The sequence below is a fragment of the Hylobates moloch genome, unplaced genomic scaffold, assembly GCF_009828535.3.
Source record: "Hylobates moloch isolate HMO894 unplaced genomic scaffold, HMol_V3 SCAFFOLD_8, whole genome shotgun sequence".
NCBI classification, from domain to species: domain Eukaryota; kingdom Metazoa; phylum Chordata; class Mammalia; order Primates; family Hylobatidae; genus Hylobates; species Hylobates moloch.
Window position 1 is genome coordinate 62,468,549 of NW_026652283.1, and position 72,089 is coordinate 62,540,637.

Here is a 72,089-nt window from a genome sequence, read left to right on the forward strand (position 1 = left end):
TGGGCTCCTGCATGGCCTGAACCTCCCTGACAAGAGCCATCCCCTGCTCCACGGCACCCAGTCCCATCGACCACCCAAAGGCTGAGGAGTGTGGGCACATGGCACGGGACTGGCAGGCAGCTCCACCTGCAGCCCTGGTGCAGGATCCACTGAGTGAAGCCAGTTGGGCTCCTGAGTCTGGTGGGGATGTGGAGAACCTTTGTGTCTAGCTCAGGGATTGTAAACACACCAATCAGCACCCTGTCAAAACAGACCACTGAGCTCTACCAATCAGCAGGATGTGGGTGGGGCCAGATAAGAGAATAAAAGCAGGCTGCCCGAGCCAGCAGTGGCAACCCGCTCTGGTCCCTTTCCACACTGTGGAAGCTTTGTTCTTTCACTGTTTGCAATAAATCTTGCTGCTGCTCACTCTTTGGGTCCACACTGCCTTTATGAGCTGTAACACTCACCACGAAGGTCTGTAGCTTCACTCCTGAAGCCAGCGAGACCATGAACCGACCGGAAGGAATGAACAACTCCAGACACGCTGCCTTAAGAGCTGTAATGCTCACTACGAAGGTCCGCAGCTTCACTCCTGAGCCGGCGAGACCATGAACCCCACCAGAAGGAAGAAACTCCGAACACATCCGAACATCAGAAGGAATAAACTCCGAACACACCACCCTTAAGAACTGTAACACTCACCGCGAGCGTCCGCGGCTTCATTCTTGAAGTCAGTGAGACCAAGAACCCACCAATTCCGGACACACTGGGATTAGGTGTGAGTCACTGCATCTGGCTATACAATCTGTAATTATATATTTTGTGATGGCTTATTTAGTTTCCATCCATGAAAGCAGGAAATATACCTATTTTATATGTTCATTTTCAGTAGATATTTTCAACAGTTAGTTGGTCTATATAAAATAAATAAGCAGGCAAATTCATTTAATTACCGAGGATTACATGCTGCAATTAGAATATCTGGAAGTGTCTGCCACAAAGTACACTGCTAAGATGAAAATAAAAGCACTTCATTGACGTTTTTCTTTTTTCCTTTTACCAGTTGTATAATTGGTAACATGAGCTTAGAGAATCATCTAGGCCAAAGGTATTACAGACAAGCTCTATGGTATAGAAGTTTGGGCTCTCATTGTTGTCCAAAGGTTTCTGTATACATTGGCAGAATTGGTCATCAATGTGTGGAGAGAGACTTCCTCAAGTGACTACGTATCTGTGGGGAGTCAAACTCTTGCCAAAAGCTCATTTGAGAGGGATGATGTTAAGAGAAGATTTCTAAGTGATATGCAGTCCTTCTACAACATCAAGGACCTGCTTATTTGTACTGGATTATTTTGGTCCCTCCTAGAATTCCTTTTAGTGATTTGAGTTAATCTGTTAATAAATAGAACAATATTTTAAGACATGCTGTTGTGTAACTTATTTACAGACTGCCATGTTCTATATCACCCCATGTTCTCCTTATGAAAACTCACCGTCTTTCAAGAGCTCCAGGCATATCCAGCTACCTGCTAGGCATCTCCACTTGGATGCTGTTCCAGGGATGAGAGTAAGCAAGATGACTGAGTTTCAGATTTATACATAATATCCTTTTCTATTAGAGTTGGTGGGAATGTGTGGCTTACAATTTTTATATATATTTTTCAAGATAGAGTCTCACTGAGACTCCAGGCTCAGTCTGGAGTGCGGTGGCCAGATCTTGGCTCACTCCAACTGCCACCTCCCGGGTTCAAGCGATTCTCCTGCCTCAGCCTCCTGAGTAGCTGGGATTACAGGTGCCCACCACCACACCCGGCTAATTGTATTTTTAGTAGAGACAGGGTTTCACCATGTTGGCCAGGCTGGTCTTGAACTCCTGACCTCAGGTAATCCACCTGCCTGGCCTGCCAAAGTGCTGGGATTACAAGCACGAGCTCATAACTTCTGTCTCCAACGCTGACTTTTAAAAGTCAGTGTGTGATGTTCCCCACCCTGTGCCCAAGTGTTCTCATTGTTCAATTCCCACCTCTGAGTGAGAACATGTGGCGTTTGGTTTTGTGTCCTTGTGATAGTTTGCTCAGAATGATGGTTTCCAGCTTCATCCATGTTGCTACAAAGGACATGAACTCATCATTTTTTATGGCTGCATAGTATTCCATGGTATATATGTGCCACATGTTCTTAATCCAGTCTATCATTGTTGGACATTTGGGTTGGTTCCAAGTCTTTGTTATTGTGAATAGTGCTGCAATAAACGTATGCACGCATGTGTCTTTATAGCAGCATGATTTATAATCCTTTGGGTATATACCCAGTAATGGGATGGCTGGGTCAAATGGTATTTCTAGTTCTGGATCCCTGAGGAATCGCCACACTGTCTTGCACAATGGTTGAACTAGTTTACAGTCCCACCAACAGTGTAAAAGTGTTCCTATTTCTCCACAGCCTCTCCAGCACCTATTGTTTCCTGACTTTTTAATGATCGCCATTCTAACTAGTGTGAGATGGTATCTCATTGTGGTTTTGATTTGCATTTCTGTGATGGCCAGTGGTGATGATCATTTTTTCATGTGTCTGTTGGCTGCATAAATGTCTTTTGAGAAGTGTCTGTTCATATCCTTTGCCCACTATTTCTTTGATAATTTTATCTTGCTTTCTGGCTTCTTCTGAAAGTCCTTTATTCAAATGTTCAAACTTCTAGACAGATATTATAATTTTCTTAGTTTTTTTAATTGCTCACCATTTTACCTTTTGTTCCACTTCATCTTTATCTGAACTTTCATTCCTATTTTTAATTTTTGCAAGCTCTTTCTTGTTCTATTTTTCTTTTTACAATAGTATTCTGTTCTTGTTTTTTGGATGGAATACTACCTTTTTTCTCTCAGAGGACATGGATTACAGTTCTTTTGATGTTAACTTGTACATTATTGTAATTTTTATTTTATTTATTTACTTTTTGAGATGGAGTCGTGCTCTGTCACCCAGGCTGGAGGGCAGTGGTGCAGTCTTGGCTCACTGCAACCTCCACCTCCCAGGTTCAAGCAATTCTCCTGCCTCAGCCTCCCTAGTAGCTAGGATTACAGGCATGCACCACCACATGTGGCTAATTTTTGTGTGTGTGTATTTTTAGTAGAGACGGGGTTTCACCATGTTGTCCAAGCAGATCTTGAACTCCTGACCTTGTGATCTGCCTGCCTCGGCCTCCCAAAGTGTTGGGATTACAGGCGTGAGCCACTGCACCTGGCAGCTTGTGCATTATTTTTATTTTCTCCAAGTTCTTTTTTGTGTGTTTGTTTTCATCTCGCCTTCTGTATTAGATGATTTCCTTAAATGTCTGTTGACCTTTTACCTTCTGCTCATGTTTTAGAGCACAGCTCCAAACTATTGATTTGCAGCTCTATATGTTTGTGGAGGACTTTTTCAGTAGTAGGATTTATCGTGAGGTAATCAGGCTGAGAGCCTAACTTTTTTGCTGGGAGTTAGTACCAGGAATTTTTCTCTGAAGCCATTCAGATCTTCCAGGGAAAAAAGACCACTCTTCTGCCCAGCTGCCCAGCTGTTGGTGGGTGCAGGCAGGGGAAAGCAATCTGGAGCTCATTCAGAGTAGAGACTTTAAGCTGGATATGGTGGTGCACACCTGTAATACCAGCTACTTGGGAGACTGAGGCAGGAGAATTCCATGAGGCCAGGATTTCAAGACCAGCCACTGCAAAAGAGCAAGATCCATATGTCAAAACAAAACAAAAATAAAACCAGAAAAAATACTCTAAATTTAGAGCCCATCTGGCTTTGTCCACTTGTTCCATCCTTTCCCTTTGGTGTGCTGGATGCTATTAAATCCTGAGCTTTTCTGAGGTTCTGTGAATTTTTATGGTATTTATCTCTATTATAATTCAGGTTGTAAACTTTCTCCACTTTGTTAGTACACTTCCATCTGCTTTCCATCTACTGAAAATGTGATGACATTGCTTATCTGCTATTGTCTCTCTCTTTTTTTGTTTTGATGGGGTTCCAAAGAAATGAAATAAAAATAATTACCTGTGTTCCACCTGCCATGTTCAACCAGAAGTTTTAATAAGATTGCTTTTTATTGAACACCCTAGAAAATAATTTAAAATGAATTGGTGGACAGTCTAATTTAACCAAGTGTCCTTTCTCCAGTCATTTTTAGAATTCCTTGTTTGGAATCATGAAAGTAAACCAGTTTCATTATGTCAGCTTTTATTTTTAGTTTTTTAATTTGTTTTTTTTTGAGACAGTGTCTGGCTCTATCATCCAGGCTGAAGTGCAGTGGCTTGATCTTAGCTCACTGCAACCTCTGCCTCCTGGGCCCAAGCCATCCTCCTACCTCAGCTTCCTGAGTAGCTGGAACTACAGGCACGAGCCACCACACCCAGCTAAGTTTTGTGTTTTTTATAGAGACAGGATTTTGCCATGTTGCCCAAGCTGGTCTTGAACTCCTGAGCTGAAGCAAAGCTTGCATTTATTTATTTGTGTTTTGTTTGTTTTATGTCCCATAAAACATTCCCACAAAAGCTTTTATTATTAATTGAAATAACATTTCTCAGTTTGTCTTCATAGCTTAATCATGCAAATTGGGGTCTAAGTGATTTCAAATTTTTTTAATTTTTAATTTTTTCTAGTTGCTTACTGCAGCTAAGTGTGTGTGTGTGTGTGTGTGTGTGTGTGTGTGTGTGTGTGTGTGTGATTGTGTCTCACTCTGTTTCCTAAGCTGGAGTGCAGGGGTGTGATCTTGACTCACTGTAGTTTCCAACTCTGACAAGTGATCCTCTGCCTCAGCCTCCCAAGTAGCTAGAACTACAGGTACACACCACTGTGCCTGGCTAATTAAAAACAATTTTTTTTTTTTGTAGGGACGGGGTCTTGCTATGTTGCTCAGGCTGGTCTCAAACTCCTGGCCTCAAGTGATCCTCCTATGTTGGCATCCCAAAGTGTTGGGATCACAGGTGTGAGCCACCATGACTGGCCAGAGTAAGTGATTTTTAACTGCTTTCAGAAATCAAATTTATTCTCAAAAGATGATTAGTTCAGCTAAAATTCCTTGGTGACAGATCTATGCAATGATGCATTGTTTCACTCCCAGACCACTGCTTGAGAGGCTCAGATGTCCTGTGTTAGATGCCCCAGAATGCTGTGCTATTGTGGTTGTTTGGTTTTCTGTCTTTCAAGTTGATGGTGTTTCCAAGGACTATTGAAACTGTTTTAATTCTTCCACATGACCTAAGGGCCTCTACTGTTCTGCTTGGAGTGTCTGCCTCTCTCTCTCTTCTCTTTTGGTTGTTCCTCTTGTCTGCTTTTGTCTATTACTGCATTTGCCACAGTCAGGGGTCACTACATCTGACCTTTTGAACTGTTGCTCACAGGTACCTGAAAATTAATTGAGAGTGGTCAAGGGAGGCTAGATTGCTTGGTACAAGTAAAATGAGTTCAAATGAACTGTATGCATGTGTAGAGGGGGTATAGTTCTGGTTCTCTCCTGCAGGGTAAATGGTAAGCACTGTGATTACTATTCCCATAGAGATTCACAAGTTGGCTTGAACACTTAGAGTAAGCCCAATTTATAGAGGTGAATGTGTTAGAACATGTATGCATATGGGTGGGCCAAGAAAAGGAAAAGAAATGCTTTTGAGCTTCATTTATTGCCCCTTAAGTTATCATATGTATTATTATTAAAGTAGAAAGTACAATATATGAAGCTCAGTCTTTTTAAAAAAAAATGATTTCCCAGACTGAGCGCTGTGGCACATGCCAATAATCTCAGAACTTTGGGAGGCCGAGTCAGGCAGATCACTTGAGGCCAGGAGTTCAACCCCAGCCTGGCCATCATGGCAAAACTCCATCCCTACTAAAAAATACAAAAATTAGCAAGGTGTGGTGGCACACACCTGCAATCCCAGCTACTCTGGAGGCTGAGGCATGAGAATCGCTTGACCTCGGGGGGTGGTGGTTGCAGTGAGCCAGGATCACACCACTGCACTCCAGCCTGGGTGATAGAGAGAGACTCTGTCTCAAAAAGAAAAAAAAAAGAGATTTCCCCCTTCTCTTGAAGGACTTCCTTTTGAGGAGATAAATTTCCAGAAATTGCGTAACAGAAGTATCTAACTATAATGCTGACCTTTGAACACATTTTAACATTGTGCAAGAGACTATTACAACTAGTTTATTTTAAATTTCCTTGAACAATCCTGTGAAACATGGTTTGCCTCAAAATGCTTCCTAATATTGCATTATTTCATCTGAATTATAATTTTATGTTTAAATATACAAATTCTATGATAATTTACAGAAGATAAAATGCCTTTAACATGTGTATTATTTTTATGTATGTATATATATACATGTATCTACATATATGCATTTTTTATTTATTATACTTTAAGTTCTGGGATACGTGTGCAGAACATGCAGGTTTGTTACATAGGTATACACGTGCTATGGTGGTTTGCTGCACCCATCAACCCATCATCTACATTAGGTATTTCTCCTAATGCAATCTCTCCCTAACCGCCCCCCGACCCCCTGACAGACCCCAGTGTGTGATGTTCCCTTCCTTGTGGTCATGTGTTCTCATTGTTCAACTCTTACTTATGAATGAGAATATGTGGTGTTTGGTTTTCTGTTCCTGTGTTAGCTTCCTGGGAATGATGGTTTCCAGCTTCATCCATGTCCCTGCAAAGGACAGGAACTCATCCTTTTATATGACTGCATAGTATTCCGTGCTGTATATGTGCCACATTTGCTTTATCCAGTCTATCATTGATGGACATTTGGGTTGGTTCCAAGTCTTTGTTATTGTGAACAGTGTGGCAATAAACATATGTGTGCATGTTTCTTTATAGCAACATGATTTATAATCCTTTGGGTATATACCCAGTAATGGGATGGCTGGGTCAAATGATATTTCTAGTTCTAGATCCTTTAGGAATTGCCACACTATCTTCCACAATGGTTGAACTAGTTTACAGTCCCACCAACAGTGTAAAAGTGTTTCTATTTCTCCACATCCTCTCCAGCACCTGTTGTTTCCTGACGTTTTAATGATCACCATTCTAACTGGTGTGAGATGGTATCTCATTGTGGTTTTGATTTGCATTTCTCTGATGGCCAGTGATGATGAGCATTTTTTAAATATGTTTGTTGGCCACATAAATGCCTTCTTTTGAGAAGTATCTGTTCATATCCTTTGCCCACTATTCGATGGGGTTGTTTTTCTCTTGTAAATTTGTTTAAGTTCTTTGTAGAGTCTGGATATTAGCCCTTTGTCAGATGGATAGATTGGAAAAATTTTCTCCCATTCTGTAGGTTGCCTGTTCATTCTCATGATATTTCTTTTGCTGTGCAGAAACTCTTTAGTTTAATTAGGTTGCATTTGTCAATTTTGGCTTCTGTTGCCATTGCTTTTGGTGTTTTAGTCATGAAGTCTGCCCGTGCCTATGTCCTGAATGGTATTGCCTGGGTTTTCTTCTAAGATTTTTCTTTTTTTTTTTTTTGAGATGGAGTCTCGCTCAGTCGCCCAGGCTAGAGTGCAGTGGCATGGTCTCAGCTCACTGCAAGCTCTGCCTCCTGGGTTCACGCCATTCTCCTACCTCAGCCTCCCGAGAAACTGGGACTATAGGTGCCTGCCACCACACCCAGCTAATTTTTTGTATTTTTGGTAGAGACAGGGTTTTGCCTTGTTAGCCAGGAAGGTCTCGATCTCCTGACCTCGTGATCTGCCCGCCTCAGCCTCCCAAAGTGCTGGGATTACAGGTGTGAGCCACCATACTCAGCTTCTTCTAGGGTTTTAATGGTTTTAGGTCTTACATTTAAGTCTTTAATCCATCTTGAGTTAATTTTTGTATAAGGTGTAAGGAAGGGGTCCTGTTTCAGTTTTCTGCATATGGCTAGCCAGTTTTCCCAGCACCATTTGTTAAATAAGGAATCCTTTCCCCATTGCTTGTTTTTGTCAGGTTTGTCAAAGATCAGATGGTTGTAGATGTGTGGCATTATTTCTGAGACCTCTGTTCTGTTCCATTGGTCTATATGTCTGTTTTGGTACCAGTACCATGCTGTTTTGGTTGCTGTAGCCTTGCAACATAGTTTGAAGTCAGGTAGCAAGATGCCTTCAGCTTTGTTCTTTTTTGCTTAGGATTGTCTTGACTATATGGGCTCTTTTTGGTTCCCTATGAAATTTAAAGTGCTTTTTTCTAATTCTGTGAAGAAAGCCAATGGTAGCTTGATGGAGATAGAATTGAAACTGTAAATTACTTTGGGCAGTATGGCCATTTTCAAAATATTGATTCTTCCTATCCATGAGCATGGAATGTTTTTCCATTTGTTTGTGTCCTCTCTTATTTCCTTGAGCAGTGGTTTGTAGTTCTCCTTGAAGAGGCCCTTCACATCCCTTGTAAGTTATATCCCTAGGTATTTTATTCTCTTTGTAGCAACTGTGAATGGGAGTTCACTCATGATTTGGCTCTCTATTTGTCTGTTATTGGTGTATAGGAATGCTTGTGATTTTTGCACATTGATTTTGTATCCTGAGACTTTGCTGAAGTTGCTTATCAGCTTAAGGAGATTTCAGGCTGAAGACGATGGGGTTTTCTAAATATATAACCATGTCATCTGCAAACAGAGACAATTAGACTTCCTCTCTTCCTATTTGAATACCCTTTATTTCTTTCTCTTGACTGATTGCCCTGGCCAGAACTTCCAATACTATGTTGAATAGGAGTGGTGAGAGAGTTCATCCTTGTCTTCTGCTGGTTTTCATAGGGAAGGCTTCCAGCTTTTGCCCATTCAGGATGATATTGGCTGTGAGTTTGTCATAAATAGCTGTTATTGTTATAAGATATGTTCCATCAATATCTAGTTTGTTGAGAGTTTTTAGCATGAAGCAGTGTTGAATTTTATTGAAGGCCTTTTCTGCATCTATTGAGATGATCATGTGGTTTTTGTTGTTGGTTCTGTTTATGTGATGGATTATGCTTATTGATTTGCGTATTGAACCAGCCTTGCATCCCAGGGATGAAGCCAACTTGATTGTGGTGGATAAGCTTTTTGATGTGCTGCTGGATTCGTTTTGGCAGTATTTTATTGACGATTTTCACATAGATGTTCATCAGGGATGTTGGCCTGAAATTTTCTTTTTTTGCTGTGTCTCTGCCAGGTTTTGGTACTGGGATGATGGTGGCCCCATAAAATGAGTTACGGAGGAGTCTCTCTTTTTCTATTGTTTGGAAGAGTTTCAGAAGGCCTAGTGCCAGCTGCTGTTTGTACTTCTGGTGGAATTCAGCTGTGAATTCATCTAGTCCTGGGCTTTTTTTAGTTGGTAGGCTATTAATTACTGCCTCAATTTCAGAACTTGTTACTGATCTTTTCAGGGATTCCTCTTCTTCCTGGTTTAGTCTTGGGAGGGGGTACATGTCCAGGAATTTATCCATTTCTTCCAGATTTTCAAGTTTATTTGCGTAGAGGTGTTTATAGTATTCTCTGACGGTAGCTTGCATTTCTGTGGGATCAATGGTGATATCCCCTTCATTATTTTTTATTGTGTCTATTTGAATCTTCTCTCTTTTCTTTTTTATTAGTCTGGCTAGCAGCCTATCAATTTTGTTTATCTTTTCAAAAAACCAGTTCCTGAATTCATTGATGTTTTTGAAGGGATTTTCTGTCTTTATCTCTTTCAGTTCTGCTCTGATCTTACTTATTTCTTGTCTTTTGCTAGCTTTTGAATTTGTTTGCTCTTGCTTCTCTAGTTTTTCTAAGTGTGATGTTAGGGTGTTGAGTTTAGATCTTTCCTGCTTTCTTCTGTGGGCATTTAGTGCTATACATTTTCCTCTAAACACTGCTTTAGCTGTGTCCCAGAGATTCTGGTATGTTGCATCTTTGTTCTCATTGGTTTCAAAGAACTTATTTATTTCTGCCTTAATTTTGTTATTTACCCAGTAGTCATTCAGGAGCAGGTTGTTCAGTTTTCATGTAGTTGTATGGTTTTGAGTGAGTTTCTTAATCTTGAGATCTAATTTGATTGCACTGTGTTCTGAGAGACTGTTATTATTTCCATTCTTTTGCATTTGCTGAGGAGTGTTTTACTTCAATTATGTGGTCAATTTTAGAATAAATGCAATGTGGTGCTGAGAAGAATGTATATTCTGTTGATTTGGGGTGGAGAGTTCTGTAGATGTCTATTAGGTCTGCTTGGTCCAGAGCTAAGTTCAAGTCCTGAATATCCTTGTTAATTTACTGTCTTGTTGATTTGTCTAATATTGACAGTGGGGTGTTAAAGTCTCTTACTACTATTGTGTGAAAAAAAACTACTAAGTGTTTTTGTAGGTCTCTAAGAACTTGCTTTATGCATCTAGGTGCTCCTGTATTGGATGAATACATATTTAGGATAGTTAGCTCTTCCTGTTGCATTGATCTCTTTACCATTATGTAATGCCCTTCTTTGTCTTTTTTGATCTTTGTTGACTTAAAGTCTGTTTTATCAGAGACTAGGATTGCAACCCCTACTTATTTGCTTTCCATTTGCTTGGTAAATATTCCTCCATCCCTTTATTTTGAGCCTATATGTGTCTTTGAATGTGAGATGGGTCTCCTGAATACAGCACACTGACAGGTCTTGACTCTTTATCCAATTTGCCAGTCTGTTTCTTTTAATTGAGGCATTTAACCCATTTATATTTAAGGTTAATGTTGTTATGTGTGAATTTGATCCTGTCATTATGATGCTAGCTGGTTATTTTGCCTGTTAGTTGATGCGGTTTCTTCATAGTGTCAATGATCTTTACAATTTGGTATGTTTTCGAAGTGGCTGGTATTGGTTTTTCCTTTCCCTGTTTAGTGCTTCCTTCAGGAGCTCTTGTAAGGCAGACCTGGTAGTGACAAAATTTCTCAGCATTTGCTTGTCTGTAAAGGATTTTATTTCTCCTTCACTTATGAAGTTTAGTTTGGCTGGATATGAAATTCTGGGTTGAAAATTATTTTCTTTAAGAATGTTGAATATTGGCCCCCACTCTCTTCTGGCTTGTGGGGTTTCTGCAGAGAGATCCACTCTTAGTCTGATGGGGTTCCCTTTGTGGGTAACCGGACCTTTTTCTCTGGCTGCCCTTGATATTTTTTCCTTCATTTCAACCTTGGTGAATCTGATGATTATGTGTTTTGGGGTTGCTCTTCTTGAAGAGTATCTTTGTGGTGTTCTCTGTATTTTCTGAATTTGAATGTTGACCTGTCTTGTTAGGTTGGGGAAGTTCTCCCAGATAACATCCTGGAGAGTTCTAACTTGATTCCATTCTCCCTGTTACTTTCAGGTATATCAATCAAATGTAGGTTTGTTCTTTTCACATAGTCCCATGTTTCTTGGAGGCTTTGTTCCTTCCTTTTCATTCTCTTTTCTCTAATTTTGTCTTCATGCTTTATTTCATTAAGTTGATCTTCAGTCTCTGACATTCTTTCTTCCACTTGGCTGATTTGGCTATTGATACTTGTGTATGCTTCACGAAGTTCTCGTGCTGTGTTTTTCAGCCCCTTCAGGCCATCTATGTTCTTCTCTCAACTGGTTATTCTAGTTAGCAATATCTCTAACATTTTTTCAAGGTTCTTAGCTTCCTTGCATTGGGTTAGAACATGCTCCTTTAGCTTGGAGGAGTTTGTTGTTATCCACCTTCTGAAGCCTACTTCGGTCAATTCGTCAAACTCTTTCTCTGTCCAGTTTTGTTTCCTTGCTGGTGAGAAGTTTTCATCCTTTGGAGGAGAAGAGGCATTCTGCTTTTTTGGAATTTTCAGCCTTTTTGTGCTGGTTTTTCCTCACTTTGTGGATTTATCCACCCTTGGTCTTTGATGTTGGTGACCTTCAGATGGGGTTTCTGTGTGGACATCCTTTTTGATGATGTTGATGCTATTCCTTTCTGTTTGTTAGTTTTCCTTCTAATAGGCCCCTCTGCTGCAGGTCTGCTGGAGTTTGCTGGAGGTCCACTGCAGACCCTGTTTGCCTGGATATCACCAGCAGAGGGTGCAGAACAGTAAAGATTGCTGCCTGTTCTTTCCCCTGGAAGCTTTGTCCCAGAGGGGAAACTGCCAGATGCCAGCTGGAGCTCTCATGTATGAGGTGTCCATTGACCGCTGCTGGGAGGTGTCTCCCAGTCAGGAGGCATGGGGGTCAGGGACCCACTTGAGGACCTTGTCTGTCCCTTAGCAGAGCTTGAGCACTGTGCTGGGAGATCCACTGCCCTCTTCAGAGCCAGCAGGCAAGAATGTTTAAGTCTGCTGAAGCTGTGCCCACAGCTGCCCATTCTCCCAGGCACTCTGTCCCAGGGAGATGGGAGTTTTATCTACAAGCTGCTGACTGGGGCTGCTGCCTTTCTTTCAGAGATGCCCTGCCCAGAGAGGAGGAATCTCAAGAGGCAGTGTGGCTACAGCAGCTTTCCAAGCTGTGGTGGGCTCCTGCAGTTCAAACTTCCTGGTGGCTTTGTTTACACTCTGAGGGAAAAACTTTCTACTCAAGCCTCAGTAATGGCAGACACCCCTCCCCCCACCAAGCTCAGGAGTCCCAGGTCGACTTCAGACTGCTGTGCTGGCAGTGAGAATTTCAAGCCAGTGGATCTTAGCTTGCTGGGCTCCATGGGGGTGGGATCTGCTGAGCTACACCACTGGGCTCCCTGACTTCAGCCCCCTTTCCAGGGGAGTGAATGGTTCTGTCTTGCTGGCATTCCAGGCGCCACTGGGGTATGAAAAAAAAAAAACAAACTCCTGTGGCTAGCTTGGTGTCTGCCCAAACGGCCGCCCCATTTTGTGCTTGAAACCCAGGGCCCTGGTGGTGTAGGCACCCAAGGGAATCTCCTGGTCTGCGGATTGTGAAGACTGTGGGAAAAGTGTAGTATCTGGGCCAAAGTGCACCATTCCTCATGGCACAGTCCCTCATGGCTTCCCTTGGCTAAGGGAGGGAGTTCCCTGACCCCTTGTGCTTCCCGGGTGAGGTGACACCCCACCCTGCTTCAGCTCACCCTCCATGGGCTGCACCCACTGTCTAACCACTCCCAATGAGATGAGCCGGGTACCTCAGTTGGAAATGCAGAAATCACCCACCTTATTCATTGATCTCACTGGGAACTGCAGACCGGAGCTGTTCTATTCAGTCATCTTGCCACCCACCCACCAAGATTCCCTTTAATAATATTTTTTAAATGTAATAGGATTACGAATTTTTCTTGGGAACTGTGTTTCATTCTCAACCAGGGAGGTGCAAGGCTCATAGCTGCTGCTCTGAGAGAAACTGTCAGCTTCAGCTTGAACCATGACCCCAAGCCCAAGTACAGGCTCAGACTGGATTTTCCAATTACTCCTTGCCATAAACTGTACACACAGCAGGTCAGCCTGCTGCACTTGATTGGTCCTTCCCTGTCTGCAAGACCTGATCAGAAATCGTTGATTGTCAAGGGTCAAACCAGGTCTAGGCTGAGTTTACCTAAGTGAATCTCAGTTTCTCCATTATTAGGATTAAAGGATTCCTGAAATTAAATTCTAAGCTGCATTGCAAGCTTTGGTTGGCAGCACATGGCCTGCTGGTCAAACTTCGCTCATACTAATGCTAAATGGTTGAAATTGCAAAAATGCCAGAAAGAATTCTGCAGTGTCAGATGAGACTTTTGAAAAGTCTCAAGAATATGAAGACTTATCTTTGCCTGCTTACTTAGGTGACTTGCATGCATACCTAACTGACCTCTCATACAAATTAGTTTTTTGAGATGGAGTCTCACTCTGTCACCCAGGCTGGAGTGCAGTGGCTTGATCTCAGCTCACTGCAACCTCTGCCCCCTGGCTTCAAGCAATTCTCTGCCTCAGCCGCCTGAGTAGCTGGAATTACAGGTGCCTTCCACCAGGCCCAGCTAATTTTTGTATTTTTAGTAGGCAGAGGGTTTCGCCATCTTGACCAGGCTTGTTTTGAACTCCTGACCTCGTGATACTCCTGCCTCAGCCTCCCAAAGTGCTGGGATTACAGGTGTGAATCACCGCACGCAGCCCAGGTTCTTAATTAATAGTAATAATACCTTCTAACATTTAAATCAATTTCATATTTTAAAATCTTCTCTCAGAAAAAAAATATACCTTTAGATAGGGGAGAGTCTAATTGTGACCATGGGTAAATATTTGTAGCTACAAATGCAAATTATTTCTCTGGAAGAGTCAAACTGAGTAAATGTTGATCTTAACCTGTAACTTAAAGAGAAGGCATTAAGTATCAGTAGTGGTAGGAAACATATGCAGAAAAGAACAAAATTGGTATGTGGACTCAAGTTCAAAGCAGACTCTGCCAGGTACGGTGGCTCATGCCTGTAATCCCAGTACTCAGAAAGGCAGAGGAGGGAGGATGGCTTGGGCCCAGGAGTCTGAGACCAGCTTGGGCAACATATGGAGACCCTGTCTCCACAAGAAGAAAAAAGATCAAAAAGCAAAAAACAAAGGAGACCCTGGATAACTCTTAATTATAGAGGCTGATATTTGAGTCACAGTACATGGATGGCAAGCTTACCTTCAACTGAGGCAGTGGCTGGCACTGGAACACTCAATTCACTGATGGATATCAGCCTTGAAGAAACTGAGTGAGATTTTCATCCTTGGGACTCAAGTCGGCAGGTGACTTCTATCAGGAAATTTGCCATGTGCTGGGGTCGTCCAGCCATCAGAAAATGTTTTACTTTCACGTGGGACTGATTTGAGCAACTTTCTGCATCAGTCAGTGTTCAGGGGAGGGCTGAGTACCAGCTAAAAATTTAAGGAAGTACCACATAGACTTTGGAGGACAGCTGGGCATGGTGGCTTGCACCTATAATCCCAGCTACTCAGAGGCTGAGGTGGGAGGATCCCTTGAGCCCAGGAGTCAGAGGCTGCAGTGTGCGCAGTGTGCTATGATCACACCACTGCACTCCAGCCTGGGAGACAGAGCATGACCCTGTCTAAAAAAAAGAAAAAGAAAATAGGCCCATTTAGCTTCAGTCCATGCCCTTTCATTGGCGTCATGCTGCCAGTTACTTTGGAGCAGTAGTTGGCACCAAGTAAGCACTTCTCCCCAGACTTAATTGACTGTGAAAAACACTATGTCAGAAGAATTCTTGTAAGTGGTTTACCCATGTCTGGAATGTAAAAGTGTAATTTTCAGAAGCTAAAATCATAACTGTTTTTGCAAACATAGAATAAGCACATGTCAAAGATTTAATAATTTTATTAGTCAGGGGAAAATTACGACGGTAAAGCTGGTTTTAAGGGTATTTATAGAGAATTAAATAAACAAATGTTAGAATAAATTTTCTAAGTTAGAAACAAAGCTGACTAATGTCTTACCCAGCAGTAAACTGTAACCTTTGGAATGATGTCTTTTACTGGAGAGATTTCATTTGCATCTTTTTTGTTGTTGTTGTTGGGACAGGGCATAGCTCTGTTGCCTAGACCAGAGTGCAGTGTCATGATTACAGCTCACTGCAGCCTCAACTTCCTGGGCTCAAGTGGTCCTCCCATTTTAGCCCTCCGGTAGCTGGGACCACAGACATGCACCACCTCACTCTACCAATTTTTAAATTTTCTGTAGAGATGGAGTCTCACTGTATTGCCCAGGCTGGTCTCAAACTCCTGGGCTCAAGCAATCCTCCTGCCTTGGCCTCCTAAAGTGTTAGGATTACAGACATGAACCACAGCACCTGGCCCATTTGCATCTTTATCGGACATAAATCTACAAGCCAATATAACTTCACAAAGTTAAAGTCCCTAGTTAATAGTAAATAGAAAAGTTAGAAAATGGTAACTTCTTCCTAAAAAATAAAACAATCCTTGGAAGGACTGTGTGATCTTTTCTTTAAAAAAAAAAAATTCTTCAGAATTACATTCATGACCTTATTTTCATGTTCTTTGTTGTTTTTCTTGAGAAGTGTGTGCAGGTAACCTCCATTCTAATCTGTAATGTCTGTGATGCTCTAACTTTAGGTGGGTGCAGCAGTGTAATATGTGGTTAAGTGTGGGGCCTCCAGAAGGAAGACCTGCCCCAGTTTTAATCCTAGTTCCATCCTATCATAGCTATGACCTTGGGCAAATTATATAACTTATTTTCCTCAATTCCCTCATCTGTAAAATGAGGATAATAATCATCCTTACCTCGCAGGTTGTTGTATTAAATTAGTGATATAAAAGTGCTTAGAACAATGTCTGGTACATGATAAGAACTATATGTATCATTTGGAAAATCTGTTCAAATAGACAGTTTTCAGGATAGACAGGCCAGAAGTTCAGGACTCTGCGTTTGAAACTACCCACCCAGGTAGTTTTGATGAAGGTAGTTCATGGGCCGTATTTGAAGTTACACTGCTGTGTGCTTTCCACCTCAGTCAGCATTGACTCAGAAAGTTGAGGGGGAGAGGAAGCCTGCAGGAGGAGGAATGGTAGAGTAGTAAACCTACTTATAAGCTGGGAAAAGCAAGGATGGGGAGATGGGGAGAGGCCTGTCTGACCCAGGCATACATGATTAATCAAGAAAGAATTTTAGAGGGAACCAGGGATTCAAAGTGCTCAGTGAGCATATCAGTGAGCATAAACTCATGTTTTTCTTCCTTCTCAGTGATCCCCAATCAGTGGCGAGAGGCAGCATATGGTGCTAAAGCAAGCACGGGAATTTTCTTTTTTTCTTTCTTTTTTTTTTTTGTGAGATGGGGCATTTTGCCTAGGCTTGGGTGCAGTGGTGCGATCTGGGCTCACTGCAACCTCTGCCTGCCAGGTTCAAGTGATTCTCCTGCCTCAGCCTCAGTAGCTGGGATTCCAGGCATGTGCCACCATGCCTGGCAAATTTTTTTATTTCTAGTAGAGACAGGGTTTTGCCATGTTGGCCAGGCTGGTCTCAAACTTCTGATCTCAAGTGATCTGCCCACCTTGGCCTCCCAAAGTGATGGGATTACAGCCATGAGCCACCATGCCCGGCCAGTCATAAGAATTTTCTTAGAACAAATAACTTGGGCCCACACTCTCTAAAGAGCTTGATAAACATATGGAAATTCATGAAGCACATTTATCAGATGGTTACAGAACTTGCTATAGGTAAGTGAGGTTATATGCGTTGAAAATGAGGCCCTAAAACTGGAAGAGAGAGAAAACTGCAACAATTTAGTATCAGCCATTACTGATTTAGTTAAGACAGAAAATGTGGAAGGATGTCTCTCTCTCTCTCTCTCTCTCTCTCACACACACACACACACACACACGAAGAGCAATTGGAGAGAAAACTAGATCAGTTAAGAGAACAAAGCAAGGAAGCCTGTTCTCATCCCTGGTTATGCAGGGACAGACAGTAACAGGATAAGTGCTAATAGTAAAGTGTGACATATTTCTGTGGACAGTTTGGTCATAAGAAGAGTTTAAGAAGTTTTCTTTACTAACTTCATAGTTTTGATCAACTGGACTAAGTCAAAGGGGAAAGATATTCTAATCCTGAGGAAGACTACCCAGTTGCACCTGGAAATAAATAGATCAGAAAACCTAGATGGGCCAGGATGGAATAAAGGAGTGAAAATGACAGTTATAGACTCCTAAGATCAGTCAAACAAGATATATTTATAAGTATAAATTATTTGAATATAATACTTCAAATAATTTCAATATATAATTATTTGAATTTAATCGTGTACAGTTGCGAAACACTTTATGGGCCAGGCGTGGTGGCTCATGCCTGTAATCCCAACACTTTGGGAGGCTTAGGTGGGCGGATTGCTTGATCTGAGGAGGTGGAGGTTGTGGTGAGACAAGATCACACCACTACACTCCAGCCTGGGTGACAGAGTGAGACCATGTCTCAAAGAAAAAGAAAAAGAAACACTTTATAGTGAGAAGCAGATTACTTTAGAGAAGCAGATTACTTTAGAGGAATATAAAGACTTTAAGCAGAATTATACAGAAACTAAGATATAGAAACTTGTCTTAGATTTAAATATTGGTGATATTAGAAAAAAGCTATATGTATCTTGAGTAATTCATGTAAGAGATTTATCATTCACTAGTATTTTTGTACAGTTTCTGTATTTGTAAAGAAAATGTTTTTTTCTACCCCAGCCTTACACATTAAACATGTTTTGGTGGAATTCATGAATTTGGCCAATCCGTTACTGATGTCTCTGTTATCTGTGCAGAGCAGTGTTCCACAAAGAATTCCACTAAGCTAAGGCAGTGACCAGCACACATTGGGACCATTTTATAACCATTATGGGCTCCACAAAAGGATCTATACTCATTAGAGAGTCAGTTATATACTAGTAATTTGTCAGAGCACCAGGAGGCCAAATAAAGAGGAAAATGTAGAATGACACCATGCTACTCCAGGAAAAACCTTTTAAAGTGCTTCTTTAGAACACATACATATTTTAAGAATTCTGAATTACAGTAAAAATCTTAATTGCAGAAGTTATGTAGAACCTCTAAGTCATGTCTTTGCTTTAAAAAGTATATATTATTCAGGCCAGGCGCGGTGAACTCATGCTTATAATCCCAGCACTTTTGGAGGCTGAGTCAGGCGGATCACCTGAGGTCAGGAGTTCGAGACCAGCCTGGCCAATATAGCGAAACCGCACCTCTACTAAAAATACAAAGAATTAGCCGGGCCTGGGGGTGCGTGCCTATGATCTCAGCTACTCAGGAGGCTGAGGCATGAGAATCACTTGAACCCAGGAAGCGAAGGTTGCAGTGAGCTGAGATTGCACCACTGCATTCCAGCCTGGACGACAGAGTGAAACTGTGTCAAAAAAAAAAGTGTGCATTATTCATTCATTTGTTTATCTGCTTCTTCCTTTAGTAAATAAATAAGACAAGTTCTTATAGTGCTGACCGTTAAGTTGGGGGACAGAGTAAATAATAAAGGAACACACAGATAATTTCAAATAATGCCAAGTACTATGAAGGAAACCAATACATGAAATGATTGTTCACAAACAAAGGTAGGGTAAAGGGATGGGGAAAGTTCCTGTTTAAAATAGATAATCAAAGAAGACTCTTCTAAGGAGGAGACTTTTAAACTGAGCCCTGAAGGATGAAAAGGAACTATGACATGTAAAATGAATTAAAGGATAGCTAATATAGGTGAAGAAGAGTAGAAACTGAAGGGGAAACTGGCATGAGACAGGGCCAAATAAAGCAGAACTTTGTAGGACATGATAATGAACTTGGATTTTATTGGAAGTGCAATGGGAATGTTTTAAGTATGGGTGTAATTTGATATGATGGCAAGACTAGAAGTGGGAAGACCTGTTTGCAGTCATCTGCATGAGAGGAGCTTGGATTAGGGTAGAACCATATAGTCTCCTGTCAACCTTTACTGCCAACTCATCTCTGCTTCCAACATAGACACAGTATAGGAAGAATGAGTGAAGTTGTTTGCTAATGGAAGTTGACAGCACTTCGAGGTAGGAAGCTGATAAAGTAGCAAGCCAACAAATAAAAGGGAGGGAATGCAATAGTAAGGGAGTTTTTATTGGGCATGTTGATGATGTACTTGTAAAGAATTATGATTTTAATGGAAAAGCTAGGACGTGGGAATTAGAGGTACAATTAAGTGACATATTATTAGTATATAATGGAGTCTTTGAGAGTCTTTGCTCCCTGAATAACACCTATCTTCCTTGCATGGATTCTAGATAATTTGTAAGATAAAACAAACAGTAAAGATTGAGTCAAAAATATTCATTTCATGACTGATAAAGATGAAGCTGGAATGTATGGCTTACTAATAAGCCTCAGAATTAGGAAATTCCTCATCCTGTGCCTGGAGCAGAGCTGAGAGTGTGCTCTGTGTGGGCAGGCTCACTCCACCAGAAAGAGTGTAGAGTTGGTGGGGAGCATTATTCTCCCCAAATTTACCAGTCAGAAAAATCACTGCACAAGCCCAGACACAGAAGCAATGTAAGTAAAGGGATGGGGAGAGGCTCAGGACTACATTAATTGGGTTCCTTTCTTGGGAAGGATGCATGAGGAGTGGGGAAGAAGTGTATCTGGGAACATACAAGATGTAGACAGAGAGAAAGGTACATTTCACAGAGAGTTGCAGAGACCGTCTGGATCACTCCAACTCTCTAACTACAGACAATATTGAGTGTGTAGGGGGGTAGGAAGTGGGAGGATCAACTACGTTGGACGCTGTTTGGAAAAGTAACAGCTTCATCTTATTCTCTACCCGATAGGTTAGAAGTTTTGGAATGTAAGGATATTACCTTCAATAAACATTGACTGTTGACCTCTCTTCTTTCCTATCAGAGGAGAATTGATGACTCATTATTTGTTTCCAGAGGTACAGGCATTGGAACTGCTGAAGGCCCGAAAGACCCGTTCCATAGCAGGAGGCATTAGACTGTTCCCAGAATCCACTGAAAATTGATCTGGAAGACTTTTTTTTTTTTTTTTGAAACTAGCCTTGCCCCATCTCTGCCAGGTTGGGGTGTGGTGATGCCATCATTGCACATTGCAGCCAAGGAACTCCTGGACTCAAGTGATCCTCCCACCTCAGTCTCCCCAGTAGCTAGGATTACAGGCATGAGCCACTGGGCCCAGATGGAAAAGTTTTAGAAGCCTTGTTGACTTGGGAGAAACTTAATTCAATGAACTGCTTTATTGAGCTGGCTTTAGTCAGGCTGCTTTCTACTCCTGCCTTTGAAGAGTGCATAACCTAAAAGAGATGTAGAAAATAACAAAGAGACTTCTTTATCTGGGGATTTATTATCTGAATCTCTAAAGTTATAATACTGTGTAGGAAAAGGAACTCATCATAATACAAAAATATTCAGTGCTTTTCTATTTTTATTTATTTCCTTTTACTCTTTTGCCCTTGCTATGGTTTGGCTGTGTCCCCACTCAAATCTCATCTTAAGTTATAGCTCCCATAATTCTCATGTGTTGTGGGTGGGACCGGTGGGAGGTAATTGAATCATGGGGGTGGGTCTTTCTCATGCTGTTCTTGTGATAGTGAATAAGTCTCACGAGATCTGATGGTTTTATAAAGGGGAGTTCCCCTGCACATGCCCTCTTTGTCTACCACAATGTAAGATGTGGCTTTGCTCCTCATTCGCCTTCTGCCATGATTGTGAGGCCTCCCCAGCCATGTGGAACTGCGAGTCCATTAAACTTCTTTTTTTTCTAAATTACCCAGTCTCTGATATGTCTTTATTACCAGTGTGAACATGGACTAATACAGCACTCCTCCTTCTATTCTGTCACATTTTCTTCTTATAGGTCTTCTAACACAGAGCTTCCTACCCACTGTGCTGGAGAAATTGATCCCCTTAGCCCTCAGATTGGCAAGGCATGACCATGGGCAGAGTGCCTGGGCAGGAATCTGGGACCTAGAGCAGCATTTTGGACAGTATGCCCTATATCGTCCCCTTTTGGCGGCAGGGTGATGTGTGAGTCCTGCATTTGATACTTCCCTGGGTTGCTTTGAGCTTTGTCAAAAAGGTGCTGAACCACCTAGGCATCTACTTTAGCAGGACTTACAGAGCATGCCAGTCCCCACTGTGGACAGGGGTTGTGGACTTGTTGGTGTAGTTGCTATGATAGTGCCTAAGGTGGTGATGGTGGGTAGGGTGTTGGAGGTAGCAGAGAGTAGGTAGGGCTTCTTGGTAGGTGCAACTTCAGTCTGTAAAATTGTCCCTATACATCTTGTAAAATTAATCAGGGAAGAAGCAAAAATAAACCAAGCTTGCAGCACATTTAGCATTAATCATTAGGTCAGCTTGATCTCTTACCTACTTCCTCATAATTGTCTGTTGCCCTGGAATCATGTAGACCTGTCACAAGATGATAGTTCCCCTTAACTGTTCCATAGACAACAACTTGAGCACTCTGAAATGTTAAGTTTTCCATTTGAGATGTTCTTTTGTGTCCTGCATGCTGATAAAACTACTGACATAAGGCTGGCCATGGTGGCTCATACCTGTAATCCCACCATGGCCAGCCTAATGTTGGCAATTGTGAATAGTAGTCCATGGTGTGTGAGTGTGTGTGTGTGTGTGTGTGTGTGTGTGTATTTTATATATATATAGAGATAACATTTTCTTTTTGGGGTTCAAGGGACAGGGTCTCGCTCTGTCACCCAGGCTGGAGTGCAGTGGTGCAATCATGACTCACTGCAGCCTCTACTCCCTGGGCTCAAACAATCCTCCAACCTCAGTCCCCCAAGTAGCTGGTACCACAGGTATCCACCAACATGCCTGGTCAATTGTTATATTTTTTGTAGAGATGCAGTCTTGCCATGTTGCCCAGGCTTGTCTCGAACTCCTGAGCTCAAGCAATCCTCCTGCCTCAGCCTCCTAAAATGCTGGGATGACTGGCCTAAGCCATGGTGCCTGGCCTCCACATTTTCTTTATCCAGCACTTTGGGAGGCAGAAGTGGGAGGATCACTTGAGCCCAGGAGTTTGAGGCCAGCCTGAGCAACATAGTGAGACTCTGTTTCTATAAAAAACTTAATAAAAAATAGACAAAACAAGACAAACAAAAATAAAACTATTGCTGTTAGCTTGTCTGAAGGACTCCAAGAAGAGCTGACTCACCAACATATGCAGTTTCTACATCCTGATGATTTCACCCCCCTTTTCCTAACTAGTCAATGACACTAATTTTCTAGCCGTTTGCCCTCCACAATCCCCTTAAAATCTCCATCCCAGAATTCCTTGCAGAGATGGATTTGAGGCTCCCTCCTTTCTCCTCACTCAGCCACCTGTGATCATTAAACTCTTTCTCCATTGCAAACCTACCTGTCTTGATGTACTAGTCTGTTACTGCATAGCAGATATGTGAACCTGTTGGTCTTGTAAAAACAGTGGCTTGGAATTTCTGTCTTCACATACAGTAGTTAATTCTGTGTATCTGTGGCCAAGATGCACTTTTAATGTATTCAAGCTACCTGCAGCGTGAATGCTGTAAGTTAGCTCCTTCTACTAATTAGAACTTTGTCTTATTTATTTTCATTTTTAGTTTTTGAGACACAATCTCACTGATTTCCCAAGCTGGAGTGCAGTCATGCAATCATAGCTCACTGTGACCTTGAACTCCTGAGCTCAAGGGATCCTCCTGCCTCAGCCTCCTGAGTACCTGGGACTACAGGCAGATGCCACCACACATGGCTAATTTTTTAGTTTTTTTGTAGAGCTAGAGTCTTGCTATGTTGATCAAACTGGTCTTGAACTCCTGGCCTCAAGCAATCCTCCCACTTTAACCTCCCAAAGCATTGGGATTACAGGTGCAAGCCAATGTTCATGGCTAAACTTTGTCTTATTCTAAATTACTTGTTTTAAAAAAGTTTGGATTTGAATCAATTCTTATAACACAAAAAACTTTAAATGTTACATTTGTCAATGAGAGACAAGGAAAAAAACACACTTGGAATTAAATATTTCAAGTGCTCTGAGTATTTTTGAATAACTATGAAATGGTTTTACATTATTTTCATGCCAACTTGCCGAATGTGAAGTGCTCATTGTTAAAAAAATCTTAATTAAGAATTAAGTATATAATTTCAAGTGTAAAATATGATAGAAAAAATTATGTTTTCAGAAATGAGCTCGTTTTAATTAAAAACTGTGAATATTTATTTGGAAGTATATTATACATTCTGTATTTAATATTCTTCCTAAAATTTTTTATTTATATTTTGCTTAAATAATTTTATTTTAATATATAAAAAGATCATTTTTTTCCTGTGCTCACACAGATAACCACAATCCTTCTAGCTTATCCCAGTGTGAAATACAAACATTATCATCATTTTTCCTTTTTTATTTGTATAAATTTAAGGCATACAAGTGTAATTTTGTTGCATGCATATATTGTTAGTGGTGAAGTCTTGGGCTTTTAGTGTAGACATCACTCAAATGAGGTACACTGTACCTATTAAGTAATTTCTCATCACCCACCCTCCCTTCTACACTCCTCACCCTTCTAAGTCTCCAGTGTCTATCATTCCACATTTTATATCCATGTTGATATGGTTTGGCTGTGTCCCCACCCAAATCTCATCTTGTAGTTCCCCAAATCCCCACATGTAGTGGGAGGGACTCAATGGGAGATAATTGAATCATGGGAGCGGTTGCCCACATCCTATTCTCGTAGTAGCGAGTAAGTTCTCACAAGATCTGATGGTTTTATAAGGGGCTTCCCCCTTTGCTCAGCTCTCATTCTTCTCTCTCCTGCCACCATGTGAAGAAGGATGTGTTTGTTGTCATGACTTAAAGTTTCCTGAGGCCTCCCCAACCATGTGGAACTGTGAGTCAATTAAACCTCTTTCCTTTATAAATCACCCAGTCTCAGGCAGTTCTTTATTGCAGGGTGAGAATGGAGTAATACACATATGTACACATTATTTAGTTCCCACTTATAAGTGAGAACATGCAGTATTTGACTTTCTGTTTCTGAGTTGTTTCACTTAAGACAATGGCCTCCATTAGAACATGTGGGAAAAAAAAAGATAATGGCCTCCAGTTCCATCCATGTTGCTTCAAAAGATGTGATGTTATTTTTTTATGGCTGAGTAGTATTCCATGATATGTGTATCTATATGCACACATACACATATATAAACACACACACACATACATACACACCCACATATATATGTACCATATTTTCTTTATCCAGTTATCCATTTATGGACCCTTAGGTTGGTGAATAGTGCTGCAATAAACATACAAGTGCAGAAATCATTGACATAATAATTTCTTTTCCTGTAAGTATATACCCAGTAGTGGGATTGCTGGATCAAATGGTAGTTCTATTTTTAGTTCTTTGTGAAATCTCCATACAGCTTTATTTATTTATTTTTTGCCATAGAGTTTCACTCTTGTTGCCCAGGCTGGAGTGCAATGGCATGACCTCAGCTCATTGCAGCCTCCACCTCCAAGGTTCAAGTGATTCTCCTTCCTCAGCCCCCAAAGCAGCTGGGATTACAAGCATGCGCCACCACACCTGGCTAATTTTGTACTTTTAGTAGAGATGGGGTTTCTCCATGTTGGTCAGGTTGGTCTTGAACTCTCGACCTCAGGTGATCCACCCACCTCAGCCTCCCAAAGTGCTGGGATTACAGGCATGAGCCATCATGCCCGGCCCATACTGTTTTACATAGAGGTTGTACTGCTAATTTACATTCTCACCAACAGTCTATAAGTGGCCCCTTTTCTCCATGTTCTCACCATCTGTTATTTTTTGACTTTTTAATAATAGCTATTCTGGCTGCTATAAGATGATATCTCACTGTAGTTTTCATTTGCATTTCTCCAATGATCAGTGATGTTGAGCATTTTTTCATATGCTTATTGGCTATTCATATGTCTTCTTTCATTATCATAATCTTCTTTTTTTTTTTTTTGAGATGGGATTTTGCAATGTTGCCTATTGGTCTTGAATGCCTGAGCTCAAGTGATCCCTCCACCTTGGCCTCCCAAAGTGTTGGGATTACAGACATGAGTCACTGTGCTTGGTCCATTACCATAATCTTCTATGTGTCACAATGTGAACAAGATTGGAAGCACTGTTCTTACATCCCTGACTCGGGCCTATTTACTGATGTGTCTTTCAGAAACAATATCCTTCTATGAAATATGCATGTGGGTCACATCCTCACTTTATGCAAGTTCCAATAAGAACGTTTCAAGAGTCATTTCTTCAGAGAAGTCTTATCTGAGCATCTTATCTAACCCCCACCATGCTTTGTCTCTTAAACTTACTTTTTCTTCTTAAGACTGATCACTATAAAACATTTTATTGTTCGTTTTCTGCCTCTCACACTGGATTATAAATTTCATGAAGTCAAGAATTTTATCTCTTTCTATTTGCTTCTATTTCCTCATGGTCTAGAATAGTGCTTGGAACATATTAGGTGCTCGATAAGTTTTATTGAGTGAACAAATTAACTGACCACTTAAAAGTTTATTTTCGGCCAGGTACAGGTGCTCATGCCTGTAATCCTATCACTTTGGGAGGCTGAGGCGGGTAGATGACTTGACCTCAGGAGTTTGAGACCAGCCTGGGAAATATGGTAAAACCTTGTTTCTATAAAAAATGAAAAAACTAGCTGGCCATGATGGTGCATGCCTATTGTCCCGGCTTGAGCCCAAGAGTTCAAGGCTGCAGTGAGCAGTATGAGTGTACCACTGCACTCTAGCCTGGGTGACAGAGTGAGACCCTGTCTTCAAAAAAAAAGTTTACTTTTCCTCAAACTCATATCCAACAGGACTGTTTGACAGTACAGTCTACTCTGGATATCATTCCCACAAATGTATTTCATAAATGTGTTTGTGGTCAGTCTCTGATAATTGTCTGATAATGCAGACCATACAATGCAAATCAATGGCAAAGAGAACTTACATATCCTGCTGTATTAGTCCATTTTCACACTGCTGGTAGACATACCTGAGACTGTGCAATTTATAAAAGAAAGAGGTTTAATGGACTTACAGTCTCACATGGCTGGGGAGGCCTCACAATCATGGCCAAAGGCAGGGAGAAGCAAGTCACATCTTACATGGATGGCAGGGGGCAAAGAGAGAGCTTGTGCTGGGAAACCCTTGTTTTTAAAACCATCAGATCTCATGAGACTCATTCACCATCATGAGAACAGCATGGGAAAGCTCCACTCCCATAATTAAATCACCTCCCACCGGGTTCCTCTCACAATGTGTGGGAATTGTGGGAGTTACAATTCAAGATGAGATTTGGGTGGGGACACAGCCAAACCATATCACCTGCAACTAAAAAGAATGTTGAAGTTGATGAAGTAATACTGGAGAACTGCTAAGCCACTGGCAAGTCTAGATCTTGCAGAGTTAAATCATGTAAGAAATATAAGAATAACATAGAGAGAATTGGCAAACATAATGACAAGACAGGAAATTCAAAAGAGAGTGATGTAAATATAAAAGAATGAAAATTTGAGTTACTTGGCAAAATCAATGAGAACTGTGAATTTTTTTTAAAAAGGGCAATCTTATAATCTTACTTTGAAAGTCAAATGGGAAGTAAAGAATGTTGTATAAAGTGGAGAATATTTTGTCTTGCTGTAATATAAATTGTCAGACAATTAGGCAGTTCCCATTTGTACATAGTTCCAATTATAATCTAACTCAGTTAAACAAACAGTAAAGCAAACTTATTTTTATAATTTCTGGTTTTATTTCTCAAGTTGAAGTTTTGACCAAACCTAATTTTTTTCCATACTATTTACTATGATGTTTTGAGTCTCATTTAAAATGGGTTCACTTGCAGTGGACTTTTCTTGGTACCATTTGTTCCTTGAGAACTGAGGTTGAACCAAACCCATTCTAAAGAAGGGTTCTGTTGTGGGCTTTGAGTCTTCAGACAGGTGTCTATTAAGAACTACTGATGGGAAAAAGAAGATTAGCAATGTGGTGAGCTCCAAAGAAGTGAGTAAGTTCCAGGTGGCTTATTCAAATCTACTGATAACTAACATGGATGGGCTGAAGAAGAGGGACAAAAAGAACACAAGTAACATCAAAGTAGCACAGTGAAGGGCACTGAATTTCCTCTGCTTTCACCAACTTTCACCAGTGAATTGCAATTTTTCCTTTAATTTTTAGTTTTGGTCACATAGCTAGGTTTCTGGTTTCCCCACAGTAGGTGTTTTCATGTAAGATTAGGGTCATTTTGGAGAGAATAGTTGCAATGTTTATAGGGTAGTTGTGGTAAGAAGCTAGTTTATTTTACATCTGGCTAATTAGTCTGTGATGCATGGTTGTATACTACTGGATTATAGATTAAAAGTCTGTAGTCATCTCTGTGAAGACCAATATATCATTAAACATGTCCATTTATCAGTAGCAGCAGCAACAACAAAAACGATCCTTAAATGGAAAGTGCTGTCAGAGAATCCAGGGAGTGCAAAGGCCATGCCTCCAAATTACACAACAGGGAATGGGATTGGCAGTAGTTTCAAGTCCTTTCTTTAATTCAGAGAATAGAAAATATCCCCTGATTCTGCAGCTATTAATAGTTAACTTACCTTGGACTAGACACCCTGCATTTTCTCATTAATGTTCACAGTAAGGTAGGCCCTATTATGACCACTGTTTTCCAGATGAGAACACTAAGGCTTAGAGAGGCTAAGTCACATGGCCAAGACTTCATAGCTAACAAGTTGAGTTCTCATTCTCTAGTGCTCTTAACCAGTGTACTTGGCTCCTGTGCAAGTACTAGACTGTATAGTTCTATTTCTTCTAATTGCCACTTGGATTGTCTTTTACTTACAACATTAGCTGTTGGCGGACTGTTCTTGTTTGTTTGCAAGGCTGAGGTAATTTATCATGTTGGCAGAAGATAAGAATGTAGGTAGAAGAGGGAAAACAAAGAGTGCCAGCTGGCAAGGCCACTGTCGATTCATCAAATAGTTCTAGCAATGCTTCATATCAGGCAGTGTTTCCGATGAACGTGATATCATTCCTTTTGGAACTCACTATTTGTTAGATGACAGACAAAAAGAAAATGATACTATAGTAAGAAAAGAGCAGCACCAGAACATACACAAGGTGCAGTTGCTACACAGGGGTGACCATTTCTGCTTTGGGGATTTAGGGAAGGCTGCACAGAATGAGAGCACTAAGCTCTCTTGAAAGATAAATAGGATCTCACCAGTCAGGCACGGTATAGATTTGTGTGCCTGGCAGAGGCAGTAGCTGATGCCAAAGGGAGGAGTTATGAAAGTTCATAGTTTGGTAGTGTTGGATGGGAGGGTTTGAAATAACAGGCATTCTGCTGATCTGGGCAAAGGGACTCAGATCAGCGCCTTCTATGTTATGCTAAGGAATTTGGGACTATTATGTCTTCTTTTTTTTTTTTTTTTTTTGAGAGACTCTCATTCTGTCACCCAGGCTGGAGTGCAGTGGCATGATCTCGCCTCACTGCAACCTCTGTCTCCTGGGTTCAAGTGATTCTCCTGCCTCAGCCTCCTAAGTAGCTGAGATTATAGTCACACACCACCACGCCCGGCTGATTTTTGTATTTTTAGTAGAGATGAGGTTTCACCATGTTGGCCAGCCTGGTCTTGAACTCCTGACTTCAAGTGATCTGCCCGTCTCAGCTTTCCAAAGTGTTGGGATTACAGGCATAAGCCACCGTGCCTAGCCAAGGACTATTATCTCTAATCAAGATAGAAAATGAAGGATTTTTTATGGGAGGGTGACATGATTAAACTGGATCCCTTTTGTGTGCCTCACCATATATCCTCTCCATCATCTTTGCTCTGCTCTGTGCCCTAGGAGCCTGACCTCTGTGGATAAAATCTGTTGGCAACCTTGCCTTCTGACTTTCATCTGGGTTTGGCCCTTGGGGAGCACTAGCAAGGGATCAGAGAGTGGGAAGAGAGTAAGATTAGATAATTTATTCCCCCGGATCTCTACTTTTGTAGTCATTGTGCACCTGCCTTTGTCACTCAGCTGAAGGTCATTGCTCTTGTTAGGTGGCCCTCTACACAGTGCTTGCTTTTTCTCTTTAGTAATTGCTTTCTTCTCTTGCCTCATTAGGTCTATGGATAGTAAAGGCACCTGATTGTTACAAGTCTGGGAGTGTTTCATTATCTCTTTGACCTTCCTGCACTCTGCCCATATCTTTTAAAATAATCTTTATATTAAAATTTGCAGGCAGTCATGGTGGCACATGTCTGTAATCCAAGCAACTTGGGAGGTGGAGGAGGGAGGTTTTTTTGAACCCAAGAGTTCAAGATCTGAGATCTAAAAAAAATAGTGAGGCTGGACATGATAACTCATGCCTGCAATCCCTGCACTTTGGAAGGCTGAGGCAGAATGATTGTTTGAGCTTAGGAGCTTGAAACCAGCCTGGGCAACATAGCGAGACCCTGGCCCTATTTTTTTTTTTTAAAGAAAGAAAAAAAATAGTAACACACTGTCCCTACAAAAACCTTTAAAAACATTAGCCAGGCATGGTCCCAGCTACTCAGAAAGCTGAGGTGGGAGGATAGCTTGAGCCCAGGAGTTCGAGGCTGCAGTGATCTGTGCTTGCATCACTGTGTTCCAGTTTGGGTGATGGAGCGAGACTCTGTCTCTAAGAGAAAAAAAATTTTCTCAACTTAATTTGAATGCCATTTTGTTCCTACTGAGAACTTCATGGGAAACAGAGGTTCCTATATATTTATAAACCATATATTTACTTTAGAGTAATAAACCATATTGTATTAATCTGTTCTATTGCTGCTAATAAAGACACACCCAAGACTGGGTAATTTATAAAGGAAGGGAGGTTTAACAGACTCACAGTTCTACATGGCTGGGGAGGCCTCACAATCATGGTGGAAGGTGAAGAAGGAGCAAAGACACGTCTTACATGGTGGTAGACACGAGAGAGCTTTTGCAGGGGAACTGTCATTTATAAAACCATCAGATATTGTGAGACTTATTCACTACCATGAGAACAGTATGGGAGAAGACCTGCCCCCATGATTCAATTACCTCCCTCCCACAGCATGTGGGAATTATGGGAGCTACAATTCAAGATGAGATTTGGGTGGGGACACAGTTAAACCATATCAAAGATATTTATTTTAGAATAATCACTGAGGTAGCAGAGTAGAAAATGCATTGGAAAGGGTGGCAAGAAAGAGGGTACTGAATACAAGGAAGAAGACAATACAATAATTCAGAGAAGAGATGACTAGGCCTGAATTTGGCTTATAGCAGTTATGATGGAGAGCAGAGGAGGGATGCACAAGATACTTGGAAATAGAATTAGCATGACTTGGTGCAACCCTCGTAACAATCAGGTTCATCCTCGCCAAAGACTTACTAGGTAAGGGGACATTCTGTCCTGTAGTTTATCTCTCACCAATTTCAAGAAAAGTGAAGATTTACAGATAAGTAGAAAAGAGGCAAGTAGGACAGGTGCCCCCCAGGCTTTTAAATAATGTGACACGGAGGCAGGCTTGGAGGAATCAGGGACAATTCGAGTTTTTAAAGGTTTCAATGTTCTGTCCCACTGGGTCAGGATGGCATTTCTGGCTCCATCCCATTTTCCAGGGCCCACGAGGCGGTACTGATAAGGAGTACATGGTCCAAAGAAAACCTCCCAAGCTAGTATGGGATCCTTGAGGAACAGAAGTGGGATGCTGGGCTTTGTGCCTATGCAGGCAGCGATATCATCCATGTAGGCAATGTAGTCGAATTTGTCTTTGCTGGTGTCTTTAAACACTCCCCTGAGAGGAAAAAAGAGGGAGGACCTTTCATTAATCACATCTGCCCTGCATTTCTCAAGTTATCAGACCCACCCCTCCTCCCACCATTTTGTTACATTTTTGGGGGGAAATCAAACCATATTTGGGAATGTTTTTGTATGTTAGGAAGAAAGAAATTAAAGGAGTTTATCTACAGAGGATATCTGTGAAGCTAATTAATTTTACTAGAGATGGTAAAAGGAGGCAATTAATTTTACTAGAGATGGAAGAGAAATTTTTTTTCCCGTTGAGTTGTAGGAATTTATTTTAAATAACCTACAGTTGATTAAAAGGGAATTCATGAAAAAAATAGAAGATACTTGAGGAAAGATGTGGGAAATGGACTCTGCACACACACTAAACTAACAATGCCTCTAGAACAAATGATTATAGCAAAAAATGTCTTCACATTAAAATTCTGCTTTTTATGTTTTTTCCATTTTTTACACAATTACAAAAGAAAAAATAAAAGCCCTAAAATCTTGATTATTTTTCCTTTTTTTGGACCAAATACTCATTTTCCTCTAAATTTATTGACCTGTGGAACTTTTTATACAATAAAATCTTTCAAGTGAAAGATTAGGGTTAAAAAGAAAAAGATGGATATCTTAAAGGGTACAGCGAATGCTCAGAACAAAGGATGATGGGAAAATGGTTTCAGTCACTGATTATTTCATTACCCTTAGACTCACTCGCCCTTCATCCCTCCCCAACCCCAATCTACATGATCTTAAAGATCAAGAAAAACATTTAAATATTTTAAAATAATTAAAAAGAAATAAAAATTCACATTTAAAAAGGAACACTCAAGTCAGGAAATATTTTCCCATCATGCTTTTCTGTGAACAGGTGTCTGAACCAAAACACTGCCAAAGCCACGACTGCTTCAAGTTTAATGAAAATTGATCCCCATGACAATAGAGAGTGACGACTGTAACAGGTGCGCTGGCTTTTTTGTTCTACTTAATTTTAAATTCCTGAAATGGAGGAGAGGGGAGGGAGTTTAGGAATTTATTTCTATTAATATATAGAAGTTATTGCAAAACGCTAACTGTAAAAACACACCAATATAATCGGACTTTGCATACAGTAGCTAAGAGAATCCAAACATTTCAGTGAAACAGTGAATTTGCCTGGTAGAATGCTGACAAATTCCCATCCACTTGCCCTCTTGAAAATAAAAACAAAATTCAAAACAAATCATACAGCTAGAATTTTGATGTCTGAAATATTTTTAAATAAGTTGTCCGTAGGACAACAGGCTCAGCTCTCCCTTATAATATCTCCAGGTTTATCTTTTCGCAAAGATGTTGGTTTGTTAAGACTTGCCGCCTATCTCCCCCAGGCACGAGGGCAAGTGAGGCTCAGTTTATCCATCTTTCCCAAACCACACTGTTCCTTTTCACAGAACCCTGCCTCTTGAGACTGGCTAAAACTCGTAGTCTTCATCAGCCATGTCAATAGCCCAGGCAAACTTTTCCCGCTGGGTTTTGTTGTGAATCTTCTCAATTGGGACACCCCACTTCTTGCAACAAGGCACTGTGATCCTAGGGTCCAGATAATTGAGTTTGGAGGTTACCAAGGCAATCTGTTTATTTTCCTCTCGGTCTGTGGCTTGAACTTCCAGCTTCGTCAACTGTTCCTCCAGTCTCTAAACAGCCTTCTTCTTTGACTCTACTACCTTCTTCGTCTTTGCATCCTTCATGACCTCAGCATCAGCCTTAGCACTTTTCAGGTCTCTCCGGGCATCTGCTAGCTGTTCCTTCTTGGCATCAATCTTAGTTTGCAAGTTCATCATAGACTTCTCAAAAGTTTTTGGTGGTGCCCTCTGATGGTTACAAACAATTGCAACAGCTCGATCGGCACAGTTATAAGAAAGGATCTTCACTGGGGTGTTCTCATGAGGGCTGTGAGTTCTTTTAGCTGCTGCTGTAGCATGATGGAGGCATTGTATGTACAGAATACCTTGGCTGTCAAGCCCTCCATGAGATCCTGAAGATGCTTATTCAGAATACCAGTATTGAGTCTATCAAAAAGATCATCCTCGGGCTGCTTGTTCTCCATAAATAGTTGTAGATTCTTAAAAACTCGAGAGAAACTTTAAATCATGTTTTCAGTTCTTGGATTTGATGTGAGAACGTCTGATCAGTCCAAATAGAACAGCTGTTGAATGAATGAACATGACCAGAAAGCATCACATGTACCTAAACTTTTTTATTGGTGCGAATTGTGAGTTGAGAGGGCCATACTTGGTATACGTGGACTGAACTTTCCACAGATATGAGCATATTATATATTAATATGAAGGCATTATTCATACCTATTTATGTCAGTAAACTTACTTATTTACTTATTCCTGTCAGTAAACTTCCAAGATGTTTTACTTTTCATGAAGTTTACTTATTTCTGTCAGTAAACTTTCATGATGTCCCAATGTCATTCATTCATTCATTCAGTGAGTAAATAAATAAATGAACATTAAGTGTCTATCACATTCCAGGCACCATTGTAGGTGCTGGCGATCCAATAGTGAACAAAGTCCTTGCTGTCAAAAAGCCTGCATTTTAATGGGGGAAATGAACACATTATTAAAAAACCCCAACTAAGTAGATATGTAATATATCAGGTGGTAATAATGGGCATTCTGAGAAATAGAAAGGAGGGTAAGGGGAGAGGCAATGGTGAGTCAGGGTTGCTGTCACATCTAGTGTTGTCAGAGAAGCCTTCTCTCTTATTAAGTGACATTTGAACAGAGTGAGCCTTTTAGGTGTCTGGTGGAACATTCCAGGCAGACAGAAGAGTGAGCGTAAAGGTTCTGAGGGGGTTATGCTTGGTATGTTTGAGGAACAGGTAGGAGGCTGGAATGCCTAAAGCAGCATGGATGAGATGGAGAGCAGTAGGCAGTGAGGGCATATCAATATTTGGGTGTACTGTGGGCCTCAGAGGCTGTAGGGAGGCTCCTGGGAGTGAAAAGGAAGCAACTGGAGGTTTTTGAGTAGAAGGGCAATGTGATGTGGCTTACTCTTGATGCTGTGACAAGCCTAGATTGTAGAACAGAGTGGAAGGAGGGAGACCAGGTAAGAGGTGGCAGCAAGTGTCCTGATGAGAGATGTTGGCGGTCTGGTCTGGGATGGTAGCAGTAGGGGCAGTGAGAAGTGTCTGAATTCTGGATTTATTTGGTAGGTAGGAGCTGACAATATTTGCCCATATGGGGTGTGAGAAAAAAAGAAGAGAAAAGGATTATTCCAAGGTTTTTGACTGAACTTGGTTTTGACCAACTGGAATGAGTAGCTATGAACTGAGATGGGGAAAAATTTCAGATCAGCCCATTTACAGGGCAGATGCGGGGCGGAGGGGGTCAAGAGTTCATTTTTAGACATACTAAATTTGAGACGCCTTAAATATCTAAGTGGAGTTATCTAGAGGGAGTGGAATTAGGAGTCTGGAGTTCTGGAGAAAGATTTGAGTCAGAGACACAGTTTGGGAGCCCTGAGTATATGATGATATTTAAAGCCACAGGCCTGGATGAGGCCACCTGGGAGTGGGTGTAAATAGGAATGAGAAGAGGCCTGAGGACTAAGTTTGGAGCTCACTAAATTTTAGGAGTGAGGAAGAGGCGATACCAGCAAATACAGAGAAAGAGCAGCCTGAGAGGTAGGAAGAGAGTGAAGTCAGAATAGATTTCCTGGACTAAGTGAAGACAGGATTGCCACTGGTAGGGGGACAGGCTGTGTGTTCTGCTAAAAAGACCTGGTGTCCCCAAATGACTTGTCTAAGGCCACGTCTGATTGGTGGCAGAGTTAGGACTAAAAACATATCCTTCTGATTCCTAATGTGGAGTTATTTCCAACCTGCCATACTGCTTCTCTGGGAATGGCTTTTATACTCTGAATCCTTTTTTTGTAACAGAATATACTGTAAGTTTTCCCTAGAGCAAGCTACATTTCATACCTTTTAATGAGCTGTTCCTTTTCAGTAGCCTCCATCATCAATTTTTGGGATGGAGGTATCTTACAGAGTCCTGTGGGAAAAATCACAAACAACGCTAAAGTCACATGTGGCTTTTCCTTTATTTAAATTCTCCTCCCACTCATTTCTAGCCTCCCACTGCTCTAACTTCAGAGCACATGATAGTCAAAGCTCAGAATGGAATTGCAGCACAGAAAATAATTTTCTGGAGGTAAAATTCCCCACCCAGCTCACTTAACCAGGGTACTCTACTGCCAGAATTGTGAGGAGAGATGCCTCTATGGCCCAGCTGTCAGCCTGCGCCACACTCACCAGACACCTGCACCTGTGCCAGTCGGCCTGCCCTGTCTCTCTTCATCTGCTTTCACTGTATACATAATATAATTTATATTATATTGTATGTGTACCCTCCACATTGTGTGTGTGTGTGTGTGAGTGTGTGTGTGTGCATGTTTGTGTTAAAACTATTAGTTGGTTAGATGTAAACACTTAAAATGACCCCATTTTAGGCTGTTCATAGTGGCTCATGCCTATAATCCCAGCACGTTGGGAGGTCAAGGTAGGAGGACAGCTTGAGTCCAAGAGTTCAAGACCAGCCTGGCAACATAGCAAGATATTCTTTCTACAAAAAATAAAAATTTAGCCAGGTGTGGTGGCATGGGCTTATAGTTCCAGCTACTCAGGAGGCTGAGGTGGGAGAATCCCTTGAGCCCAGGGATGGAGGCTGCAGTGAGCCATGATCACGCCACTGCACTCCAGCCTGGGCAATGGAGTGAGGACTGGTCTCTAAAAAAACCCACTTTATAACCCTGTCTTAGAACATTTTTATTTTTGTTACACAAGGAGCCTCAAGTGTGGAAGGGGCCTGGCAGTTTCTCAGTCAGTCTCACCCAGGCTCTGTCTGCTTTTGTTGTGAGGACCTGCTCATTCCCAATCTCCTGTCTAGACAGTCTTAGCACTTGGACTCTGCTCTTCTTGTTTTTCTGAATTCTACACCTTATTCTTCCTTAACAGCTTGCACCCTGATAATTCTCTGCAGTTGTCCAGCTTCTCCAGAGACTAAAATCCCAGTTTGTCTTCTGGGTTCCTAGAACGTCCATACTCCCTCTTATGATGTAAACTCTATCCCCACCCACCTGCCCCTTCACAGTCCCTATCCACCTCAGGCAACTTGTGACCCTTGTTAGTCTACCCTGTTTGCCATCCCATTCTGGCCAGTCCTGCCCTTGTCAGGTACCAAGTGCTGGCCCAGGGTGTGTGTTTACTTTCCGCACGAGATAGGTCCAACTAAGCTCTGTGGACTGCTTTCCACTAGGGTGGCCTTATCCTCTAAAAAAGTAGCAAGATTTAATTGGTTGTCCCTAGATTGCTTTTTGGAAGTTCTCCGGAGAAGCATGCCATTACTCCTATGGTGTGAGCTAAACGAGTTTTGTTTTGTCAGCTTTATCATTCTAATAACCATTTTGGAGCTCACCATAAAATACTTTTAAAAACCAGGTAGTTAATTAAGTCTTCTGTGGTTTTAATGTAATTGGATAATGCTGTGAAAGCTCTTTAATTGGCCTTAAAAAAACAGAAATTTGTGGTAATTTACTGCAGGGTTGTAGAATTTTTTTCCGTAATGTAAATAAAATGAGATTTTCCAACTGCCTTCTTTCCCCTCCCCCAATTCAAATAACAATTTTTTTTTTTTTTTTTTTTTGCCAACTTAGGAGAACGTACGGTTTTAAGTGTGATTGATACCTATTATATTTCTACAGTTTGATAGAAGTCAACACTACTTAATACCATGTTGTATGCTATTTGTAAGTTATTGGTGATTGTTTTTATTCATTAAGAACAGAATTCTTCTACAGCATAGCTGATTGGCCCAATTGCTATGGCTGTTTATATTTAAAAACAAGAAAACTGGCCGGGCGCGGTGGCTCACACTTGTAATCCCAGCACTTTGGCAGGCCGAGGCGGGCGGATCACGAGGTCAGGAGATCGAGACCACAGTGAAACCCCGTCTCTACAAAAAATACAAAAAAAAAATTAGCCGGGCGTGGTGGCGGGCGCCTGTAGTCCCAGCTACTCGGAGAGGCTGAGGCAGGAGAATGGCGTGAACCCGGGAGGCGGAGCTTGCAGTGAGCCGAGATTGCGCCACTGCACTCCAGCCTGGGCAACAGAGCGAGACTCCGTCTCAAAAAAATCCGAAAAAAAAAAAACAACAAGAAAACTGCAGTTCTTTAAAACTAAAATACTTGCTAATCTAAAATTTGCCCTGCTTTAGAGAGGTATGATAGCAATAGCAATGGTCAGAGAAACCTTGTCACTTAATAAGCATTAGTTATATGTCAAGTACTGTGCTAACTGCTTTGCAGACATTATCCTTTTTACAAAATTCTTATGATAGAGGATTTATTATCCCCATTTGACAGATGAAGGGGCTGAGATTTAGAGAGGTTCTTGCAAAGCTAAAGAATTTCGAAGTTGGGATTGGACCTCGGTAGCTCTGACTCCAGCATCTATGCTCTTATTGCGTAATTGACAGAAAGTAGTTTCCGGTGTCTAAAATATTTTTTATGGGCCTCTAATCTCAACTTCATTCATAGTGTATATTATTCCAATATCTTTCTTTGGAAGCAATATAAAATTATACTTCTAGTACTAAATGAAAAGATTTAGGAGGAAATAGATTAGACTAGGCTAGAATAGGATCATGAAGCCTTCAATAATTTCAGCTAACCTGAGAAATTTGATTATATTCTGTTGTCCGAATTTATCTCATCCACAGAGCCAAAATCTCTTTTCCCATTCAGTCACATTAAGTGACACAGCACACCCTGATATTACAAACATATACAATTAATTGTACACTAATTTAAAAAAATATTTTGTTACTTTAGTTCACATCTGTTTGATTTTAGCTAAATGGCAGGGCACCAGTTTTAAGATCCAAAGAGAGGGCTTTCAGTAGAGTCATGGTACCTTTGAATACTCTTGTGACCCATCGTGCTTGGAGCTCTGTGCCTGATAAGATGGATCCTTTAAGGCTGATAAGGCCGATGATGGCTAATGTCGCTCTCTCTAGGTTTACGGGAAAGACGTGCTTGTATAGAAATATCTTCTTTGTACAGAGGCTTTTAAGAGGTTCTTCAAAAAATGGAAAAGAAAATGTATATCCTGTAGTGAAGATCACAACATCAATGTTTTCTTCCACTGTCCCATCTTCAAAGACAGCAGAGGTTTCTGTAAATTCCATCACGCTGGTTTTCATAGTGATTGCCCCACAGAGGATACAGTTTGGCAGCTCATCATTCACAATGAATTTTGCTTTTTTCCTTTGACACACAGGAGAAAATTATTCACTGTAGTTATTTTTATGAGAAACTTCAGCAAATGATTTATTTAGTCAATTCAGGGAAATTACCTGCCAAGCTAAGGAAGAGAATTAACCAATGTCTAATTCAAAGTCATCTACTTGACTTAGTATGTTTATAACATGGTTTTGTGTTTCTGCTCTCAGTAGAAGTTATGTGGAAAATGACCAAACCTAATCTTTCTTGCTCGGGGTTTAAAACTCTGTATCTCTTAGAACTAATTTCTGGAGCAATGCTTTTCTCAGAGTGTCAGCATAGAGTGTACAACAATCCATTTGATGATCAATTTTGGGTCTCACATTACTTAGGCCTCTAGGGAATGACATTAGGCAGAGAGGAAATTAGCAAGGAACTCTTTAAATAAAAATTTAATACAGAAAATTAGCTGGGCATGGTGGCCTGCACCTGTAGTCCCAGCTATTTGGGAGGCTGTGGCAGGAGAATCACTTGAGCCCGGGGAGGGCAGAGGTTGCAGTGAGCCAAGATCACACCACTGCACCCCAACTTGGGCAACAGAGTGAGACTCCATTAAAAAAAATTTATACTGATACATATTTTCAGTGTGACCATCATTCTACCTAATCACATCAAACATATTTTCTTTATAAAATTTACATATCAAATCATCCTTTGCCAGTAGCTTTCCTCATAAGTTGAAAGACATCTCAAGGATAAAAACACAGACAAAAAAAGAAACGAAACAAAAAATAAAAAAAGATATCTTACCGAAGAAAAATATTTGGGTCAAGTGTATAATAAAAATCATATTTAATGACCTTACATGCTTTTCAAAGGCTTTTACTTGCCAATGTGCAACTCTATACAGATGTATGTTAAAATATATCATTTTGGCTGAGTGGAGTGGCTCATTGCTATAATCCCAGCACTTTGGGAGGCCGAGGCAGGTAGATCACTTGAGACCAGGAGTTCAAAACCAGCCTGGACAACATGGTGAAACACTATCTCTACTAAAAATACAAAAATTAGCTGGGCAAGGTGGCCTGTGCCTGTAGTCCTAGTTACTTGCGAGGGTAAGGCAGAAGAATAGCTTGAGCTCAGGAGGCAGAGATTGCAGTGAATAGAAATTGGACCATTGAACTCCAACCTGGGTGACGAGAGTAAAACCCCGTCTCAACAACAACAACAAAAACAACAACAACAACACAAAAAAACCCCAACAACAACAATAACAACAACAAAAATATGTGATATTTGTAACAGCAGGAAATGAAAGTTTTCATCTTTTATTTTCTTCCAGCCTCATGAATCACTACTTTGCTACCATGAAGAGAATACACATATTTTAAGAACTGCTACGGCACTTGATGGACAATGTCTTAGAGAAATAGATTTAGAGTAGAATAAACAAAGGCAATATTACAATTATGGAACATTTTGAATTCTGAATAAAATATAATGAGAAATATTGATTTAATAATTTTTCTACTAAATAAAAAATGTAAGTACCCTTTGGTAATACTTAATCCATAATCCTCATGATTAAATTTCTTATTCAACTTCCTTTCTTGAATCCAGTTTAGAAAACGTGAAGGCAGAAGTTGTGCAATAAAACTACAGCATCTTCTTGTAACCATCATATTATAAGGATAGCCCCAATCTGAAGAGCGCCCAAGAACCCAGGTACCAGTTCTAGTACTGAGAAGTACCTAAAAAGTAAAGTAAGGCAAGAAGGATAAATAAATGTTCATCATTTTGTAGTATTTTTCATCAGTGTATTTCAAATGATCTTATTCCAGTCTGGTCTTTTAACAGTAGAGGATTGGTGAATTTGTACATAGGTCTACATACGATTATCTGTTCCTATTGCTGTCATTGTTCTCAAAATCACTTTACTAGATCTGTATATCTCTTAAATATTTTACTAGTTTATAGAATTATAAATATAGAAGTATAATATTTGTAGATACATGGAATTGATCTGGCAATTTTTTACATGTAAGCAAAATAGAACTTAAAGTGAAGGTATGGAAAAGCAATTTTAACTTATTTTTAAATAAAAATCTATTCTTTCCAGATCTAATCATTGCCCTTTAATTTATGCTAAAGTGCAATAGATTTCTAATTTGTGAATCTGGGCTTAGACTTTCTAAAACCATTATGTATACTTGTTGTGCAAGAGTTGCTTTCATCTCAAAACAAGGTACAAATATCACTTTTAGTAGAGAACTTAGAAACATTCAATAAAATGACCTTTCTATTCTTACATAGGGATTTTGCCAGAATGACAAAGGGAGAGTGTTAAAAAAAAAGATAATTGACCTGGGTGAAGCAATTTGCCTATACGGTCTTGTTTCTGAAGGAGCACTTCTGAAAAATGCTTAGAGGTCTGGCATCCACACAATTTTCCTAGACCCTTCTTGGAGATAGTTCAGTTCGTAAAGCATGGCTTTTTAAATAGTTCAGAAAGGACTGTGAGTGGCTTTAAAGATTTTCAATGTTTTTTTTTCCCACTTACTCTGTGTCTGCATAATTTAGCAATTGGCCAATGTACTTCATAGTTTTGAATATCTCTTTCCAGCCACCATAACTGATGATGGGATTAGGGGCATTAATTCAGAGATGATGTACCTGAGCTGCTGTTCGACTGAGTTCCACCGCAATGTCTCCTCCAGTGTTCCCAAGACCGATCACCAAGACGCGCTTGCCCTGAAAGCCTTCTGGGATCTTGTACTCTTGACTATGCAGGATCTGACCTTTAAACTTATGAATTCCTGAGAGGAGTGTAGGATCAGAAAGTCTGAAATATCCAAAGCTGTAATTTCTCACTATGCAGGGATAGGGTCTATGGAAAAAGGAAGTCTCACAACTATGGCAGCACTTTGCTTGTGCTGCTTGTGGCAGGAAATAGAAAAATCATATAACCTCCCTCTCACCTGGGATGTTGTGAGCCCAGATGTGGATTTAGTACAAATTGTCTTGTTAAAAACATAGGAGATCTTGAATTCCATATGAGTGTGCCCTTTTAAAGCAGTTGCTTCAGGAAATCAAACTCACAAATAATGAGACATCTTATATACTATGCTGAACATCCTGGGCAAAAAGTAGATTGTTTCTAGTTCATCTACATTAAGTATTATATACAACTGTGGCTTCTCCCAGGACCATTACACTATGCCTTGTTAAAAACATAAGAGATCTTATGGTCCATATCAGTGTTCTTTTTTAAAGCAGTTGCTTCAGGAAATCAAACTCACAAATAATAAGAAACATCTTATATGCTACGTTGAACATCCTGGGCAAGAAGTAGATTGTATAACAAAATGTTTTAACAGGATTCTTTGCCTACTGAGGCCCCCAAAGCTGGACACTAAACAATAGTTCCCGCATTCCAAGTGAGGTGCTAAACCAACTATGCTGAATTTGCAGAAACTGTGTGTGTGAGGCCAGTTTTGTGATCCTGACTTAGCTTCACACGCACTTTGATGGTCTAAAATGGTTGAGGATGAAGTGGCTGACAGGAATTGTGGCATTTTCTGTCATGTTGACATGGAGGTGTGAGGGGCTTCAAGGAGACCACTCTGAGTGAGACCTTGATGTTCGGGGTCTACAGAGCATAGCAACTGGTGCTTGTAAGGCCGTGACTGGGACTGCCTTCGAGGGATGGTGGCTGCACTGGCAGCATTTCTCTCACTGTTGACAATGCCAGATCTATATTTCATGTGGACCAGAAGGCCCTGTGGGAGAGAGCCGGCATCTGACACGAGCTTAAGGGAACTTTGCCCAAGGTGGCAATTTGAACACACAATGAGGCCCTAACAGATAGTCTGTGTGGTGATGACCTGGGGAGAACTGGGGGTTAGAGAGTTGTAGGTAGCCAGCCTGAGAGCATATAATCTGTAACAGAAGCTACAGTTGAGATATCCCCAGTAACAAAGCATCTCTCTGAATCAAAACCTGGACACCACCTGACAAGGCCAATTTTAAACACCCCCGAGATCAGAGAAAACTAGCTCAGGATTGGGGCCAGTTCAGAAAGAACTTTTCTTCTCTCTTACCTCTTCTTGACCTTTCCCCAGCTCCAATTCTGCAAAGGTCAGAAACTGCAGCTGATAGGTTTAAGGTTCGGAGGGAGAGGATGGCAGAGGAAGAAGGAAGTCAAGCACCTTGACACTGCTGTCAGCTCATAGCAGGTGCCAGATGGTGGAGGGAGAAGCCTTTACATTACATGCAGTTGCAAATTTTGACTATTGCATGAACAGGACATTTTAGTTATGAAAATGAGATTTTTTGTTTGTTTGTTTTTGGGTGACTTATAATGATCAGAGGACATTTCATTATCTGAGAATAAGCAGAAAACTGCCTGAGATTTCATCCAGGGGCAACGGAAGGACAAGCCCCACAGATCAGGTCTGCAGGGATACTAAAGGAAAAAGTTGGCTAATAGTCGTATCTTATATAGCCTGTTCTTTCAACACTTTCAACACCACCCAAGGTACTATGCTAGGTCTAAGGTCTAAGGAATGTGAGGACAAAAGGCAGTTCCTACCCGCAAAGAATTTTTTCTTTTCTTTTTTTTTTTCTTGAGGCAGGGTCTTGCTCTGTCACACAGGCTGGAGTGCAATGGCGTGATCTTGGTTCACTGCAACCTCCACCTCCCAGGTTCAAGTTTCTCCTGCCTCAGCCTCCTGAGTAGCTGGGATTACAGGTGCGTGCCAACATGCCCAGATAATTTTTGTATTTTTAGTAGAGACAGTGTTTCGCGTGTTGTCCAGCCTGGTCTCAAACTCCTGGCCTCAAGTGATCTGCCCACGTCAGCCTCCCAAAATGCTGGGATTATAGGTGTGAGCCACCGCACCCAACCCATACCCTCAAAGAATTTGTCCTCTAGGCTGGGTGCGGTGGTTCACGCCTGTAATTCCAGCACTTTAGGAGGCCGAAGTGGGTGGATTGCCTGAGATCAGGAGTTCGAGATCAGCTTGGCCAGCATGGTGAAACCTCGTCTCTATTAAAAGTACAGAAAAAATTATCTGGATGTGATGGTGGGCACTTGTAATCCCAGCTACTCAGGAGGCTGAGGCAGTACAATTGCTTGAACCTGGGAGGTGGAGGTTGCAGCGAGCTGAGATCATGCCATCGAACTCCAGCCTGGGCAACAAGAGCAAAACTCTGTCTCTAAATAAATAAAGACTTTGTCCTCTAATGGGGATGTAAGTAAGTAAACAGAAAATAGGTAACAATTATTTAGTCCTTGCTATGCTAGTCCCAGGCTTCTAAGAACTTTATACATATTAACAAATTTACTTATTTATTTACTGAGAAAGAATTTAGCTCTGTTACCCAGGCTGGAGTGCAGTGGCACCATCAGAGCTCACTGTAACTGCCTCCCAGGCTCAAGTGATCCTCCCGCCTCAGCCCCCCAAGTAGCTGGGACTACATGTACATGCCAACATGCCTGGCTAAGTTTTTGTATTTTTAGTAGAGACAGGGTTTCACCATATTGCCCAGGCTGGTCTCGAACTCTTGAATTTAAAAGATCTGCCTGCCTCGGCCTCCCAAAGTGCTGGGATTACAGGCATGAGCCACCACACCTGGTCTGTATTAACAAATTTAAACCTCACAGCACCCCCATGGAGCGGACCATAGTATTATTCAATTTTGTCAAAGCTGAGACTGAGACAAAAAAAAATCCCTGGGCAAATGGCTTAATCTCCCTGTTTGTTTTTGTTTTGCACTGCTGAGATTGCAGTGCAAAAAAACAAAAACCGAGCAAACAAACAAAACAGGGAGGTTAAGCAACTTGCCCAGGACCATACAGTAAATATCAGAGCCCGTATGGGAACTCAGGATGTCTGACTCTGGAGCTCAGCTGTCAGGCATGATACTATACTCCGTCCCAGAAGAGAAGGCATTGAGATGGGTCCAATGGGACGTCCAGCCTGGACTGAGCCAGTGAAGGCATCTGAAGGGGATTTTCTTAAATTAAGAATTTGTTAAAGGATGATTAGAAATTGGAAAAGGGGAGCATAAAGAAGTTTCCAAGAAGTGGGAACAGAATATGCATCAAATGCATTAGAGAGTGGGACTTTCAGCCACTTATGAGGTTTTCCTGGAGGGAATTTACTGGAGGGCTCAACTTTGCTCATGGATTTTACATCTTTCATACCGCCTAACACAATGACTTGCAAATGACAGATTCTCTGTAATTACATATTGAAGAAGAAAAAATAGACAATGTTTAGGTAGTTCTGAGTCAATGATTATGTCAATGCAGTGCCAAAAAGTAAAAAACAAATATATTTGATAAATTAAAACTACTAATTCAGGAAAACAGCAGAAGTCAATTTATACTGAAAAGAAAAGAAACTTTATCTGAGGAATGCAAGTCCCCTTTAAGTTATCAGGCCCAGAGAGGCATTGAAATCTGACAGCAATCACATGTCACTCCCTATGATGAGTTAAATAATCGCCTCTTGAAGACACTTGCTATTTGGGCTCTATGACATTAAGTAGCCATAAATTACCCTGACAATGCTGTATGCTGGATGTCATAACTCATAGCCTATAGTTCAAAAATATACAGCCTATGACTAATCAATGCTATTTCTGTAAACTAATGAGAATTCCTGTCACACAACTTTGTATCTGTGCACTCCTTGTTCCCTGTTCCCTTCAGAAACCTGCTTATGACAAAGGCTGAACAAAGCACTTCCCAAAGCAACTTGGAAATGTTTCCCAAGCAGCTATCCTTGAGGAAACTCTTTAAAATTGTACTTTGACTCAAGTAAATTCTTTGAAATCACATTTTGTACCTCAGCTTCTTCCATTAGGTTGACAATATAGATTTTTAAAAAGGGTATGTATGTGTTGCAATGTCAACTTTCAAACAGTTGTGGCGACATGTTATAGACAAAGCTTGTGATTTCTATGGATTTTTTTCAATAGTGTAGAAATAATCCTGGTACTTTCTATGCAGAGAAGAGTTCATGTTCCCAAGTAAAACATTCATTTCAACAGGGGTCCTACAGCTATTCGTGAAAGATACTGTGGTGGTTAGTTAAAAGCAGAAACGGAACTTATAAAGTTATAGTCCTGTAATCTCAGTATTTGGGAGGCCAAAGCAGGTGGATCCCTTGAGCCCAGGAGTTTGAAACCAGCCTGGGCAACATGGCAAGACACCGTCTCTGCAAAACATACAAAAATGAGCCAGGTGTGGTGACACACACCTGTAGTCCCAACTATTCTGGAGGCTGAGGCAGGAAGATTGCTTCAGCCCAGGAGGTTGAGGCTGCAGTGAGCAGAGATGGCACCACTGCACTCCAGCTCAGGCAACAGAGTGAGACCCTGTCTCAAAAAAAAAAAAGAAAAAAAAAGAAAGTCTATGTGGAACTGAATTTAGTGTGGAATAAAGGGTAAACAATCCCAAACTTGAAGAGAATAAATTCCGAAAGTATCCATGTTAATAGTTTGGCACTTATAGCACATTTTCCCATAGAAAATGTCATAAGAGGTGTTTTTATATTCCTTTAGTACTGTACAGTTGTGTGTTTAGCCCCCAGATCAGCAGCAAGCCTGAAGCCAACCACCATTTATAATATTGTTTCCTTGCAAAATTATGTATTGAATTTTCACTTCATTCCTTTTTGAATAGGATATTTTGTCAATTTGTGATTACATTTATAAGACGTATTTTCATTCATTTTGCCAACGTTTGCATGTTTTATTCTTCACAGTTTTCCTTCCTTAAAAGTTCTTTTAATTCCTTGAAGAAATTTCAAAAACTCACCTATTCAATTGCCTTTAGGGCCACTAATATATAACAAAAGAGTAGCTTTATTACATTTTAGTAATCCTCAATTGATTAACTTTATTTCCCTCAACTGAATTTGAATAGCTTTTGGCTTTTCAAATCATCAGTTTTGACCTCAAATGATGGCAATTTGACAGTCATGAGTATATTAAAAAGAATATGTGGTCACAGTGAAAAGCATTTCCAAATGGAAGTTTCTAAAACTCCTTTTTATGGATAGCCCTGGTTTAAGAGTTGTATGATTATTTATTTGTTCATTTATTTTCGAGACAGATACTCACTCTGTGGCCCAGGCTGAAGTTCAGTGATGTGATCTTTGCTCACTGCAACTGCCACTCCCCCAGGTTCAAGCAATTCTTGTGCCTCAGCCTCCTGAGTAGCTGGGATTACAGGCATGAGCCACCATGCCCAGATAATTTTTGTATTTTTAGTAAAAACAGGGTTTCAGCATGATGCCCAGGCTGGTCTCCTACTCCTGGCCTCAAGTGATCTCCCTGCCTCGGCCTCCCAAAGTATTGGGATTACAGGTATGAACCGCTATGCCCAGCCAAAGAATTGTATGATTATTGCGTTGACTGTTTTGAAGGGTGAATATATTGCTTTTTTTCCCCCTTTTAAAGTTTTATTTGTCCAAGAACCTCCAACTCTAGAGAAGGTTGAATATATTGCTTTACATGTTTAATTTCTGGTTTGTTTCTTTAAAAAAAAAAACATATATTTCCACTTCCTGTAAGTTCTATTACAGGCCAGTTCTGATTCAAATTACCTGTAATTTAATCCCTAAAATCAAAGCCTGTTCTTTTTCATGACAGATCTGATTGTTTTGAGCCTTATGTGATCACTGAATTTGAGTTAGACACACATTAGAAAGCTTAAACAATAATAATAACATTTATATTAATAAATAAATAAGACCTGACACCTACATAGTGCCTTATACACCTTTTAAAGTAATTTTGCACGTATTATTTTTGAGAGTGAATATAAAGCTATCTATAATCATGGGGAGGTATTTCCAACTGCAAATCAATAAGTTTACTTCTGGAAGAACCCAGAAGTGTAGGCATGGTCTCAGGTAGAAATGACTCACCAGGAAAGGCTTCCAAAGGTAAATGGGGATTCAGGAAATGTCCAGTGCAAACCATAACAGCATCAAAGACAGCTCTATTTTGCTTGCCCTCTGTCTCTGTGACAACATCCCACTGACCAGTTTCGGAGAAGTCTGGACGCTTCGTTATGCTGCACACAGTGGTCTAAAAGTGAAAGACAAACACTCACTTCTCACTAACACCCTCATGCAATTACTGGTTAGGTAACCATGTCTGTTACTTTTAGTAGGCCAAGTCCCATGACAAGAGGTCTATTAATATTGATTCATCATCTTCCTAGAGAAGTTAAGTAACTTATGCAAACTCACAAAGGTGGCAATATAGACTTTAACTCAAGACATTTGAATCTTTCAGTGGAAGGAAGAAACAGTCACATTTTATTCCTGGTGAGAAAGAGATGAGTTACAATGCCCAATGCTTTGGGAAATTTAGGAAAATTAGTTTTGTCTTATTATAATTTCTGTGGTTCAGACATCTAGATTTTTTTTCCCCAATGGGCTTCATGGACAAAATTCTTTTCTTCTCTCTTAAAAAAAGTCAAAATTTCATCCTGAATGAGAGTTTGGCATTTAGAGGAGGAATCAGCAAATTCAGTATTTTATTTTATTTTTGAGATGGAGTCTCACTCTGTGGCCCAGGCTAGAGTGCAGTGGCATGATCTTGGCTCACTGCAACCTCTGCCTCCCAGGTTCAAGCAATTCTCATGCTTCAGCCTCCTGAGAAGCTGGGATCACAGATGTGCACCACCACACCCAGCTAATTTTTGTACTTTTAGTAGAGATGGAGTTTCACCATGTTGGCCAGACTGGTCTCAAACTCCTGACCTCAAGTGATCTGCCTGCCTTGGCCTCCCAAAGTATTGCGATTACAGGTGTGAGCCACTGCACCCGTCCCCAGTTCAGGATTTTAATGATTTATTTGAGTAAAACTTGAGCAGCAGCAGAAGTGAGGAGTCCTTATTATCTTCCTGTTTATTTAGAGATAAAATCAATAAAAAGTTTACTTTAAACATCCAATTTTCATTAGATTGCTGAATAGGCCAGCCCCCATCTATTCATCTTCCATAACCCAAAGTATCTTACCTTAAACTGAATGTATTTCAGGAGGTCAAAGTGCTCAGCAAATTCTTGGAGATAGTCCCAAAATTTTTCATGGTTCATGAAATTAGGATAATCTTCGTGGAAAGGGAAGTCACTGTAACATGACATTTCCTTACAGACATTTGTCACTAATGACTTATAGACTCTGGTCATCCCATCTTTGGAAGATTCCTGTGGTGAAGGCATAGTTAGCTTTTTGGGATAATGGAGATAGGAGGAAGAGAACAGAGATCATGGTGGCTCATGCTAGCCTCACTGAGGGGGGGTTATAGCAATTAATGTTCCATTTGTAATCTTATTTACTTTTATTGATTGATTGATTGATTGATTGAGATGGAGTCTCACTCTATCACCCAGGCTAGAGTGCAGTGGTGTGATTTTGACTCACTGCAAACTCTGCCTCCTGGGTTCAAGCGATTCTCGTGCCTCAGCCTCCCAAATAGTTTGGATTACATGTGTGCACCACCATGCCTGGCTAATTTTTGTATTTTTAGTAGAGATGGGATTTCACCATGTTGGCCAGGATGGTGTCTAACTCCTGGCCTCAAGTGATCCACCCGCCTTGGCCTCCTAAAGTGCCTGGATTACAGGCATGAACCACTGCACCCAGCCACTATTTGTAATTTTAAAGAGTTCCAGGAAACCCAGCATTAGGTCTCTATGCTATAATTATCAGAAATCATTGGTGGGATTGTATAATTAAAATCAATATATTTTTCAAACCGCAAAGAAGCTAACCAAATTAAATAGGGCTCTCCAAGACTAACATTGTCCTTTAACAATTCCATGAATGCAGGGCTCATTATCTGTCTTGTTTATCTTTTCCTTCTTCCATTGGCATGGCTACTCCCTCCACTCATGCCCTGGACATGTTCCTTTTTGCCTTTCCTCAGGGAATACCTTACTAATTTTTCTCATTATTGTCTCTGTATATTCCCAATCTACCTTCCTTTATTGGCTCCTTCTCATCAGCACAAAATACTCTAATTTTAAAAACAAAACAAAACATCCTCTCAACCTATGTCCCCTTCAGTCATGTCTCTCTCCATCCTATCTCAATTTTCATAGAAGAATCATTTACTGTAGCCTCTGTTTTCTCATGAAGTCCTCAACTTGTCTTGATTCAATCTCCATCACTCAAAAACAAAACAACAAAGCAAATAGGTCTATATTAAAGACACCAATGAACTTCTTGTGGCTGAAGCTAATCGCTGTTTCTCTCTTAAGCCTCTTTCTTAGCTGTCAGCTTCTCTAAGAAGTTATCCATGACCCAACAGAGCTGCAAAAGGTAGCTGATGCGGCCCTGCTGCATCCTGTACTTCTACCAAGAACTTGATGACACTGTGTTGTAATTCCCTATTTACTGTTTCTGTTTCCCACCGGACTACAAGGAGGGCAGAGTCCCTGTGTACCTTGTTCATCATTGTGTCCTGGTGGAAGGACATGATAAGTACTTGTTGAATGAGTGAAAATTAATACTATGATAACATTTTTGAAAAAGAAATAGTACAGCTGGCCCTCTGTATCTGTAGGTTCTAGATCCATGGATTCAATCAACCAAGGATGGAAAATATTTGGGAAAAATAAAGGATGCTTCCATATGTATTGAATGTGTACATATTTCTTTCCTTGTGATTATTCCCTAAATATTACAGTGTAACAACTATTTATATAGCATTTATATTGTATTAGGCATTATAAGTAATCTAGAGAACATTTAAAATATTCAGGAGGATGTGTGTAGGCTACATGCAAATATTATGCCATTTTCTATTAGGAACTTGAGCATTTGTGAATTTTTGTATCCAAAGCAAAACCAAAGATACCTAAACCCCCAAGGACACCAAGAGACAACTGTATATATATGACTGAGAGAAATTACATTGAAATTTTAATAGTACTAATTTGCGTGTATTGTTACTTACTTAATTTATGTTTTTCCTTTTTTCCCCTATTTGTTTACCTCAAGATTGTTTTCTAAAATTAATCTGTATTATTTTAGAATAGAAGAAGTAAACCAAACCAACTGTGGGGTCAAATAGCAGAAGCGACATAAACCAGACCCAATATTTTCCTTCCACATTAACATTTGGTGGCTTGAGGAGGTTAACAATATACCAAAGGTTTTTTTTCTCCTAGTATACTGTAATCTTAGGGTTATGACTACCCCTGCTTATATGTAGTTGCTTATTCTGTTTTATTCACCATCCAGCAGAGATCTATTAATAGCAAACAACATGCCTTCTATGAAGGCTTCTCTCTTTCATGCCTGTTGAATGAATGTCACTCTTCTTTTACCCTATAGCATTTAGTACTTGGGCCTGCCTAGCTTCCATCTTATTTTTTTTTGTTTTTAATTTTATTTTTTATAGAGACAGGGTATCGATATGCTGCCCATGCTGGTCTTGAGCTCCTGGCCTCAAGTGATCCTCCCACCTCAGCCTCCCAAAGTGCTGGGATTACAGGCATAAACCTTCTGATACCTCCTTAGACTTCACCACTGGGGTAGATCCCTCAGTCCCTACTGGATACCCTGCTACTTCCAGTGACCAGCACCAATCCTGACCAAAGGCAGGTGGTATTTAACCACTTCCATCCCCACTGTCTGATGCTCAAGTCACCTGATAGGTGGCCTGGACCTAAGTGTAGCCTCTGAGGCTAAATATTCCACTTCTAAGAAGGATTGGTTAGTGCCTGAGTTCTTTCTATTATGAAAATGTGACAGCAAACCCTCCCCCTCCCCCAAGGCCTTCCAAGGTCTGGGGCCCTGCCTCACTCTCGCCAGTTCTGTTCCTAAAGACCTGAACAATGTCTGGGGGTTGTGGTTCCACTCCCTGTTGCCAACTTCCATTCTCCCTAGAGTGTAATCTGTTTTATGTTCACCAATGCTATTCAGTTTGCCTGATGTTACACTCTGCTGCTTTGTCTTAGAATGTCCACTGTCCAGAAATCATCATAAGTGTCCAATACTATGCTTATCTATCAGACTTAACTCTTTTTTCCTCTCTCTTCCAACTGTCCCTGACCCGAGTCTGCACATTCTCAAAATCCCTTACCAATCAGACTGCATCCTGCCTAGTGTTTAACACTGCATTATACACATGTTTGTGCTGTTGCAGTAAGCCACTCCCTCACTTGATCACCAAGGCAGGCTAAAGCCACCGTGTCTGAGCAGAGACAAAGCAAATGGCCAGATCATGACTGATAGAGACGAGAGGATGTGAACCACGTACAGTAAACTTCCATAATCCCCCAATGTCATCACTTCTCTCAAAGCAGGTGGGCTCCAGGTCCTCATCCACACAGCATTTGATGGAGGAGAGGCCACTCACACCAGCTCCAATCACTGCAACTTTCTTGGCCATGGTATGCTCTGTTAGAGGAAAGTCAAGCAGAACTTCTTTGTTTAATAAGTTTGAAAGGGAGCCCTTGTCACAAGACTCAACTTTTATAGTGCTATATATGCCTTTTTTTCATCTTTGAATGGGGGCAGAATCACATGCTGCTTAAAAATCCAAGCTCTGAAATCAGATTGTTTTGGTTTAAGTCTTGGCTTCACTACTTATTAACTGTGTGAGCTTGGGCTAATTATCCTGTCTATGCCTCAGTTTTCTCATCTGTAAAATGCGAATGGTAATAATAGTGATACCAACAAGAGGCAACGAAATACTGAGTAGAAGAGAGCAATTCCCTGGCAAAGGCCCCACCTGCAAGCCTGGAAAACTACAGCCCTAAATGGGAACAGGCATTCCTGTTTTTGCACCCCAATGTTGCCTTTTCCAAGACCACTCTGGCCCACCATGCCCCTATCCCATGCCCATATAAACCCCAAGCTCCACTGGCAGAGCAGAGCAGCATGGCAGAGAAGGAGAGAAGAGAAGGAGTGTTTGAATATCAAGAGGAGTTCAGCCAGGGATGGTTGGAGAGGAGATCGGCCCAGGATGGCCAAACTCCAGGGGAAGATCATCTTCCCACTCCATCCCCTTTCCAGCTCCCCAACAAGCCTGCTGAGAGCCACCTCCACCACTCAATAAAATACCCGCGTTCACCATCCTTCAAGTCCATGTGACCTGATTCTTCCTGGACTTTGGACAAGGACCTGGGTACCAAAAGGGCAGGGTGTAAAAGACTGTCACCTGAGTCTCCACTGAGCTAGTAATACTTAGCTGTCTATAAATAGCAACTGCTAAAAGAGCATTAATTTTAACACACCTCTAGATCCTACTGTGGGGCCAGATCCCAAAAGCACTAGTCCTGGCTCCTGCACCTGCCTGTCTGCATGTTTCCCTTCCCATGAGGGGTTTGAACATGCAAACAAGCCACACCCCTGTAGCAAGTTCTGCGAGGGGTCAGGAAACTCTTCCGTTTTAATAGTAATAATAATGACTTTAAAGGGTTGTTATGAAGATTAAATGACTGATAAATGTTGGAATGGTTTTAGAAGTGTGCCTGCTACATAGTAAGTGCTCAACTAAATTTAGCTATTACAGGTTGAGCAGCCTAAACCCCCAAATCCAAAATTTGAAATACTCCAAAATCCCAAACTTTTTGAATACTGACACGAAACTCAAAAGAAATGCTCACTAGAGCATTTCAGGTTTTAGATTTGAGATGTTCAACCAGTAAGTATAACAAAAATATTCCAAAATCTGAAAAGACTTGAAATCTGAAACATTTATTTTTTATTTATTTTAATTTTTTTTAATAGAAATGGGGTCTCACCATATTGCCCAGGCTGTTCTTGAACTCCTGGGCTCAGGTGACCCTCCTGCCTTGGCCTCCTAAAGTGCTAGTATTACAGGAGTGAGCCACCATGTTCATCCTACTGAAACATTTCTCATCCCAAGTATTATTATTGTTATTTTTTTTTTGAGACAGAGTCTTGCTGTGTCATCCAAGCTGGAGTGCAGTGGCACAATCTCAGCTCACTGCAACCTCCACCTCCTCGGTTCAAGTGATTCTTATGCCTCAGCCTCCCAAGTAGCTGGGATTACAGGTGCCTGTCACCACGCCCAGCTAATTTTTGTATTTTTTAGTAGACATGAGGTTTCACCATGTTGGCCAGGCAGGCTGGTCTCGAACTCCTGACCTCAAGTGATCTGCTGGCCTCAGCCTCCCAAAGTGGTGGGATTACAGACATAAGCCACCATGCCTGGCCTGGTCCCAAGAATTTTGGATAAGGAGTACTCAATCTGTAGTATTACTATTAGAGAGTGTAGACAGTACCTTGACCCCGTTGGGATGCTAGAATTTCTCAGTATTAAAGGGGTTCTTTGCTATCACTTTGCCTCTGAATCCTAGGAATTTCAGTCAGTAGAAATGTTGGTTTTGATTCAAAGCATTTAGAGTCCTAAAGAATAGCTGGTCACTGTCATGCCTTGCCATAAAACAAGGATATTACCTGGGTTGAGGGGAGGTTCTTAACTTGTAGAGGCAAGACTGACCATAATAGAAAACAAAATCCCCAAGGAACGTCATAAGGGATATTCTGGAGCCCAAGATGATGTCAGCTAGAAATGGGGATGCTCATGCTTGTCAGCGGGAACTGGAGGAAGTATATACATACACAGACATGGGTATATAGGACCAGTTTTTACCAGTTTTTCTGGATTTTATCATTTAGCCTTCTGCACATCTCACATTGCTTTTGCCTCAATCAAATGGGCTGAGTTAATTCTAGTAAATCAAGTTTATGTCACACTGAGGCCCTTAATTTGTCATGTAGACTTAGTTGCAAGTGCTGCTTTTCCCTGCAACCCACTTGGCCAATTCAGAAGACACACAAACGATAGTTGAGACCTCAAAGTATTCCATTGTTTTATGAAATATATATAACTCGTTTCACTTTGCCTTTGAAGATACAGCATTTTTTGAGGAAAGATCTAGCTGTATAACCCCTGTGTGATTTTTGTAGTCTCATGTCACTTATCACAGTGGTATTTGCCTTAGGGAGATGAGAGCATATATTTTTTGACCTATTAGGACCAGTAAATGGGAAATTACCATAATAATTTGAAACAACTTAAGGCTACAATGCTATTAAGAGGCAGAGTTTGCAGTGAGTGGGGATTTCAGGATCTGAAACCAAGATGTGTACATGCTGTTGGTCTGAGAGCCTGAGGTATCCTGTGGTTCCGCTCACTAAGCCTCTTCCTTCATCTTTGCTCAGGTTTGCTGCTGCACCTTTGGGATGGGCTTGGAGGAGTTTTTCTCTATGGCTCTGTAGCTTGTCTCTTAATCAGATCAGAAGCCCCAGGCACAAAATCTAAGAGAATTTACTGACTGGAGGGAGTAAAGAAAGACTCCTGAGTCCTCCAGGAACCCTCGACTTACCTGACCCCTCTGGCAGATTCATGAACTTGCAGTGAGGATCAGCAGGATTTCCTAGGGCTGCCAGTTTCCGACTGTATTTGCTGCCTTGCCCTTCGTAAGGCTGAGATTGCCATACCTGGCTTCATTATCTATTACAAAATGTATCGTTTTTCCTCTTAGACTTTTTATTTGGGAGTCCCTGTTTAGTTGAGAGAGCTATATGGGATGCAATGAAAATGGATTTTGGAGGCAGCAGAGTTGGGTTTGAACTTTCTCTGCTACCAACTAGCCATATGACCCTGAGCAATCTACTGAAGCAACCTTAGATATATTAGTTGTAAAATAAGAAAAATATCTATGTTGAAGGATTGTTTGCGTTTTAAAAAACATGGTATTACTTACACAAAAAAGTGTCTTGCACAAAATGTTTACTGAGTGTCCATTCTCTACCTCCCTACTTGTCTCCGGTCTTCCTTCTCTTCTCCTTGGAAAAGACAGTTCACACAGGTAAAATGTATCAACAAGTTTGGAAAGGAGTAGGCAGACATACCTGTGTTTTCCTTTGAGTTGAGGAGTAGGAGGTTTAGACAGCTTCTAAGCAGAAATAAATGGCCTCCACCAATAAGAATACTTGAATTTCCAGGCCACTAGGTAGAGGTCTGGGGCTGGCAGATCTTTGCTGTGCTCTATCTCTGCAATGATAACATAAAAAGAAGTGACTGCTAACTGAATTGCCAAAGTGAAAAACATGCTGACGTGAATAGACTGGAAGCAAATTAATTCATTCAACAAATATGCCCTGGGTACCTCTAAATGCAGGTACTAAGCTAAGTCTGGGGCCCTGAAGATAATGAAGACCCTAAAACTAAGAAATAGTAGTAAAGTCTTACAATTTAAAAAAGACAGTGACTGCTGTTAAGATGTTGTATATGGAGAGGCTGACGCTACCTTGTGCTAAGTCCTATGGTAGCAGCATGCTCTAGGCATGAATGCTTGCACTCTCCTGGCCTGTTTATTATCCCTGTCTAGAGACTTACTTAGTGACACAGCGTGGGCTGTGGGTTAAAAAGGTGCTGGGCAAAAATACTTTAAGGACTGACTTAGAGACTCTACAGGCAGTAGAAACAAATTTGGAATTTGCACCTTTTAAAATTAATCCGTATTTACGGACTATAAATTTCTGAATGGGAGCAACCATATTTTATTTTATTTTATTTTATATTTTATTTTATTTTATTTTATATTTTATTTTATTTTATATTTTATTTATTTTATTTTATTTTATTTTATTTATTTTATTTTAATTAGTTTTTTGAGACAGAGTCTCTGTCGCCCAGGCTGGAGTGCAGTGGTGTAATCTCGGCTCACTGCAAGCTCTGCCTCCCGGGTTCATGCCATTCTCCTGCCTCAGCCTCTCCAAGTATCTAAGACTACAGGCGCCCGCCACCACACCTGGCTAATTTTTTTTTTTTTTTTTTGTATTTTTAGTAGAGACAGGGTTTCATCGTGGTCTCGATCTCCAGACCTTGTGATCCGCCCACCTCGGCCTCCCAAAGTGCTGGGATTATAAGCGTGAGCCACTGCGCCCGGCCTGGGAGCAACCATTTTAAATTTTGCCTTGAGTCAGTAGAGGAAGGTAGTGAGCAAACTGGAAATTGAGGGATCTGAGTTCTAGTTCTGCTTCTGCCTCTAAGCAGCTTGTAACCCTGGACACAATTCTCGTTTTCTCTGAGCCAGTGCTTCCACATTTGCAAAACAGAGGGTTCAAGTGGCTTTCTCTTTGTTTCTTCAAGCTTGAAAGGACTGTTCTTATATCTGAAAACCAAGTAATTGGTGCAAAAAACAAAAAGATATGAATTCAAAGGTAGGCGAGAATACTGCAGGCTTGAAGGATTGGGAGAACATGTATGTGCAAACTCTGTAAACTATGAAGTGGACTTCATAAGGTACTTGGTTGCTCAAAGGTTTCTTATATTTATTTATTTATTTGAGATGGAGTCTCACTCTGTCTTCCAGGCTGGAATGCAGTGGCTCAATTTTGGCTCACTGCAGCCTCCGCCTCCTGGGTTCAAGTGATTCTCCTGCCTCAGCCTCCTGAGTAGCTGAGACTACAGGCATGCGGCACCATGCCTGGCTAATTTTTGTATTTTTAGTAGAGACGGGTTTCACCATGTTGGTCAGGCTGGTCTCAAACGCCTGATCTCAAGTGGTCTGCCCGCCTTGGCTTTCCAAAGTGCTGGGATTACAGGCGTGAGTCACCGTGCTGGCCATAGGTTACTTACATTTAGTCCCTAGGCAGAAAGGAGCCTTGACCTATTGAACTAGACCTTTGTACAACGGGAAAACCCCACCCTATACCTGACTGACCAGCAAATGTAGGAATCCTTTATGAGACATGGAGAGACTTGGGTGATTTGCAAATCATGTAATCAATTATGATTGCTTCGAATTGGAATTTGATCATTTTATGTTTCTTATCATCATTCTACCATGCTCTTGCTTTGTTACAGTATTTTTTTTTCACACCATCTATGGGGTATTTTGTTTCCCAATGGCTGGCATTTCCATCTCATTCATAAGATGAAATCAGAGGTCACTGGAGTCACTGAAAGTCTCATGATTCTATTTATCTCACTGACACTTTCCTTTTGGATGGTTCTGTCCACAACATAACTTTGCTTCCTTACAACTTCCCTTTGCGTCCTGACTCTCTCCTTAATTCTCTTGCTTTAGCCCTAGTCAAGAGACCCCAAAAGAAGAAAATCACATTCATTCTTAAGGAACACACTCCAAGAAGAACACTCATCTTTTGTGAAAGCAGTTTCTGGATCATTTCCCCATTTAAAAAAAAAAAAAATCCAGGACACTTACCTTGGTTAGCATAGAGCAGATTCTTTGACTTAAATTATTTCTCAAAGTCAAATAGGCAAGGAAAGTGTTTGTCTTTTTTTTAAAAAAGCCCAAAACCCAAATCCTTTTTTTGAAAGAAAAATAAATGGAAAGATGACTTTTGTAAAAGTGCCCTCAGTTTAAAACAAAAGCCATTCGTCTTTTCTGTTATGCTGGTGACAGCAGAAAGTATACGGACTAAGGAAAAAAAGTTGTGTAAGAGGCAAGCGTGATACTTCCGTGATCCTAAGGGAAGGCTGAATGGTGAGTTAGAATACAGCTGTTGGATTGGCAGAACATAAATGCTTCCTGCCCCTTTACCCCACCCTCCTCAACGTCACAGTTCTGGCAAAGCCCTAAAACTTATGGGAAGCACATGATAGCGTCGCTTTTGCCATTATAGTCTGTAGAGGGCGCCAAATCATCCCAGATCACAGCTTTCTCGGTGAAACAGGAGTTCTACTTTGGGAAACAAACTTCTACACCCTGACTCTTGCTTGAATTACCATAGGAGCTGTCCAAAGGAGAAAGTTATTTAGATGACCACTACCTCATCAAGTTCTTTCATTCTTGGAGTTCTCCAACCCCAGAAATGTGATTTTAAAGTTCAGGACTTACAAGGAATTTAAGCTGTTTTATCCTTCAGATTGGATCAGCAGAGGGAGCTGGTGAAATGTGTTTGAGAAAGCATAAAGCTATTTTTAGATATTAACCTAGGGCACAAAAGAGATAATTATAGAAGCTGTGGCAGTAATAGAAAACTTACTTTTTTTCCTTCCACTGTGTGCTTGGAAGATAATATAACAGACCATCTTTAGGACTTGTGTTTAGGGACATTTTCCAACATGGTTCACTGAACAATTTCTAAACCACATTTGCTTGTGACTACACATGCAAATGCCTACAGGAGTGAGGAGGGTAACATACATGAGGAAAGTGGGCCAGATATGATCTGACTGGAAAGGACTTTCTCTGTCTATTCAGTTCAGCTAAATGTTGCTATTTGAGAAAATGAGCCCAATATGGCAAGGCCTCAGGCTCTTTTCAGTAAAAGCTGCAAATACAGATTTTAATATAAAATCTTCTGTTGGCAGCAAATATTTTCTTTTGAAAAATATCCTGGAATATTTTGCAGCCATAAAAAGAAATGAGATCATGTCCTTTGCAGGGACATGGATGGAGCTGGAAGCCATCATCCTCAGCAAACTAACACAGGAACAGAAAACCAAACACTGCATGTTCTCACTCATAAGTGGGAGTTGAACAATGAGAACACATGGACACAGAGAGGGGAACATTGTAGGGCCTGTTGTAGGGTGGGGGGTGAGGAGAGGGAACTTAGAGGAGAATGGGTCAATAGGTGCAGCAAATCACCATGGCACACGTGTACCTATGCAACAAACCTGCATGTTCTGCACATGCATCCCTTTTTTTTTTTAGAAGAAATAAAGAAAAAAATTTAAAAAAAGAAAAAAGAAAAATATTGTGTCCAGAGTTAGTTCCTTCTGGTGGGTTTATGGTCTCCCTGACTTCAAGAATGGAGCTGCAGACCTTTGTGGTGAGTGTTACAGTTCTTAAAGATGGCACAGACCCAAAGAGTGAGCAGCAGCAAGATTTATTGTGAAGAGAGAAAGAACAAAGCTTCCACAGAGTGGAAGGGGACTCGAGCCAGTTGCCGCTGCTGGCTGGGGTGGCCAGCTTTTATTCTCTTATTTGTCCCCTCCCATGTCCTGTTTCTGTCTTATCAGAATGCCCTTTTCTCAATTCTCCCTGTGATTGGTTACTTTTAGAATCCTGCTGATTGGTCCATTTTACAGAGTGCTGATTGGTCCATTTTACAGAGCGCTGATTGGTCCATTTTACAGAGCACTGATTGGTGCATTTTACAAACTTCTTGCTAGCTACAGAGCACTGATTGGTGCATTTTACAATCCTCTTGTAAGACAGAAAAGCTCTCCAAGTCTACTCGACCCAGGAAGTCCAGCTGGCTTCACCTCTCAATACCCCCTTTAAACAGGACACCCCAACTGCTTTTGAGAATTGGGCAATGACTGCTCTAGCTACTTCCTGCTGGATAGGGGTGAAGAAGGGACCCTGAATTGTAGTATCCTCCAGAGGGAAACTCTCTAGGTGTCAAAGGGCCAGTGGGTTGATCCAGGAGTCCTTGGTAGAAGTTGTTAGTTGAGCTCATTTGGGGTTTAATTTGCAAAATCATCTGTAGCTTGATGGCCTTGATCCTGGAGGAAACAAATTTGACAAAAAGGTTAAAAATACAGGGCCTGAAGGCGAGTAATAGCAAGATGGCTGTCATGAGACCTAGAAAGGGGAGAAGCCATGTTGCCCAACTCCAGAGGATGGTATAAGAATTTGAAAGGCATTGTTGTCTGATTTCAGAAGACTTTTCCTGTAAATGCTGGGTGGCATCTCATATTAACCCTGACTGGTTAGTGTAAAAGCAACACTCATCCCCTAAGAAGGTGCAAAGTCCTCCTTTCTCAGCAGTGAGGAGGTTAGGCCTCAGTGGTTTTAGAGAGTTACTGCTGCCAAAGAGTCTATTTGGGATTGCAGAGTAAGGATAGATTTTGTTATTTCTTGCAAACTGTCTGAGAAATCCTTTGAGAGTGTGTGATAGTAGGATAATGAAGTGGATAAACCTGCTATTCTGGTTCCTGTAGCAGTGGCCATTCCTAACCCTATAAGTAGGAGTATTAGTTGTATGGCCCTCAAGTCCTCATGTAGGACTTGAGCTTTGAGGGGCACTGATAGGGTCTGGGCAGTGTTTATATTGGCACGTAGGAAGACTAAGGTGCAGGTGCCTGTCCATTTGGTGGGGAGGCAGATATAGGTTGACACTCCACGTAAGAAGAATATGCCTTGGCTGGGTAGACAGAACTGGTTGTGTATGTTAAAAAGGTGGGTGAGTTTGTTGCTTTCATTTTCCCATACTCCTGGGGTACTTGCCAAGGTAGCTCCAGTGAGTGGCTGGAAAGGGGTGTTGGGAGCAAACTGAGTGGCTCCCTGTGTTTTATCTTCCTGTTGGGGGAAAAAGCCATTTTGTATCTACTAGGAACCATTCAATAGATTAATTGAAAGAGGGGATGAGGGGGCATTCACTAGTGGTGGGGGCGCTGCTTCAGGGGGTCCAGGGGTGAATGGTCATGCAGGGAGTATGTTTGCTATTAAAAAACCCAGACTGTTTGTCAAGCAGGGAGGAGGTGATGATTTTTGGAGGCTCTGAGAAGTGGACAAGCTGTCTGAATGGACTGTTTGGGTGACTCAGAAGTTACTATAATCAGTTGGGGCTTGAAGTTGTAGGATGTAATTACACTGATGGGAGAGTAGGTTCCCCAGGGGCAGGCCTGATAACAGGTTGCGTTGGATGCATAGAGGGGCTTGGAAAGTTAAGATTGGTATTCATGGTTACAGGAATTTGCCTTCTCAACCTTCCCTAAGGATTGTGGCCTCCAGGCGCAGTGGAGGTAATATGGTATCCCTAGCACCCTGGAAATTCCCTGTTACCATGGCTTTAAAAGCCAGACCATTGTCACTTTGTAAGCTTTGGGGAAGCCCAAATCTGGAATTATTTCATGCGTAAGACTGCCATCTCCTTAGGTTTTTGCACCACATGCAATAACTTAATGATTTCTTTGTGGTATTTAATGGGGGTTTCCCCAGAGGTTAGGAACTCCCTTTCTTTCCATATTGCAGCATGGGCATGAAGGATTAGATAAGCATACTTGCTATCTGTATACACATTTATTCTTTTTCCCTTTCCCAGTTCTAAGGCTTGGGTAAGTGCCACTAGTTCTGCTAACAGTGCTGGTCTCTGGAGGAAGATGCTTACTTTCAAGTACTGTTACATCACGAACTATGGCATAACCTGCCCTTCATATCCCATTCTCCACAAATGAACTTCCATTGGTATATAGGTTAAGGTCAGGATTAGCTAAGAGGACTTCTAAGAGATCCTCTCAGGTGACATAAGTCTGGGCTACAATCTGTTGGTAGTCATGCTTGATTGGTTCTCCATCCTCTGGGAGAAAAATAGCAGGGTTGAGGGCCACACACATGCGTATTTTAAGCACCGGTCCCTCAAGGAGTAGTGCCTGGTATCTAAGCAGGGGTTTGTCTGATAGCCATAAATTTCCTTTGGCACCTAGTATGCCATTTACATCGTGAGAAGTCCAGACAGTGAAATCCTTTCCTTGTATTATCTTGATAGCCTCTAATACTAAGATGGCCACTGCCACAACTACCCGTAAACAGTGAGGCTGGCCTTTTGCGGCTACATCAGTTTCCCTACTTAGATGTGCCACTGATGTGGGCTTGTCCCACGAGTCTGAGGAAGGACTCCAAGAGCTATTCCTGCTCTTTCTGTGATGCATAAAGAGAAGTTTTGTCCTGTGGAAGGCTTAAGGCTGGAGCTTGTACTAGGGCCTGCTTTAAGGTTTTGAAGGCTGTTTCTGCCTCTGGTTCCCATTCTACTAGATGAGTATTTGCCCTCTGGGTTTCCTTGATTAGAGTGTAGAGTGGTCTGGCCTTCTCACTGTATCTGAGGATCCATAGTCAGCAAAAGCCGGTGATTCCAAGGAACCCCCACACTGACTTTCATGTCTTAGGGCAAGGATAAGCCAGTATAGGCTGTATTCATTCCTTGCTGAGGGCCCTGGTTCTTCTGGCTAAGATTAGGCCTAGATATCTGAGTGGTTGTAGGCAGAGCTGGGCCTTGTACCCTGGATTAGCTAGAAAGTTCAAGAGATCTAGAGTAGCCTGCTGGCATGAGGCTTCCAAACTCATAGCCAAAAGTAAATCATCCACATATTGAAGGAACAGAGTGCCTGGACTTGAGAAGTGGCCTAGATCTTGGGCCAGTGCCTGACCAAACAGATGAGGGCTATCTCTAAACCCTTGGGGCAAGATCGTCCATGTAAGTTGGGATGTGTGGTCTGTGGGATCCTCAAAGGGAAAGAGAAACTGGGAGTCAGAGTGCAGGGGTATGTAGAAGAAGGTATCCTTAAGGTCCAGAACTGTGAACCATTCTGCTTCCTCTGGCATTTGAGAGAGCAGGGTATAGGGGTTGGATATAGAGAAATTACTGCCTCATTGATGAGTCTAAGATCTTGCACTAGTCTCCACTGACCATTCAGTTTTTGTACTCCTAGAATTGGGATGTTGTGGGGACTGTTGCATTTTCTTACTAAGCCTTGAGCTTTTAAATGTCTAACAATATTCTGTAATCCTTTATGAGCTTCAGGCCTTAAGGGATATTGCCTTTGATAAGGAAAAGTAGTGGGGTCCTTTAGCCTGATTTGGACTGGGTGGGCATTTTTTGCCCTTCTGAATTGTCCTTCCAATGCCCAGACTCCAGAGTTGATTTCCTCCTCAAGTAGGGGACAACAAATGGGTAACTTGTTCCCATATTCATACAGATAATAGTTCCAGCATTGGCCAATATGTCCCTCATTAATAAGGTGTGGGACTTTCAGACATGACAATAAAGGCATATACAAAGAGCAAAGTCTCCCAATTACAACTGACGAGGTGGGAGAAATACCTGATTACAGGCTGTCCCAAGATTCCTCGGATGGTAACAGACCTTGAGGACAGCCATCCAGGGCAGGAGATTAACACCGAGAAGGCCATGCCAGTGTCTAGGAGGAAGTCAATTTCCTGGACCTTAATGGTTAATCTTACCCAGGGCTCAGTGAGGGTGATGACATGAGCTGGCACTTGCCCTGGGCACCGTCAGGTTGGGGGCTTCTGGCTCAGAGAACCTTTGTTCTCTGGGGCAGGGCATCTTCCAGTGATTGCCTTGGCATAGTGGACATGGGGGGGCGTGGCTTGTTTCTTGTTGGACAGTCTTTTTTAAAGTGTCCTTGCAAACCACACTGATAAGCCCTACTGGGTGATTGGCCTGCTCTATTTTCTGCCGTCTCTGAACCACTAAGATTGGTTTGTCTGAGGGCCATGACTAAGGCTGCAGCCTTTCTCTGATCTCACTTTTCCTTTTTGGCCTGTTCCTCTTGGTCCCTATTATAGAACACTGAGGTTGCCAGGTTTAATAATGCCTCCAGATTTTGTTCAGGGCCCAGGGCTTGCTTTTGGAGCTTTCTCCTGATATCTGTGGCTGATTGGGTAATAAACTTATCTTTTAGCATCAGTTGACCCTCAAGGGAGTCAAGTGACAGGGGAGTATATTTTCTTAAGGCCTCCTGTAGCTGTTCAAGGAAGGCGGAAGGATTTTCTTCATTTCCCTGAGTTATGGTGGACATCATTGAATAATTTATGGGTTTTTTTGTATTCTCCTTAGTCCTTCTAGAACACAGGTCAATAGATGTTTGTGACTCCAGTCCCCATGATCTGAGTCAAGGTCCCAGTGGGGATCCATACTGGGAGTGGCTTGCTGACCGGTAGGGAATTTGTCCCTTTCTTTGGCTGTCATTCTATCATTTACTTGACTAAGATACCAGGTATCTCCAAACTCTCAGGCTGCAGCTAAAGCCACAATCTTTTCATTAAAGGCCAGTGTTTGATCTAACAATAACATGACATCTCTCCAAGTGAGGTCAAAGGTTTGCCCTAGACCCTGTAAGACATCTAAATACCTATCAGGATCATCTGAAAACTTCCCCATGTCTGCCTTGATTTGCTTTAAATCAGAGAGGGAGAAGGGGACATGTACCTGGGTTGGGCCAAATTCCCCTCCCCCTACAGCTTGAAGGGAACATAACCAATAGCAAAATCCCAGAGAAGCCCCCATGATGTGTCCAGAGTTAGTTCCTTCCAGCGGGTTCATGGTCTTGCTGACTTCAAGAATGGAGCTGTGGACCTTCGTGTTCCTAATTGATATTAGTCCTTCTTTATATATTTGGTAGAATTCAGCTGTGAATTTATCTAGCCCTGGGCTTTTCTTTGTTGGGAAACTTTTTATTACTGATTCAGTCTCACTACTCGTTACTAGTCTGTTCAGGTTTTCTATTTCTTCCTTGTTCAATCTCAGCAGATTATATGTTTCCAGGAATTTATTTATTTCCCTCAGGTTGTCCAGTTCATTAGTGTATAGTGGTTCATAATAATCTCTGATAATCTTTTGTATTTCTTTGGTACCAGTTGCAATGTCTCCTTTTTCATTTCTGATTTTGTTTATTGGGGTCTTCTCTCTACTTTTCTTGATTAGTCCAGTTAGCGGTCTATCAATTTTGTTTATCTTTTCTAAGAACCAACTTTCTGTTTCATTGATGCTTTATATATTTTTATATAGTCTTTATTTTATTTAGTTTTGCTTTGATTTTTATAATTTCTTTTCTTTTGCTAATTTTGGATTTGGTTGGTTCTTGCTTTTCTAGTTCCTTGAGGTACAACATTAGGTTGTGAATTTGAAATCTTACTACTTTTTGATGTAGGCTTATATTGCTAGAAACTTCCTTCTTAGCACTTTTCTGCATCCCATAAGTTTTGATGTGTTGTGTTTCCATTTTCATTTGTTTAAAGAAATTATTTGATTTCCATCTTAATTTATTCATTGACCCCCTGTTAATTAAGAATTACATTGTTTAATTTCCATGTATTTCTATAGACTGCAAAGTTCCTATTGGTGTTGATGGCTAGTTTTATTCCATTATTGTCTGAGAAGATAATGGTATGATTTTGATTTTTGAAAAGCATATTGAGACTTCCTTTGTGGCCTAACATGGAATATATCCTGGAGAATGTTCCATGTGTTGATGAGAAAAATGTATATTTTGCAGTTGTTGGATAAAATGTTCTATAAATGTCTGTTAGGCCTATTTGGTTTACAGTCAGTTTAAATTCAATGTTTCCTTGTAGATTTTTGTCTAGATGATCTGTTCAGTGCTAAGAGTGGTGTGTTGAAGTCCATAAATATCATTTTATTGGGATCTATCTTTCCCTTTAGATCCAGTATATATCTGGATGCTCCAGTGTTGGGTGCATATATATTTATAATTGTTATAGCCTCTTGCTGAATATATCCCTTTATTATTACATAGTGACCTTCCTTGTCTTTTTTACTGCTTTTGACTTAAAGTCTGTTTTATCTAAGTATAGCTACTCCTGCTCACTTTTGGTTTCTATATCCATGGAATATTTCATTTCTCCTATATGTGCTTTTACAGATAAAGTGTGTTTCTTGTAGGCACCTTATAGTTAGATAATATTTGTTTATTCAGCCAGTCTCTATTTTTTAAATGGATAATTTAATCCATTTACATTCAAAGGTATTGATACGTGAGTTTATTTTGTTCCTATCATATTGCTAATTGTTTTCTGGTTGTTTTGCATACTTTTTGTTCCTTTATTGCATTGTACCTGTTTGGGGACCCTTAACCTCTTGTATCTGGATGGCTAAGTTTCTTGCTAGACTTAGGAAGTTTTCCTTTAACATTTTAATAAATAGGTTTTCCAATCCTTTTGTTTTCTCTTTGCCCTTAAGGACACTGATCATTTGAATATTTGGTAGCTTTATGTTGTCCCAAATGTCATGAATGCTTTGCTTATTACTTTTATTCATTTTTCTTTATTTTTGTCTAACTAAATTATTTCAAAAGACCTGTCTTCAAGTTTTGTGATTATTTTTTCTCTATAATCTAGTCTATTATTGAAGCTTTCAAATGTATTTGGTATTCATTCAATAAGTTTTTTACTTCTAAAATTTGTTGTTCTTTAAAAAAAATCTATCTCTGGTAAATTTCTCATTCATATCTTGTTTTCCCGATTTCTCTGTATTGTTTTCAGTACAGAGAAACCTGTATTTGCAGTGTTCTCTTGTATCACACTGAACTGCTTTAAATCCAGTATTTTGAATTCTTTATCCAGGATTTCATGAATTTCTTTTTGCTTGGGATCTGTTGCTGGAAAATTATTGTGTTCCTTTGGGGGTGTCATATTTCCTTGTTTTTTTACATTTTCTGTTCCCTTATATTGATATCTCTGCATCTGGTGTAACAATAACTTCTTCCAATTTCTCAAAGTTGCTTTTGCTGGGGAGGATTTTTCCTGAAGATGTATATACATTTTTGGTTCCATAGGGTGCTTTTACTTTGATTTTGGGTGCATGCGGGAGTGTAGACACTGTATAATTTCTTCACCCGTAAACAGTATCAGTAGTATCTATGATTTCCTCAGGGTGTGATTGTTAGTAGAGTCTAACTCCCCTCTTCCTTGGGCAGCAGGTGTGATGTGAGCAATGGCAGTAGCAATGGTGGAGCAACCCCCTGGAACCCAAGCAGTCTGTGCTAGTGTTAGTGTTGGTTGTGACAGGTTATGTAGGCCAGTCTCCTGGACTAATGGTAGCGTATGTGAGTGGGTGCTAGCTGTGGTGGTATCAGCAGGTTGGGTCAGCCTGTTTAGGTGCCAGTGTAGGTAGACTAGGTTAGGCAATCTCCAGGCCTCTGGATAGTGTGCTTGAGTTCTGAAGGGATGGGACTGGACTGGCTGGATTGACCTTGCCATGACTATGATGGCTTGCAGAAAAAAGAAAGTGAGAAGTTTAAACAATTTCCTTTTTTAAGTAAGTGAGGGAGAAATTGCACACATTATCTCTATTCACATTCTATTTTCAAGAACTTGGTCACATGGCCACACAAACTGCAAGGAAGACTGGGAAATGTACTTGCCAGAGAGGTGGCCATGTGACCAGAATGAAGGGGGAAGCAGACTTTTTGGGTACAAGCAGCTACCTGTCAGATTCTCCTTCTGGAAGACTCCTGGAATTACTTCCCCCTCTTTTTCTGCAGATTTTAGTCTGAAATTTTGGTACTATCCACTTACTACACTGAGAATTAAGCTGGCCTAGGGAGAAGGGCAGATCCAAGGGAAATGTGGAGAATTCCCATTCTCAGGGAATGTCACCGAAGCTACTGGATGAAGTCCACCCAGAAGCCCTCCCTATTGCTGGACTCCCAATTATGTGAGCCACCAATTGTTTCTTGTCATGACAGTTAACTTTGAATTTCCTTTTTCTTGAAATAGTAGCAATGGTGGAGCAACGCCCTGGAACCCAAGCAGTCTGTGCTAGTGTTAGAGTTGGTTGTGACAGTTTGTGTCACAAATTAACCATACTAACACAGGAGTTATTAATAAATTATTTTTAGGCAGCTAGAAAGGGTAAAAGAGTTCTCAGTGAAATTTTCCTTCAATAAAAAGCAGCCCCCAAACCATTTCTTCCCTAGCAGAAACAGCCTGAAAAGTCAAGCTGCGAGCATAAATATGCAAGCTAGAAGCTTTTATATGTAAATGCCAGCAGCTGTACCTGGAAGCAAGGTATGTTCAATATGGCATTTTGTGCTCTCTTTTCCTTATCACCACCTGTGCAGGTGTCATAAGTGACCACCAGATAGAAGCCGCATTTGCATAATAAAAATTAGGGTGGAAGGGCCAGTCTTTTCGTGGGCTATTTAAATAGCACACCTGGTCAAACCAATTGACCAGGTGAATCGATCACTGCGTCCTCAAGCCTCTGTGCAAAATTGATCCTGTTCCACCCCAAACCTGGAGACCCTCTCTCGGGCGACCTGCTTTCTCAGCATGAGAAAGCTTTTTTTCTCTTCTTTGTCTGTTAAACTTTCCACTCCTAAACCCACTCCTTGCATGTGTCCATGTCCTGAATTCTTTCTTGGAGCAAGACAAAGAACCACGGGTATATACCCAGACAACGGAGCCATTTCAATACCACTGCTGACAGACACTGCTATTTACACTGTGAAAGGAAATTAATTTTGGGACCCCAAACACATTTAACCAAAGGGAAAAGTCAAGCTGGGAATCGGGTCATGCAAATCTGCCTTCTCCTTTTAGTTCCTAAATAAGATGGCTACAAGATGAAGAGCTACACACTTCCCCCATATTTTGCCCACAAGGAAATTCCTAGTGAATTGTTAAAAGTTCACCATGGCAGTGCAAATTGATAGCTTATCTTTATAATGTGCAGTTACCTCAGCTCACCAGACACAAATGCATATCTGATTGTTCTCCTACTCCATGCTGTCTGTGTTATCTTATGTAAAATGCAGATTCCTGTATTTTTCCTCTGCTCCTTTTATGTCATCTTATGTAAAAAATGCACTTACATGAAAACTGTGTGCTTCTCAATATCCTGCCCTTTCCGCTTTAAATTTGGAGGCTTTCACCTTTGGAGAAAGGCATAGATCTGTCTCTTGGGCAAGTCCTTAACTTTGGCAAATAAATCTCATGAAATGATTGAGACTTGTCATCATTTTTCTTGATTGACATCTGGTAACCACAAAGGGATCCTGAGTGAAAGACATCTGGCCTGCTGCAGTTTGCCTCTTGGTGATTGGTACTAGCTTGGGCACCTTACAGCCCAAACTGATAGGATGATTTGCCAAAGTCTGGGAATCTTCCAACGTTTTTCAGTTGGGGATCTGAAGTTTGAATGCTGTTAAAAAAAAAAAGTCTTTAGTTCGTGGGAATTTTTCCACTCGCTTCCATCAAGGAAGGCAAGCTCATCTGCTTCTGCATCACTGGAGAGTGGTCTTCAGCTTGGGCCCCTATCACTAGATAAGAAACTGGTTTGGGATTATGTCTTGCAAATTCTTTTAAATGACTAACATTAGCATTAACAACAAGCTGGTGTTAATTTCTTGCTTACACTTAGAACACTCAGAAATCCTATAAATTGTGTGATCATTGTGAGTTTTGCTTAACTGTTTTGTTTGTTTATGTTTTTGTGTATGTGTATATGTGTGTGTTTCGATCCTTTTCCCTATTAGATTTGACCAAAACCAAACCCTCTAGCTCATTAGTGTGGAATCTTCCACTCTGAAGACATAGAGCACCTTGCTCCCCTTAGCCTTTCTAGGCATTCTCAGGTGACTGAGAATCACATGAAGGTGTCTGGGAGAAATGCTCCCTAAGATGTGCAGTGGCTCTAAATAAGTTTCCCCCTCAGAAGAACGTACTTAGGGTCTAATCTCAGCTGGCAGGTGCATGTAAGGAACTGACCCCTCTTGCACCTTAAGCCCCTGACACATTGTGCCTGGTAGCTGCAATATGTGTGGACCAAACCAGTTCAGGGTGTAATGGCCCTGAAAAGCTAGGTTTGCAAGCAGCACATTTTGGGTGTGACACATGTCCTGACTTGGTGAAATCCAAAGAGGAACTCTAAATTATAGAGAACGAGGCCTCTAAGACCCCAGCAGCTGTGGAAGATAAACTTCCCCCTTTAGAAACTCTGGCTGGGTATATGCAAAATACTTATGGCGAATCATCATGCAAATATTTAACCAAGTGGACCACTATAACTAAAGCAGATTCTGAATTACAATGGCTTAAATGGGGATCTTTTGAGATGCCCAAATGAGTGTATTTGCAAACCAAGATGGAAAACGCAGGGACAAAAACTAAACAACCAGAATGGGAGAGCCATTTTTAGTGGTATCTGGAAAGTAGCAAAAGTGGGGAAGACCACCTCATCTCCCTACAGGAGGTGAACAAACAAGTTAGAAATGCTATTCAAGAACTCTCTAATCTTTTATCTCCCTTAAAGAAAGCCTTGGGATCTCTTGCTTCCCCCTAGGCACCTCCCCCACCTCCACCTCCAACCCCACTCTACCCTGACCTCTCTGAAATTCTGGGACCAGATCTGTCCCCGCCTTCTCCTGCATGTTTAACACTCACTTAACGGAAGGCAGTTGGGAATCTGACTTCAAAGACCCCACCCGCGGGCGATTACCTGACAGCCCCAATGCAGCATCTCATATGGAAGATGTGGAAAAGGGGGACTCCACAGGGACTTCCCTCATGATAACCCCACTTTGGGAACAACCAGTAACAGGTAGGGGAACCCCAGTGATTGTCTACGAACCCTGGTCAAAGGCCGAATTACAAGGCATAAAGAATTTCCTGACCCTCATAAATATCCAGTTGGGTTTGCCTGAGAATTTGAGCTCATTATATGAGCCAGGTCATTCAGACCTTTTATCAGCTAGTCCACATGTTGATCTCAGAAGCTAAAGCTAAGGAATGGCTGGAAAAAGCATAATGGTCAGATCCTATAGCAGATTTGACCCCTGAAGGCCCAATAGAGTCACAAGAACCAGCCTTACCAAATTCAGAAGACAGGCATAAAAACATACTGGAACGAGTCACTGCTCTCTTGAATAGCATTCCTTCAGTGTTCCAAAGGGTTATGGATTGGAATAAAATCCAACAATGCTGCTAGAACCCAAATGAGTCAGTTTTAGATTATTTCACACATTCTAATAAAACTTGAAGTCAGTGTTGCAGTATGTCAGCTGATTGCTTTAAAAACAATAAAAATGATACATTATTAGATGCAAATTTCTTTATTAATTTTTTTTTTTTTTGAGACAGAGTCTTGCTATGTCACCCAGGCTGGAGTGCGGTGGTGCCATCTCGGCTCACTGTAACCTCTGACTCCCTGCCTGGTTCAAGTCCTTCTCCTGCCTCAGCCTACTGAGTAGCTAGGATGACAGTCACGAGCCACCATGCCTAGCTAATTTTTGTACTTTTAGTAGAGACGGGATTTCACCACGTTGGCCAGATGATCTCAATTTCCTGACCTCGTGATCCGCCTTCCTTGGCCTCCCAAAGTGCTGGAATTACAGGCGTGAGCAACTACGCCCAGACAAAAAATTTTTCAATTAAACGGACTAGATGGTGATTTAGCCACCCTTGTAAAACACCACATGACAAATTGGGCCATAGCCAGAACTAATGAGCTAGTTAACCTAGCTGACAAATTAGCCCACACTATGATAAAAAAGGAAAAACAGAAGAGTGCCCGAGTTATGCATTTACAGCTAAAGCAATTAACTTCTCAAACCTCTTGGCCCCAGGAAGATTCTAAGCTTCCTCAGTCTGAGAACTCTTCACTCCCAGCCTGTTACTACTATAAAAGACCAGGACACCTTAAGAGGGATTGCCTTAGGCTGAAAGAAAAGGCAGGAAAATGCAACTCTGGAAGACGAGGGATGCTCCGAGGAAATGCAGGGGTTTCACCTCTCCAAATATTCTACCCTGACAAACAAATTGGGAGAGACTAATATAATAAACCGTAAGCTTACAACTGCCTTCTTTGACACAGGTGTGACTATATTGCTGATAACTCCTGTCTTAATTAGAAACCCCATTCTTTGGAGTAATGAAAGAATTTACATGGCGGGTGTGTCTAATCAACCAATCTTATGTTTTAAGTCCAAATCTGTACCTTACCGGTTCATCAGGTTCAGCTCCCCCTCTGAAGGCTCCAAGTGTGACATGCTCAGTAGGTCCCATATGTTTCTTGTATGCCCTTGGTCCCCTGTCAATCTTTTGGGCTGTGATCTCCTGAACATCCGTAATGTCTATATCTCTTTTTCATA

General features: G+C 41.1%; 1 protein-coding gene across 1 annotated transcript; it reads right to left on the reverse strand.

The window, feature by feature from the left end:
* Positions 1-30,589: 30,589 nt before the first annotated feature.
* FMO4 (flavin containing dimethylaniline monoxygenase 4) lies at positions 30,590-57,908 on the reverse strand. Its single transcript, XM_032161007.2, has 10 exons — positions 57,709-57,908; positions 55,388-55,529; positions 51,759-51,898; positions 48,508-48,696; positions 47,407-47,569; positions 41,138-41,280; positions 40,016-40,215; positions 38,157-38,509; positions 35,169-35,238; positions 30,590-31,199 (listed from the first exon to the last, which is right to left on the reverse strand). Exons 3-10 carry the CDS (start codon positions 51,888-51,890, stop codon positions 30,773-30,775), a joined length of 1,677 nt encoding a protein of 558 aa, XP_032016898.1. The 5' UTR covers positions 51,891-51,898; positions 55,388-55,529; positions 57,709-57,908; the 3' UTR covers positions 30,590-30,772.
* Between the last annotated feature and the right edge of the window lie 14,181 nt (positions 57,909-72,089).

What these genes read in the sequence shown, in the direction of transcription:
- FMO4 (XM_032161007.2), bottom strand. Translation starts at nt 51,890, where the DNA reads ATGGCCAAGAAAGTTGCAGTGATTGGAGCTGGTGTGAGTGGCCTCTCC. An exon ending in GGGGATTATGGAAGTTTACT is followed by an intron (nt 48,697 to 51,758) that starts GTACGTGGTTCA and finishes CCTTCACCACAG; the next exon opens with GAATCTTCCAAAGATGGGAT. An exon ending in TGAAATACATTCAGTTTAAG is followed by an intron (nt 47,570 to 48,507) that starts GTAAGATACTTT and finishes TTTCACTTTTAG; the next exon opens with ACCACTGTGTGCAGCATAAC.